This window comes from Papio anubis, chromosome 2, assembly GCF_008728515.1.
Source record: "Papio anubis isolate 15944 chromosome 2, Panubis1.0, whole genome shotgun sequence".
In the NCBI taxonomy this organism is placed as follows: domain Eukaryota; kingdom Metazoa; phylum Chordata; class Mammalia; order Primates; family Cercopithecidae; genus Papio; species Papio anubis.
Genome location: NC_044977.1, coordinates 59,775,091 through 59,847,179, shown reverse-complemented (window position 1 = coordinate 59,847,179; position 72,089 = coordinate 59,775,091). Strand labels below are relative to the sequence as shown.

Genomic DNA, 72,089 nt, shown 5'->3' with positions numbered 1-72,089 from the left:
AATGGTGGCATTTCTAAAAAATAATAATAATGAGGTCAGGCACAGTAGCTTATGCCTGGAAGCCCAGCACTTTGGGAGGCTGAGGCGGGTGGACTGTTTGAAGCCAGGAGTTCGAGATTGGCCTGGGCAACATTGCGAAACCCCGTCTCTACTGAAAATACAAAAATCAGCCAGGCATGGTGGCACGTACCTATAGTCCCAGCAACTCAGGGGGCTGAGGCAAGAGAATCACCAGCCTTGGGAGGTCGAGGCTGTAGTGAGCCATGACTGGTCCACTGCACTCCAGCCTGGGTGACAGAGTGAGACCCTGTCTGAAAAATAATAACATTAATAAATAATAATAATAATGAAAGCACTGTAAATGAGAATTTACAGGATACATTAGAGTAGTGATCAGAGGGAAATTCATAACCTTAAATGCTTACATTAATAAAAATAAAAGGAGGAAAACAAGTGAATTAAACTCCAACTCAAATAAGCTAGAAAAATCACAATGAAATCAACCAAAAGAAAACATAAGGAAAGAAATAATACATATTGAAGTAGAAATTAAAGGGCTTAAAATAAAAACAGGAAAATGATAAAACCACATAAATTTAAATGGTGGTTCCTTGGGCAGAGGGAAACAGTAGCTAACCAAATCAAGAAAACAAAGAAGAAAACATAAATCTATAAAGAAGAAAAGTGACAAATAACTTTTATGATGGAAGAATTTTTTTAAATCGTGAGACACTACATTGCACAATAAATAAATGTGAAAGCTTTGAAATGGATAACTTCCTAGGAATACAGTTTTACAAAATTGACCTCAGGAGAGAGAAATTGCTTAAGCAGACAAATTTCCAAAGAATTGTTAAAGAACATTTCAAAGAACTACCCCATAAAAAGCCATCACAATCAGATGGTTTCACAAGAGAATTCCAGAAAACCTTCAAAACTTAAATAATACCAATGCTACATGAATTATTCTGGAGCATAAAAAATAGAAAAAGGCTCCTAAATTTTTTATAAAGCAAGATTAACGTTTATACTCAAACCTAATAAATACAGTGCATGAACACACAAATATAAATCATTCTAACCATGAATTTTTTTTTTTTTTTGAGACGGAGTCTTGCTCTGTTGCCCAGGCTGGAGTGCAGTGGCGCAATCTCAGCTCACTGCATGCTCCGCCTCCCAGGTTCATGCCATTCTCCTGCCTCAGCCTCCCGAGTAGCTGGGACTACAGGCATCCGCCACCATGCCCGGCTAATTTTTTGTATTTTTAGTAGAGATGGGGTTTCACCGTGTTAGCCAGGATGGTCTCGATCTCCTGACTTTGTGATCTGCCCGCCTTGGCCTCCCAAAGTGCTGGGATTACAGGCGTGAGCCACCATGCCTGGTCTCTAACTTACGAATATTGATGTTAAAAAACAAATGAAACATTCACAAACAGAATCTAATACCTCATTTAGAAATACATCATGATCAACTACAGTTTATGTCAGGAATGCAAGAATGGTTTGATATTAGCAAATTCATTAAAATAATTCATCATATTAATGTAAGAACAGTTATATAATAATTTCTATAAATGTTGAAAAGGATTTTGATAAACTTCAACACTCATTTCAAATAAAAAATTCTCAATAAAATAGGAAGACAGATACATGGTTAACATAATAAAAATACTTAAGTCAAAAGCCAACTTTTATTTAATTGGAAAAAAATTGGTGACATTCTCACTAAAGTCAGATATATGGCAAGGATGCCAACTATATCTACTACTATTTAACACAGTATAGAAGGTATCAGCCAATGCAATTAGGCAGAAGGAAGCAATTTGAAGCATAAGAATTGAAAAAGCAGAGGTAAAACTATATATATTTGCAGATGATATGGTAGTATGCCTGTAAAACCCAAGAGGTTAAATAAAACTAACTCAAACAATAAAGTAATTCAATAATATAACAGGGTATAAAATTAACCTTCAGAAATCAATAGCTTCATATACACAAACAATGACCAACTAGTTAGAAGGAATAATGAAAGCAAAAACCCCATTTACAATAGCAACAAGAGTAAAGATAAAAACTTAAGTATTAATAAGAAATGTGCAAAAGCTATATGAAGAAATCTGTAAAACATTCTTAAAAGATATAAGTATACACTTGATGGAAAGACATTCTTTGTTTTCGGAAAACATGACTATCATAAAAATGTTACTTATCCTTAAATTATAAATTTAATGCATTTCCAATAAAAATACCAATGTTTTTGTTTTAAAACTTCAAATACATATATAAACATATTCACACACATATACATACACACATATTTGTGTGTGTATATGTATACAAATATGCATATATATGTATGTGTGTATATATACCTATTTGTATAGGGGTGTGTGTATGTATATACACCTATACAAATATGTACCTATTTAATATCTATATCTATTTGTATGGGTATATACATACACACACATATATACAAATATATATATAATACCTATCTGCATGTGTACATATATATACTTATTTATTTAAAATAAAGCACACAAGAATTGCTAGAAAAACTAAAAAAAGACAAAGAGGTAGAAGTAACCCTAATAGACATGAACACATACTATAAGACCTCTAGAATTAAAATTATGTGGTACTGGAGAATAAATAGTAGAAAAGAATGAAAAGTGAAGTGAAGAAATAGATCTGAGTATATGGGGAAAATTAGCTTTAGATACATATTTAGGATAAATTCCCAAAAGGGAGATTGATGGGGCAAAGGGTCAATATAGCTATTTTTAGGTATTGCCAAATTCCCCTTCACTGGGACTGTTCTCTTTTGCATTCCCACCAGCAGGTGAGAATGCTTGATTCCCCCCCAGTCTCACCAACAATGCATATTGTCAACCTTTTGATTTTTTGCTGTTGATATAGGTGAAAGTGGTGTCTCAGTGTTTTAATTTGCATTCTCTTATTACAAATTAAGCTTAATAATGTTCCATTTAAGAGCAATTTATAGATTTTTATGTCTTTCTTTTTTATTAAGGCATAATTTACATACAACAAGATGTACAGCTCTCAAGTGTTCAGTTCCATGAATGTTGACAGTTGAATATATCTGTGTAGCCACCACTGAGCACAATCTCTAGAACACTGCCATTGCCCTAGAAAATCCCCTGACTCCTTTCCAGTCAATCCTCCCACCCACTCCAGAGCAACCACTTTCTAGTTTGTATTCTCATCAATTACTTTTGCTTGTATCAATGGAATATAAATGGAATATGCAGTAATGTGTAACTGATTATTTCATGTGTCTAGTGTTTTTGCTCAACATAATTTTTCAGAATTCATCCATGTTGTGTTTTGAACATTATTTCCCTTCTTTTTATTACTGACCTTCTATGGATATAGTGTTTACAGAATTACTTTTTCTCTCCTAATGGTTTCTCATTATTGAGTTGCAAATATGGAAAGTGAGAAAAATAGAATGAATTCTATAGTGTTGGATTGGAATTGGAGCTACCAGTATGAACTCACTGTTTTTAATATGTATAGATACATATAGAAGTAGTTGTAGATATGTGTGGATATATCTCAGTATGTGCATGCATATATACAGACAAGTATTCCCTGGCTCTGTTTACTTATAGAGCTTGGGAGTAGTGTCGTTCCAACAGTAATAAGCACACCTTCCACTTATACCTTGGTTTCTAAATACCATTTTCTATGATAAAGAATCAGTGCTCTTTGGAGAAATGACTGTTTCCAGAGTTAGCGAGAAGAAAGTACAAGTGTGAGTTTGGAACATGTTCCCACAGACAGTAAAGACACTTTCAAAAGCTGATGTGGCTATCTTAAAAGGACAGGAGTGCCAGCCTGAAGGTACTTTGGCTACATTTCAGATAATACGAAACATCAAAATGAATAAAGACAGTAATAGATTTTTATTCATTGAATTATTATTACTAATTGTTATTAAAAATGTGAAAACTAATGTTAGGTGGAGGGATATTTTTAAGAGAATACTGCTAACTAATAAATGAAGAAGAAAGGATAGAAACCACCATTTCACAACTGCCATACTAATAACTGATTCAGACAAAACTCACCATTGGGTGGAAGGTTGTTGGAAAACAGGATATTCACATGATCTCATGTGAATTACTTATTATACAGGGAAAATAGTGTTATAATGGTGGATTTGGCAGGCATGATTATAACCAAGTGATCAAAGTTAACATTACCAAGTAAGTCATATCGTGTGCCCCTGAGGGGATGCACTGAGAAGTATATAGTATTCCAGACAAAAATGTTGATTCTAACCATAAGGAAAAATGCATCGAGTTCCAAATTAAGGGACGTTTGGCAAAACAACTGGAACTTGGGCTCCAAATATATCAATGATGGGAAAGACAAAGTAAGGAGACTGAAGAAATAAGACAACTAAATGCAATGAGGCATCCTTGATTGGATACCAGAGTAGGAGGGAAATAAAACATAACACTTTAAAGGACATTGCTGAGGCTAGGCGTGGTGGCTCATGCCTGTAATCCTAGCATGTTGGGAGGTTGAGGCGGGTGGATCGCTTGAGGTCAGGAATTTGAGACCAGCGCATGGGCAACATTGCGAAACCTTGTCTCTACAAAAAATACCAAAAATTAGCTGGGCGTGGTGGCACCCGCCTGTGGTCCCAGTTACTAGGAAGGCTGAGACAGGAGCATTGCTTGAGCCTGGGAGGTCGAGGCTGCAGTGAGCCAAGATCACATCACTGCACTCCAGCCTGGGTGACAGAGTGAGACCCTATCAAGAAAAGAAAAAAAAAAAAAAAAGGCGCATTATTGAGACATTTGGGACAAATCTGAATATAAATTATGTTCCATAATGTTCCTATATGTTAGATAATAACATTGCATCAATGTTAAACATCTTGAGTTCAATAATTACATTGTAGTCATGTAGGAGAATGTCCTTGTTCTTAGAAAATATATGCTCGAGTATTGAGGGGTGAAGGGTCATTATACCTACAACTAACTCTTAACTGATTTAGAAAAAAAAAGTAAATATACATGTGTTTTTGTTTGTGTCTCTTTCTCTTTATATATGTGTGTGAAGAGAGAAAGAAATAAAGCGAATGTAGTAAAATGTTAACAATTGTTGAAACTTAAGGATAATGTTAGTAGTGTTGGTACTGTGTTTTCAACTTTTCTGTAGGTTTGAAATTTTTCGTGATAAAAATTTGGGATTTTTTTTCTTTTTTTTTTTTAGATAGGGTCTTTGTTTCCCAGGCTGGAGTGCAGTGGTGCCCAGGCAGCCATCCCACTTCAGCCTCCCGAGTAGCTTGGGACCACAAGTGTGCATCACCATACTTGGCTAATTTTTTTAAAAAAAAATTTATAGAGACAGGATCTCCCTATGTTGCCTAGGCTGGTCTTGAACTCCCGGACTCAAGCGAACCTCCAGCCTTGGCCTCCTAAAGTTCTGGGATTACAGAACTTTGAGCTGCTGCGTCCGGCCAGAGCATTATTTTTAATTAGAAACAAGAGACTTCAAAAAAAAAAAAAGTTAGGTCTGAATATGTCTGCTTTGAGATTTTACCTTTAGGAAATAAAAACTCACTATCTTCGAAGTTACTTCAAGAAGGCTCCTTCAATGCGGAGCCTTAAGAAGCTTTTCCTAGGCGATAGGACATTTCCCTTTGGGGCTAGCTGGTGTCTTCAGTTGTTTGGGCAAGTCAAGGTCATAGTTTGGAGTAGATACTTTCCCCTGGCAGTAGCAACCATACCTTCAGGGAACTGCCTCTCCTCAGTCATGTGCTTCTCTTGTGGTTGCCAATCATGTGACCCTGTCCCCGGGCCAAAGGATGGGCGAGTAATCCAGGCCTGGCCAACAATGTACCCCAGTCACAGTGATTAGCTCAGGGAAGGGTATGGGACCTTAGCTGGGCCAATCAGGTTCCTATCCTGGTATCTTATTTATGGGTGCCAGGAGACTTTCATTTATTTCTGAATGCTGCTACTTTCCCCTGGGATCCTTTGGATAGCGTGATGTCAATCTGGAGCTCCACCAAGAATCCAGATTATTATGATTAACAGCTGTGCCCTTCCACAGGGTGAGCTGCAGGCAGAATGAGAAGCAGTTGGCTTTGCTTCAGGGTTCCTCAAGGTGATCTTCTGGCTCCTGGGGCTTCTGTTTCTAAATTACAGGCAACATCTTATGTCACAGACCGAATTCTATTGTGTAAACCACATGGCACATATGCAAGTGTATGCGCCCCTCCACCAAATGTCTCCTTGTTTGCTCAAGGTCCTATGCTCTCATTGGTCATTCTTTCCATAGACATGGTAGGCCAACTGTGAGCAAAACCTTGAGCAAAGTGCTGTGGCCCGGTGCTTCCCAAACATCACACTGGCTGCCTAAAATGCCCCAGAAGCCTTCTAAACACAGCTTTCTGGGTCCAATTCCCAGAAGTTTTGACAAGAGAATCTGTATGTTTAACAAGCCACCCAGGTAATTTGAAGGCTTGTTTGGGTTTGGAAAACACTGCAGGGGCAGGGAGGGGTATCAAGGTAAATGTGGCTCAAAGCCATCTCTCAGGGAGCATTTAGATTAGGAAAAAGGATAAGGCAACTGAGCTAATTACACTATGAAGCAGGAATCAGTGCCGGGCACCAAGAGAACCCTTCCCAGCTTCATGGAGGTGTGAAAGCTGACCAGTCCTAAGGTGACGCTGGGTCTTGCTGATGGGCACTCATGGGTTCTCCCTCCTCATTATCAAGCCTGCTCGGATCTCAAAACAGTGCCTTCCAAGGAAAGAGTCACCTTGTGTTTCCGCAAGTTCGCGCTGGAGAGCTGGGAAAATCAGACCATTTGGGGAGTTCCTACTGATGCCTTTTTTTTTTTTTCTTTTTTTTTTGAGATAGGGTCTCACTCTGTCACCCAGACTGGAGTACAGTGGCGCCCACCGTGGCTCACTGCAACTTCCGCATCCTGGGCTCAAGCAATTCTCCCACCTCAACCTCCTGAATAGTTGGGACCACAGGGGTGCACCACCATGCCCACTACTTTTTTGTTTTTTGTTTTGGTAGAGATGAAGTCTCCCTGTATTGCCCAGGCTGGTCTCAAACTCCTGGGCTCAAGTGATTCTCCTGCCTTGGCCTTCCAAAGTGCTGGGTTACAGGCATGAGCCACTGAGCCTGGCCTCCTGCTGATGCCTTTTATGGAAAGAAAGGGAGGGTTGGAGGAGTGTGTGTGTGTGTGTGTGTGTGCGCGCGCTGTGATGTGCTGTGTGTGTGTGTGTGTGTGTGGTGTGTAGTCTTAACTAGGGTGCTTGGCCAGCATGTGTTCACTACATTCTTGTCAAGCGAGAGAGTGTTTCATGGAGCCAAATAAAACTCCAAGTGACCTTTTCATCAAATCAGAGTGTGCCATTGTGGATAAAAAGCACAGTCCATTGTAGTCATAATTACTGTTGTTTATTGGCCACCCATTAACATGCCGGAGAACATAATAGCTGCTTTACATACATTCTCATTTAATCCTCTCAGAACCTCATGAAATTAGGACTATTTTTGTTGTTGTTGTTTTACAGATGGAGAAACTGAAACTTAGAGGGGTTAGTACAACCTTCTGTTCATGTTTTTTTAAAGTGTTTTTGTGAATGATCCTTAATAGATATTATAACCAAATGTACATCAGTTAAGTTGCCAGCTTTCTTCTTCAAATATTTATGTGATGAATAGTTATTGAGCATCTATTATGTGCATAGTCCCTACTAGGTGTGATAGGAAAGACTGAAAAATATCACATATAGCTCTTTTCCCTAAGGAGCAGTTAATTTGGTTTGGAGGTACAACAATCAAAGGACAGGCCAGGGGTGAAGGGTCATGCCTACAATCCCATTTCTCTGTGAGGCCAAGGTGGGCAGATTGCTTGAGCTCAGGAGTTTGAGACCAGCCTGGGCAACACAGTGAGACCCTGTTTCTACAAAAAATAAAAAAAATAACTGGGTGGCCGGGCGCGGTGGCTCACGCCTGTAATCCCAGCACTTTGGGAGGCCGAGGCGGGCGGATCACAAGGTCAGGAGATCGAGACCACGGTGAAACCCCGTCTCTACTAAAAATACAAAAAATTAGCCGGGCGCGGTTGTGGGCGCCTGTAGTCCCAGCTACTCGGGAGGCTGAGGCAGGAGAATGGCGTGAACCCGGGAGGCGGAGCTTGCAGTGAGCCGAGATCGCGCCACTGCACTCCAGCCTGGGTGACAGAGCGAGACTCTGTCTCAAAAAAAAAAAAAAATTGTCAAAAAAAAAAAAAAAAAACAAAAAACTGGGTGTGGTGGCACATACCTGTAGTCCCAGCTACTCAGGAGGCTGAGGTGGGGAGAATTGCTTGAGCCCACGGGCAGAGGTTATAGTGAGTCAAGATCGCAACACCACACTCCAGCCTAGGCTACAGAGCCAGATTGACTCAAAAAAAAAAAAAAAAGAAAGAAAAAAGAAAAGAAAGAAAAGAAAGAAAAAATCAAAGGTTTTTTTTTTAGCTGCTTTCCCTGTTTGTGTTGTGCTTTTACAGCAATTATCAAATTGCATTTGGACTTAAGTTGTGCAAGTCTCTGCTCCTCCTTAGCCCCTTAGGGGTAAGGAACTCCATTTCACTCACCTTTGTATTCTCAGCACATAGTAAGTGCTTAATCAATGTTGATGAATCAATGAACTGATAAACTGGAATTTGGAGAGTGTGACTAAACATTCTAATCCTTTCTCAGATGCTGAAGAGCTTAATGAAACTTGCAAAGAAATCTACATCCAGAATAGAAAATAGCTATTATTGAGCAAGGAAAACTTTTCAAAATAATGAGTACATTCCATACACAACCATTCAAAGTATTTCTTAACTAGCAGCCCTGGATGTCCCATGAGATGTTAATAAGTATTTCTTTAAAAAGAAGAAAGAATTCCAGAGTCCAGTACATTTGGGAAATGCAGGGTTAGATAGGATTTTCTTACTGCAGGAGATCTCAGAGCCTTTAATAGACTGGCGTGCACTGTGTATAAACCAGAAGCTGTAGGTAGTTTGAAGAATATACTGTACATGGTAAGCAATATTTTCCAAGTGTATCTGACAGTGGACACTTCAGGGTAGGAGTGGAGGGAGTAAAGAAAAGAATTAATTGCAGGATCAAGACTAGAATAAGGTAAAGGAGGCAGCTAGGGCGCAAAATTTAAGGAAGTACCTACTTGCACGAAAACACTAGCGCAACCCTGAGACTGGTCTCCTTACATTTTGCACCCTGGTCACCTTGCCTCATCCCAGGCCCAGACCAGGGGTAATCATTTTGTTTCTGTTTGTTTGTTTGTTATCAGTACTCTACAAACAAGGAAGGGGTAATCATTTTGAAGATGTCAACAAAAATTTCTGAATCTTCTTTTTCCCTATTTTGTCATGATTCTGCCTCAACTTCAGAGTTGTGAGTTGTGGAGGCCTTTCCTGGCCCTGGCCCCAAGGCAGAGCCTTCTATGGAGTTCTGGCCAAGGGCACGGGAACCCAGTTGGTGCTTGGAGCAGGGTCAGGCTGCCCCTTCAGACTGGTTCAGGAAAAGGAAATCCAAACGGAATGAGTCTGTTCCACATACCAGAAGAAATTGCCGGTTGCTCAATTTCCTTTCCTTCTTCTCCTTTTTTTTTTTTTTTTTTTTTTTGAGATGGAGTCTTGCTCTATCACCCAGGCTGGAGGGCAGTGGTGCAATCTCGGCTCACTACAGCCTCCGCCTCCTGGGTTGAAGCAATTCTCGTGCTTCAGCCTCCCCAGTAGCTGAGATTATAGGCAGGTACCACCATGTTTGGCTAATTTTTGTATTTTTAGTAGAGACAGGGTTTCACCATGTTGGTCAGGCTGGTCTTCAACTCCTGGCCTCAAGTGATCTGCCTGCTTTAGCCTCCCAAAGTGCTGGGATTACAGGTGTGAGCCACTGAACCTGGCCCCCTTCATTCTTGAAAACAATAGAGATTAAGAGAAAGTCAATAAAGAATTCCCTAATGACTAGGACAATGTCCAGCACTCAGTAAGTTGAATGAATGAGTGAATGAATAATGAATAAATAAATGGAAGAGGAGCCAGGAAAAGCATCACAGAATAAACAAATATGAATCTCTCTCTTTTTAAATTGTGTTCCTTTGCACTATGGCAATAACTGACCTCCCTTGCAGTCTCTCCTCTGAGCCGGATGTTCTGCTTAGATCTTTGGGTTTTTCCATTTGTACAGTCTCCTCATTAATGTCCCTCCCAACGCACAGTTCTGTTTGATCTTAGGGCTAATGACTAAAGCTGGGTGGGGCAAGAAGCCCGAGAAAAAACTGTTTGTTCAAGAAAGTGTGTACACTCTGCAAACTCTCTTTCTTTCCCTCACCCATTTTACTTCTTCTGTTATTTTTGTTTTTGTTTTTGTTTTTTTTGAGATGGACCTCTCACTCTGTTGCCTAGGCTGGAATGCAGTGGCACAATCTCGGCTCACTGCAACTTCCACCTCCTGGGCTCAAGCAATTCTCCTGCCTCAGTCTCCTGAGTAGCTGAGATTACAGGTGTGTGCCACCACGCCCGGCTAATTTTTGTATTTTTAGTGGAGACGGGGTTTCACCATGTTTGCCAGGCTGGTCTCGAACCCCTGACCTCACGTGATCTGCCTGCTTCGGCCTCCCAAAGTGCTATCCCGTTTCTTTAAATCCATGAAAACAATCATCTTGAAGGGTTGCAAGCTTGTCCAGCCTGCCTTATTTTGTTGTTGTTATTGTTCTGTTTTGTTTGTTTTAGGTTTTGGCAGTCTGAAGCCGTGGTTTTTAGTTTCTGTCTCTAGGGAAAAGAGGGATGAGGAAGGGGCTTTACTGGCCCAACCAGAAAGAGAAACCAGGAACCCATGACTGTATTCTCTTCCTTGGACACCCCTATACTCGTGATAGATACTTAGGGGCACTTAATATACTCATGAGTTCAGTGTCTTTTTAACTCTTAGGGACTCCACTCCTTTTTTTTTTTCTTTTGAGATGGAGTCTTGCTTTGTCGCCCAGGCTGGAGAGCAGTGGCACAATCTTGGCTCACTGCAAGCTCCGCCTCCCAGGTTCAAATGATTGTCCTGCCTTAATCTCCCCAGTAGCTGGGATTACAGGTGCCTGCCACCACACCCAGCTAACTTTTGTGTTTTTAGTAGATGGTCTCTACTAATGTTGGCCAGGATGGTCTCGAACTCCTGACCTCAGGTGATCCGCCCGCCTCAGCCTCCCAAAGTGCGGGATTATAGGCGTGAGCCACTGCGCCCAACCACTCCACTTCCTCTTAGTGAAAATATTTCAGGGTAAACTCAATCTAAATAAATGTAGTAGAATATATGGTTTTTAAATACTACGTTGGCATGACAACCATGCCCATTCAGATGGCATGCTGAAATATTAGATAATGAACAAAGCTTCATTTGTTTGGTCATTAATCTAATTAAATTATTATAAGCAACTGATATTAAAATACCATTTTTGTATATCATAGTCCAGTTAAATAATTAAAAAGCGTAAAGGGCATATTTCCAGAATTAAAATGGCTACCGTATTTGCCAAATATCTATAAACTTCCTGGGCAATCATTTGGTTTCCTGAGAACTGGCATCAGAAATGTAATACTCTAGATCCAGAAAGCTGAAAAAACATCTTTCTGTGTTTCTCAGGACCTCATCTGACTTGCTGGTGTAAATGGAGACTATGCCTGCACTATCCCATTAGATTATCAATTTATCTTTCCTCTTAAACGTTTTCAGTATTCCATCTCTTTTCGGTATTTGCATATCATTAGACCAGACCATTTTAAGTAACAATACTTATTTTTCCCTTGATGACAAAACATTTCAACTAGCACATAAGATGCTTGTAATACATTTAATAATTTCTATAATCAAGTGGTTGAATCTATAAGGAACCATGCATCCTCACAGATGAATATAGGTTGGAGGGTAAACCTTACCCTCCAAACTGCAGACACTAGAGATCAAAGGCTGCCAATTTTCCACGCTGTTCCTGTGTTTATCTTTGCATGCTTTTTTGGAACCCTTTCACTGTAACACACGAAAGCAGAGGAGAGGACTTAGAGATCTTTTCTGGGTGAGGAGAACCTTGGATTCTACTCCTAAACACTCAGTGATATTGGGGGAAACTATTAAATGTACCAAAAGCTCCACGAAGCAAATATTTTGTACCTTTCCAAGATGTTGTTGGCATAACATCAGGTCTGTATACAAAGGCCTCCTCGAGTTCTTCTGCCAGGACAAAAGCTCTTTTGTACTGGATGAGGAGGGGGAAAATGCCTGTTGGGTTTGGGTTGGCTTAAACAGCATGGGTTTTCAGCACCAAGTGGGCTAATTTACTGCCTCAGTTCTAGTGAGTCACACTGCATCCTCTCTCTTGAGGGTCAAGTCTCCAGTCCAAAAGGGTGTTTTTAATTGGTCACACTATTGTGTATGGCTGATTTCAGTGTGGTGTCAGATGGTCTAAGAATTCATTATTAATATAATAATGAAAACCTGCTCCAGGTAATGAATCAACTTGGCTTAACTTCTTCCATGCTGGGGATGGTATCTGCCGTCTCCTGAGTCTTCCTGAATGACCAAAAGTGGTTAGGTGTCTTGGTTTCAGAGGATATTTCTGTAGGTACCGTGCATTGAGGAAGTGAGATGATCAACACACATTGTAGAGTATTGAAGGCAATTGAGTTTAACTTATAACAGGTGCCAATGGACCAAAAAAACACCCAGGTATTACTGACTGTTAACAAAACTGCAGATAATCCAGCCCTTAGCTACCACTATAATCTTGTCTGTGCCACTCGCCTTACAGTCATGACCCTCAAATCACACTGGTCTTGTATCTGGTCCAAGAACATGCCGAGCCCCCTCCCACCTCAGCACCTTTGTCCTTGCTGTCCTTCCTCCCAGAATGCCCCTGTCCTGGCTTTTCTGGCTTGCTCCTTATCATTCCTTGGGTCTCAGCCTAAATGTTCCATCATCAGAAGGATCTTGTGGCCTCCTCACATCCCGCCCCATTATTTTCTATCTCACTATCTCGTTTATTTCCCTCATGACAGCCATCATGTTCAGAAATTAATTGATTTTATTTATTTGTTTATTGGTGTGTTGTCTGTTTCTCCCCTCTAGAAGCACAGCGATTGGATTTATTTCTCCAGTACACAATGCCAAGCACAGGAGGGCATTTGCTGTGGATTAAATTGTGTCCTCCCACAAATTCTAATGTTGAAGGCCCAACCCCTGATGTGATGGTGTTTGGAGATGGGATGTTTGGGAGGTAACTAGGTTTAGGGGAAGTCGTGAGGGAGGGCCCCTCATAATGGCATTAGTGTCTTTATAAGAAGAGACACCAGAGTGCTCCTCTGCTAGTGAGGACACAAGGAGAAGGCAGTTGACTGCAAGCCAGGAAGACAGCCCACACCAGAACCCAACCATGCTGGTGCCCTGATCTCAACTTCCAGCCTCCAGTGAGAAAATAAATTCCTTTTGTTTAGCCATGCTGTCTGGCATTTTGCTATGGCACCTGGAGCTAACCAATATAGCACCTAAGTCTTTGTTGAATGAATGAATGAATGAATATACAATCTCCTGTCGTAATCAAGAGTTACATTTTGTAATCTGAGTGGTTCTGGATAATTTTTTTAAGTATCAATTTGCCAGGAGTTCACACTATACTTGTGAAGCCATTATGACATGGAGCTTTATTAAATGACATGGAGCTTTATTAAATACAACTTATCTATTTTTCTTTGGTACTCTTATCACAAATCCTTATTATTGCTAAACTGTACTGAAAGATACATCCAGGCAAAGTTCATGTGCACAGCTGGCCATGAGTTCATAAGTCTTAACCAACCAGGCTTATCTATCAAATAGCTTTAAAAAAAAAATACTGGCCAGTTGTTTGAATTGTTCAAAAGTTTTAACACCATGTAGACAAATCTACAAATTTCTGAACATCTCCAGAGGACATGTGCCCAAAGTGGTCAGGGCATAGCTTGCTTTTTTGTTTGTTTGTTTTAAATTTTTTTATTTTCATAGGTTTTTGGGGAACAAATGGTATTTGGTTACATGAGTAAGTTCTTTGGTGGTGATCTGTGAGATTTTGGTGCACCCATCTCCCAAGCAGTATACACTGAACCCAATCTGTAGTCTTTTATCCCTCACCCTCTTCCCACCTTTTCCCCCAGGGTCCTCAAAGTTCATTGTGTCATTCTTATGCCTTCGCATCCTCATAGCTTATCTCCCACTTACGAGTGAGAACAGACAATGTTTGGTTTTCCATCCCTGAGTCACTTCATTTAGAATAATAGTCTCCAATCCCATCCACGTTGCTGTGAATGCCATCCATTCATTCCTTTTTATGGTAAGCTAAAATTTAAATTTTCTTTGTTTTAAAAAAAAATGATATTAGGTTATTCTGAGCAACTTCATGTTGGGGAAGGTCAATTTTGCCTTTTTCTGGATAAAAAGTTCAGGACTCCTAAATCGTTTCTTTGCTGCTGGTGCCAAAGAACAATCAACAAGAACCGTTCAGTCTTAGAACCTTAGTTTACCTTCAGCACGTTCTACAGAGAAAATTCTGGTTGTGCTACTAATAGCCAAATTATATCTATGTGACTATATATTCAGGTATGCTAAGCAATTACTGGCATTCTACCAATAAAAACAAATATTATCAACAAACCTTAATTAAGTCATCACCATATGCTAGGCACTGTGATAAGTATTTTAATCAAATAACTTAATCTGATAATCACAATGATGCTAGGAGGTAGATACCATTGTTGCCCCATTTTACAGCTGAGCAAACTAAGGCTTTAAGTAGGAAAGGGGCACTGCTTAAGAAAACTAATAGTGGCTGGGTGCAGTGGTTCACGCCTGTAACCCCAGCACTTTGGGAGGCTGAGGTGGCCTGATCACTTGAGGTCAGGAGTTTGAGACCAGCATGGCCGACATGGTGAAACCGTGTCTCTACTAAAAATACAAAAACTAGCTGGGCGTGGTGGCACGCACCTGTAATCTGAGCTACTCCTGGAGGCTGAGGCACAAAAATCATTTAAACCCAGGAGGCAGAGGTTGCAGTGAGCTGTGATCACACCACTGCACTCCAGCCTGGGCAACAGAGTGAGACACTGTCTCAAAAACAAAAGAAAAGAAAAGAGAAAGAGAGAGAGAGAAAAATAGAAAACTAACAGTGCCAATAATGACTGAATAAACTTGGTCTAAGTACTTAAAAGAACACATTATTTTCCAGTTAAAATGTCCTTGTTTGTATGCAGAGAACATGATAATTTTGAAGAATTCCTGTCTAGTCATTAAACAGTCGCCCTATGGGAATAGCATACAATAATCTGTTAGCCTAGTTCAAGTACCTCACATGCTTCAAAGTAATAACATTGCGAGCTCCATGAGAGCACAATCATGAATTTTTTTTTCATACAGCATGTGTTTGGTAGACAGAAACCTCTCAGTAAATGTTTCTGATTAAATAAATGAATTAAATCTTTTAAATTTTCTTTCATTAAATGTCACCAAAACTTTAGACTACTTCTCTCTGTTTCTTTGAGTGGTAAAGTTTTATTAAATTAAGTCTTTACCTTTAGTGGATTTATAATCATTTCCCTTGCTTTCTTCCTAACAAGGTGGCCTATGCCCTAGTCACATCGGTTTAAAATTCATACTGCCTTGCTAAACCCAGAAAATGATGGGGAATTTATTTTCTCTTCTACGGGTACATTAATTAGTCCTGTGATGAATGCGGGACCAATAGCTAATATCGCAATTACAAAATTCCAATCACTAAGTCCCTTCTGGTGAAAAACAAACAAATCTGGCAGTTGAAAAAGAGGATAGTGGGATTCAAGTGCTAATTTATAACTCAGTGAATGTTTTCTGCAATTGTTGGTGCTGTGAATGCTGTCTTGAATAGCCAGATTCTTGGCATCTCCCTAATGTTACCCAACCTCTCTCCCCACAGCCTTTCCCCATCCTTCTTTCCCTGCTGAACTGGTGCTTGATGCTCTCAGGCAGATGTGAGAGAGCAGAGCTGTCAAAGGCCTGGTTCTGAATGGCAATGAATGCCAGTTCCAGCCCCAGCTCCCAGAATGGCAGCTACCCACTTCAAGAAAAACTTAAACCACCCCCAGAGAAGCCAGTTTGATGAATTACAGGTCTGTCTCTCACTAGATTTCCTCAACACTGAAATGTCACTTTTCTCTGCACCTTGCATGACTATAAGCCACATTCTAGCTATTTCTTGGGAGTTTTAGATTGTTGATTTTATTTATTCAGTTTAAATATTTTGTTTCCTTTATACTGTAAACTCACCTTAGCACAAATGATTTTAAGTTCCATTGCTATGACCCACCTAAAAATAAAGGTATACATACTCTAGGACCTTGCTGGTCACATACCATTAGCAGTATCTAATTGTTAGAAATGTATATAGAATTTTGAGCCCAATGCCAGGCCTACTAAGAATGTGAATTTTAACAAGATGCCCAGGTGATTCAGATGCAGAGTAAAATGTGAGACTCACTACCCTAAGAGACAGAATAGAGAGTGGGCGATCACCCAAAATAAAACACAACACACTTTAGTGCGCTACATATTCTATCGAATCTCAGAAAATAAATGTCACTTGCAAGGTGCACAGATCATCTCTTCTTTGCCTTAGTCTTTGGGCGAGTGTGTGTGTGTGTGTGTGTGTGTGTGTGATTAGCACCTCAGCACTTGTTTGATAGACTGCGATGCAAACCTTTACCATCGTCTATTTTTTTTAATCTCTGCACTGGCTTCAGCTTTAAAATTTTCAATTCCTATGTGATTGATTGCTTTCTTCTGATTTCTACTTACTTTTCATTGCTAGTAAGAGGCAGTTATCTAGCGGATTTCTACCAGATGTACAGGGTTACATGAGACTATTCCCACCCTAATAACCAAAACAAGACAGGTAAGCTCAAAACAATCATTGATTTTTAAAACCCATCAGAGAACTGAGAGCGCAAAGAAGCCTAAATGAACCAAACTCAAGAAAGTGACAAGCTCTACATATGAGAGGAGAGACTCATGGTCATTGTCACCTCTGGGGGAATGGCAGAAGGAAGACGAGTCTGTGAACAGCAGGGATGAGAACTCAGCTGCAATTTTAACAAGCTTGGAATGGCTGCCTGTGGGCGGAGGAGCCCCAGTCACAGAGGGAGTCTGCACCTGCCTGCCTCCTCTTTCTCGGGAGTCTTCACATCATGCTGGGAATAGTTCACCAAAGCTGGGGGCAGGAAACAATGGCTAGGGGGAAACTCCTTGAGGCATTTTGGGCTTTCATAGAGTCTAAGAAGTTGCTAGGGCCAGTGAGGAGCCAAAGGGCTGAAAGAGTTCTCCAGAGGTACAGAATGCAGGGAAGCAAAGGGCAACGGGAAATAAAAAAGCTATCAGCTGGGCTGTAAAGCAGGCTGTGGTCCCCCACGGTTCTGAAGTCTGTCAGCTCACTTTTGAAATACAGGCCGATCTCAAGAATCTCACCAGTGCTCAAATACCCAGTTCTGCTGAAGACAAAGTCCTAATCCCACCCTCAAAACATTGAGAACAGTTGTGAACTGAATTAAACTAAAGCTACAACAATGCCCAGACCCAGATCAATTACAGATCAGATAGACTCAGCTCCTTGCAGAAGGGGCTTGCTCTTTTCTTTTTTTGAAGGTAAATATTATTTATTTTATATTCATTCTATTTTTCTTTCAAAGTATTCAGTGTGCAATAAAAAATTTCAAGGTCTGTGAAAAAGCAAGAAAATAGGTCTCATGGTTAAGATAGAAAATAATCAACAGAATCAGATCCAGAGCTAGCTTAAAAGTTAAAATTATCAGACTGAGATATTAAAATAAAAAACATCTATAATATAAAAATGTTAAAGGACCTCATGGAAAAGAGGACAACATTCACGAAGAGATGGGGAATTTCAAAAAAGTGGTGGAAACTAGAAAAAAAGAACCATATGGAAATGCTAAAAATGAAAAACACAATATCAAAAATAAATTCATTAGTAGCAGCTTAGTAGCAGACTCAACAGCAGAGGAAACTGAGCATCTGACAGTATTTGGGTTAATTTCAAACAACCCAACATATGTGCAAATGGAATCCCAAAAATAAGAGAACAGGGACAGCATGGCAGAAGAAATCATTAAAGCTTTATTGGTCAAGACTTACCAAAATTGATTAAAGATATCAACTCATAGAATCAAGAAGTTCTACATCCATGTTGTGTGTCAGGGGAGGGTTGGGGGTGGGAGGAGAACCAAGAACCTTAACACACCCACAAGGAGAATAAATATGGAAAAAGCAGCACCTAAACAAATCATAGCCAAACTGCTGAAAAGCAGTGGTAAGTGGTAAATCTCAAAAGCAATCAAAGGAGGAAAAAGACATAAATATAAGGGAATAATGATAGCAATAACAGATGACTTTTCACTAGAATCAATGGAGGCCAGAAGACAATAGAATATCTTTAAAGCGCTAAAAGAAAAACACTGTGAAACTAGAATTCTATACACAGTGAAAACATACTTTAAAAATGAAGGCGAAGGCCAGGCATGGTGGCTCACACCTGTAATCCCAGCACTTTGGGAGGCTGAGGCGGGCAGATCACAAGATCAGGGGTTTGAGACCAGCCTGGCCAACATGGTGAAACCCCATCTCTACTAAAAATACAAAAAATTAGCTGGGCGTGGTGGCAGGCACCTGTAATCCCAGCTACTCGGGAGGCTGAGGCAGGAGAATCGCTTGAACCTGGTAGGCGGAGGTTGCAGTGAGGGAGACCATGTCACTGCACTCCAGCCTGGGCAACAAAGCGAGACTCTGTCTTAAAAAAAGAAAAAAAAAGTGAAATAAAGTCATTTTCAGACAGGTAAGAATTGGGAAGATTCATCTCCAGTGGACCCATGCTACAAGAAAAGCTGACGTAAGTTTTTCAGACTGAACAGAAAAGATAGCAGCAGGAAACCCAGATCTGTAGGAAGAATTTAAGACTCCTAGAAAGGGTTTTAAAAAATGGATAGAGCCAGGTATGGTGGCTCATGCCTGTAATCCCAGTATTTTGGGAGGCCAAGGCAGGTGAATCACTTGAGGTCAGGACTTAGAGACCAGCCTGGCCAACATGGTGAAACCTCATCTCTACTAAAAATATAAAAATCAGCTGGGCATGGTGGTGTGCACCTGTAATCCCAGCTACCCAGGAGGCTGAGGCATGAGAATGGCTTAAACCCAGGAGGTGGAGTTTGCAGTGAGTGGAGATCATGCACTCCAGCCTGGGTGACAGACAGATTCCATCTCAAAAAAAAAGGCCAGGTGCAGTGGCTCGTGCCTGTAATCTCAGCACTTTGGGAGGCTGAGGCAGATGGATCACCTGAGGTCGGGATTTTGAGACCAGCCTGACCAACATGAAGAAACCCCGTCTCTACTAAAAATATAAAAATTAGCCGGGCATGGTGGCACGTGCCTGTAATCCCAGTTACTCGGGAGGCTGAGGCAGGAGAACTGCTTGAACCTGGGAGGCAGAGGTTGTGGTGAGCTGAGATCACGCCATTGCACTCCAGCCTGGACAACAAGAGCTAAACTCTGTCTCAAAAAACAAACAAAAAAACAAACAAACAAAACAAAAAACGATGTTAAAGATCTTTTACAAAGAAATATTTATATATCTCTCTATTTATGTGTGTGTGTGCATATAATATTTGAAAAGATAACTGATTGTTTAAAGCAAAAAAACCAATATATTGTGAGGTTTATTACATATTTGGGAATAAAGAGTAAAATGTCAGATAATAAGAGCACAAAAGGTTGGTAGGGGAAGAAATAGAATTATACTGTTGTAAAGTTCTTGCACTATTTGTGAAGTTGCATAATAATTTTTTTTTAGTATACTATTTGAAGGTAAAGGCAGAGAATAATTTCTAGAACAGTGGTTCTCAAAATGTAGTTCCCAGACATATATCACCAGCATCATCTGAAAACTTACTAAAAATGCATATTTTTGAGAAATATCACAGACCTACTAAATAAGGAGCTCTAGGAGTATGACCCAAAAATCTATGTTTTAATAAAAGCACTAGGTATTCCTAATGTACGGAAAGTTTAAGAACCATTGCTTTAGAACAGCCACTAAAAATATACTATCAAGAAATATAGCTAAAAACAAGAGATAAAATGGAATGATTAAAAAATGCAATATAGGGCCAGGTGTTGTGACTCATGCCTGTAATCCTGGCACTTTGGGAGGCTGAGGTGGGTGGATCACTTGTGGCCAGGAGTTTGAGACCAGCCTGGCCAACACAGTGAAACTCCATCTCTACAACAGATAGGAAAAATTAGCTGGGTATGGTGGCACACACCTGTAATCCCAGCTACTGGGGAGGCTAAGGCATGTGAATTGCTTGAAACCAGGAGGCAGAGGTTGCATTGAGCAGAGACCGTGCCACTGCACTCCAGCCTAGGCAACAGAATGAGACACCACCTCAAAAAAAATACATAAATAAAAATAAAAATGCAATATGGGCTGGGCACAGTGGCTCATGCCTGCAATCCCAGACTTTGGGAGGCTGACATGGGAGTATCACTTGAGGCCAGAAGTTCAAGACCAGCCTGGGCAACATAGCACGACCCCATTTCAAAGAAAAATTAATTAAAAAGAATGCAGTATACAAAAAATGAGGCAAGGAAGTAGAAGCAGAAACAAAGAATAAAAGGGATAAGTAGAAAATCATACCAATATGGGAGAATTAACTCAGATAATAATTATATCAAATATAAACATATTAAACACTTAAATGGCAGAGATTATCAGACTGATATAAAAGCAAGATCCAACAATATGCTCTTGACAAATACAAAATTATAAGGACATAGTTTAAGGCTAGGTACAGTGGCTCATGCCTGTAATTCCAGCACTTTGAGGCCAAGGCAGGAGAACTGCTTGAGGCCAGGAGTTGGGGACCATCCTGGGCAACACAGGAAGACCCCATTTCTACAAAAATTTAAAACTTAGCAAGGTGTGGTGAGACATGCCTGAAGTCCCAGCAACTTGTGAGGCTGAGGCAGGAGGATTACTTGAGCACAGGAGTTCAAGGTTACTGTGAGCTGTGATCTCACCACTGCACTCCAGCCTGGGCAACAGAGTAAGAACCTGTCTATAAAAAACAGAAGAAAATAACTACAATATAAAAAGACATAGTTTGAAAGCACAAGGGTAGAAAAAAATATGCCACACAGACATTAAGTATAAAAAAGCAAGTATAGTTATATTAATATTAAGATGGGCTTCAGAATAATTATATTACTAGAGATAAAGAGGAAAAGTATTAATGATAAAAGAAAAATTCATCAAGAGGATCTGTCAATACTAAGTGTGTATGCAGTTAAGAATGGAGTTCCAGCTGGGTCAGTGGCTCACACCTGTAATCCCAGCACTTTGAGATGCTGAGGTGGGTGGGTCACCTGAGGTCGGGAGTTGGAGACTGGCCTGACCAACATGGAGAAAACCTGTCTCTACTACAAATACAAAATTAGCCGGGTGTGGTGGCGCATGCCTGTAATCCCAGCTACTCAGGAGGCTGAGGCAGGAGAATCGCTTGAACCCGGGAGGTGGAGGTTGCCATGAACCAAGATTGTGCCATTGTACTCCAGCCTGGGCAACAAGAGCAAAACTCCATCTCAAAAAAAAAAAAAAAAAAAAAAGAGGTCCAAAATGCAAAAATAAAATTTGACAGAAATGGACAAATTGGCTGGGTGTGGTGGCTCACACTCTAATCCCAGTACCTTCGGAGGCTGCGGTGGGAGAATCCCACTTGAGGCTAGGAGTTCAAGACCAGCCTGTGCAAAACAGTGAGACTCTGTCTCTACAAAACATTAAAAAAAACCAATTAGCTGTGAATAGTGGTACATGCCTGTAGTACCAACTACCTGGGAGGCTGAGGTGGGAAGATTGCTTACGCCTAGGAGTTTGAAGTTATGGTGAGCTATGATTGCGCCACTGCACCCCAGGCTGGGTGACAGAGTGAGATCCCATCTCAAAAAAAAAAAAAGAAAAGAAAAAGAAAAAGAAAACAGAAAAGAAAAGAAAGAAATGGACAAATCTACAATCATAATTGGAATGATTTTTAACACTCTTGTCTCAGTAATTGATAGGATGAATAGACAAAAAACCAATAGAGATACATTATATTTGAGCAACACTGTCAACCAACTTGACTCAATTGATTTTATAAAATATTATACCAAACAAATGTAGAATATGCATTTGTTTGTATTTGAACCCACATAAAACATTCATTAAGATGGACTATATACTGGGCAATGAAAGACGTTTTAATAACTGTTAAAAATTAAAATCTGGCTGGGCGTGGTAGCTCACATCTGTAATCCCAGCACTTTGGGAGGCTGAAGCAGGAGGACTGCTTGAGTCCAGGAGTTCGAGACCAGCCTGAGGAATATAACAAGATGCCATCTCTATAAAAAATACCAAAATTATCTGGGCACAGTGGCACATGCCTGTAGTCTCAGCTACTTGGAAGTCTGAGGTCATAATTGTACCACTGCACTCAGCCTGGGCAACAGAGTGAGACCCTGTCTGAACAACAAAAACAAAAAGTTAAAATCTAATAGAGTGTATCTTCTGACCAAATAGTAATAAATTAGAAATCAATAATTAAAAGATACCTGGCACTACATACCTATTTAAACATCTACAATTAAAAATAATGACAATACAAAATGCTAGTAGGGATGCAGAGAAACTAGATCTCTCATGCATTGCAATTGGAAATACAAAATGGTACAGCTATGCTGGCAAATACTTTATCAGTGTCTTAAAAAAATCTCCATTACAAAATGATCTAGTAATTGCATTCCTGGGCATTCATCTCAGAGAAAGGAAAATTTATATGCACACAAAAATGTGTACATAAATTTTCATAGCAGGTTTGTTCGTAGTAGCCCAAAACTGGAACAATTCAAATGTCTTCAGTGGGTGAATAAGTAAACAAATTATGGTACATCCATATCATGGAATACTACTCAATGATAAAAGAGAAACTACTGATACACAAAACCACTTGGATAAATCTCAAGATAATTACACTGAGTGAAACAAAGTCCATCTCAAAGGTTATATATGATGTGATTCTATTTATATAACATTATTCTTAAATTTTTTAATATTTATGTTTAATTTTTTAATATAGAGATAGGGTCTGTATGTTGCCCAGCCTGCTGTCAAACTCCTGGCTTCAGGTGATCCTCCTACCTTGACCTCCCAAAGTGCTGAGATTATAGGAATGAGCCACCATGCCTGGTCTATATAACACTCTTGAAATGATAAAATTACAGAGATGGAGAATAGATTGGTTGCTAGGGCTGTGGGACAGGTGAGAAGAAGGGAATGGGTATGACTATGGAGGGGTAGTATGAGGGAATTTTACTGTGATAGAACAGTTTTGCATCTTGATTGTGGTGGTGATTACACTAGTCTGCACTTGTGATAAAATTGCATAGAACTATATATACACCTACATATAAGTGAATGCATGTAAAACTGATGAAATACGAATATATGTCTGTGCATTGCACCAATGTCAATTTCCTCGTTTTGATATTGTATTATAGTCAAAACTATACCATTGGGTGAAACTGAGTGAAGATACGTGGAAATTCTCTGTATTATGTTTGTAATTTCTTGTGATTTTATTATTATTATTATTTGAGACAGGGTCTAGCTCTGTCACCCAGGCTGGAGTGCAGTTGCATGATCTTGGCTCACTGCAACCTCTGCCTCCTGGGCTCAAGTGATCCTCTCATCTCAATGTCCTGAGTAGCCAAGACTATAGGTGCGTGCTGCCACACCTGGCTAATTTATTTTTATTTTTTTAGTAACAATATTTCACCATATTGCCCTGCCTGGTCTCAAACTCCTGGCCTCAAGCGATCTGTCCACCTTGGCCTCCAAAGTGCTGGGATTACAGGCATGAGCCACAGCACCCAGTCTATAATTATTTTAAAAGAAAAAGAAAAAAGTTACCTGGAAAATTCATAAATATTTGGAAATTAAGCAACACTCTTCTAAATAAATTATAAATCAATGAAAGATTACAAAAAACATTAGAATATATTTTGACCTAAAAGATAAAAAAAAAAAAAAAAAAATTCCAAACATTGTGGTATGCTATGAAAGCAGTGCTCAATGAAAAATTTTAGTTTTAAACGCCTTATTAAAAGTAAGTAATGGGGACTGGTTCCAAGATGGCTGAATAGGAAGAGCTCCAGTTTATAGCTCCCAGCCTGAGTGATGCAGAAGACGGGCGATTCCTGCATTTCCAACTGAGGTACTGGATTCATCTCACTGGGACTTGTTGCACAGTGTGTGCAGCCCACAGAGTGTGAGCTGAAGCAGGGCAGGTCATCACCTCACCCGGGAAGTTCAAGGGGTCAGGGAATTCCCTTTCCTAGCCAAGGGAAGCTGAGACAGACAGTACCTGGAAAATTGGGACACTCCTGCCCTAACACTGCACTTTTCTAACAGTCATAGTAAATGGCACACCCGATTATATCCTGCACCTGGCTCGGTGGGTCCCATGCCCACAGAGCCTTGCTTACTGCTAGCACAGCAGTCCGAGATCGAACTGCGAGGTGGCAGCGAGGCTGGGGGAGGGGCGTCTGCCATTGGTGAGGCTTGACTAGGTAAACAAAGCGGGTGGAGCCCACGGCAGCTCAAGGAGGTCTGCCTACCTCTGTAGATTCCACCTCTAGGGGCAGGGCATAGTTGAGCAAAAGGCAGCAGAAACTTCTGCAGACTTAAACATACCTGTCTGACAGCTTTGAAGAGAGTAGTGGTTCTCCCAGCACACAGTTTGAGATCTGAGAACAGACAGCCTGCTTCCTCAAGTGGGTCCCTGACCCCCGAGTAGCCTAACTAGGAGACACCTCCTAGTAGGGGCAGACTGATACCTCATACAGCTGGATGCCGCTCTGAGACAAAGCATCCAGAGGAAGGAGTAGGCAGCAACATGTTCTATTCTGCAATATTTGCTGTTCTGCAGCCTTCATTGCTGATACCCAGGCAAACAGGGTCGAGAGTGGACCTCTAGCAAAATCCAACAGAACTGCAGCTGAGGGACCTGACTGTTAGAAGGAAAACTAACAAACAGAAAGGAATAGCATTAACGTCAACAAAAAGGACATCCACACCAAAACCCCATCTGTAGGACACCTTCATCAAAGACCAAAGGTAGATAAAACCACAAAGATGGGGAGAAACCAGAGCAGAAAAGCTGAAAATTCTAAAAATCCTTCAAAAAACCCTTCAAAAAATCAATGAATCCAGGAGCTGGTTTTTTGAAAAGATCAATGAAACAGATAGACCGCTAGCAAGACTAATAAAAAAGAAAAGAGAGAAGAATCAAATAGATGCAATAAAAAAGGATAAAGGGGATATCATCACTGATCCCACGGAAATACAAACTACCATCAGAGAATACCATAAATACCTCTATGCAAATCAACTAGAAAATCTAGAAGAAATTGATAAATTCTTGGACACATACACCCTCCCAAGACTAAACCAGGAAGAAGTTGAATCCCTGAATAGACCAATAACAGGCTCTGAAATTGAGGCAATAATTAATAGCCTACAAACCAAAAAAAAGTCCAGGACCAGATGGATTCACAGCTGAATTCTACCAGAGGTACAAAGAGGAGCTGGTACCATTCCTTCTGAAACTATTCCAAACAATAGAAAAAGAGGGAATCCTCCCTAACTAATTTTATGAGGCCAGCATTATCCTGATACCAAAGCCTGGTAAAGACACAACAAAAAAAGAGAATTTTAGACCAATATCCCTGATGAACATTGATGCAAAAATCCTCAATAAAATACTGGCAAACCAAATCCAGCAGCATATCAAAAAGCTTATCCACCATGATCAAGTTGGCTTCATCCCCGGGATGCAAGCCTGGTTCAACATACACAATATCCATCATATAATAATATATGTAATCCATCATATAAACAGAACCAAAGACAAAAACCACATGATTATCTCAATAGATGCAGAAAAGGCCTTCAACAAAATTCAGCAGCCCTTCAGGTTAAAAACTCTCAATAAACTAGGTATTGATGGGACATATCTCAAAATAATAAGAGCTATTTATGACAAACCCACAGCCTATATCATACTGAATGGGCAAAAACTGGAAAAATTCCCTTTGAAAACTGGCACAAGACAGGAATGCCCTCTCTCACCACTCCTATTCAACATAGTGTTGGAAGCTCTGGCCAGGGCAAACAGGCAGGAGAAAGAAATAAAGGGTATTCAATTAGGAAAAGAGGAAGTCAAATTGTCCCTGTTTGCAGATGACATGATTGTATATTTAGAAAACCCCATTGTCTCAGCCCAAAATCTCCTTAAGCTGATAAGCAACTTCAGCAAAGTCTCAGATACAAAACCAATGTGCAAAAATCACAAGCATTCCTATACACCAATAACAGACAAATGGAGAGCCAAATCATGAGTGAACTCCCATTCACGATTGCTTCAAAGAGAATAAAATACCTAGGAATCCAACTTACAAGGGATATGAAGGACCTCTTCAAGGAGAACTACAAACCATAGTTCAACGAAATAAAAGAGGACACAAACAAATGGAAGAACATTCCATGCCTATGGATACGAGGAATCAATATCCTGAAAATGGCCATACTATCCAAAGTAATTTATAGATTCAATGCCATCCCCATTAAGCTACCAATGACTTTCTTCACAGAATTGGAAAAAACTACTTTAAAGTTCATATGGAACCAAAAGAGAGCCCACATTGCCAAGACAATCCTAAGCAAAAAGAACAAAGCTGAAGGCATCACGCTACCTGACTTCAAACTATACTAGAAGGCTACAGTAACCAGAACAGCATGGTACTGGTACCAAAACAGTGATATAGACCAGTGGAACAGAACAGAGCCCTCAGAAATAATACCATACATCTACAACCATCTGATCTTTGCAAACTTGACAAAAACAAGAAATGGGGAAGGGATTCACTATTTAATAAATGGTGCTGGGAAAACTGGTTAGCCATATGTGGAAAGTTGAAACTGGATCCCTTCCTTACACCTTATACAAAAATTAATTCAAGATGGATTAAAGACATAAATGTTAGACCTAAAACCATAAAAACCCTAGAAGAAAACCTAGGCAATACCATTCAGGACATAGGCATGGGCAATGACTTCATGACTAAAACACCAAAAGCAATGGCCACAAAAGCTAAAATTGACAAATGGGATCTAATTAAACTAAAGAGCTTCTGCACAGCAAAAGAAACTACCATCAGAATGAACAGGCAACCTACAGAATGGGAGAAAATTTTTGCAATCTACCCATCTGACAAAGGGCTAATATCCAGAATATACAAAGAACTTACACAAATTTACAAGAAAAAAAATCAAACAATCCTATCAAAAAGTGGTCAAAGGATATGAACAGACACTTCTCAAAAGGAGACATTTATTCAGCCAACAGACACATGAGAAAATGCTCACATCACTGGCCATCAGAGAAATGCAAATCAAAACCACAATGAAATACTATCGCACACCAGTCAGAATGGTGATCGTTAAAAAGTCAGGAAATGACAGGTGCTAGAGAGGATGTGGAGAAATAGAAACACTTTTACACTGTTGGTGGGACTGTAAACTAGTTCAACCATTGTGGAAGACAGGGTGGCGATTACTCAAGGATCTAGAACTAGAAATACCATTTGACGCAGCCATCCCATTACTGGGTATATACCCAAAGGTTTGTAAGTCATGCTACTATAAAGACACATGCACACATATGTTTATTGTGGCACTATTCACAATAGCAAAGACTTGGAACTAACCCAAATGTCCATCAATGATAGACTGGATTAAGAAAATGTGGCACATACACACCATGGAATACTATGCAGCCATAAAAAAGGATGAGGTAATGTCCTTTGTAGGGACATGGATGAAGCTGGTAACCATCATTCTGAGCAAACTGTTGCAAGGACAGAAAACCAAACACCGCATGTTCTCACTCATAGGTGGGAATTGAACAATGAGAACACTTGGACACAGGGTGGGGAACATCACACACCAGGGCCTGTCATGCGGTGGGGGGAGGGGGGAGGGATAGCATTAGGAGAAATACCTAATGTAAATGACGAGTTAATGGGTGCAGCACACCAACATGGCACATGCATACATATGTAAGAAACCTGCACATTGTGCATATGTACCCTAGAACTTAAAGTCTAATAAAGAATAAATAAATAAAAGTAACAAGAAAAAGGTTTAAAATCACATTACCTTGCATCACAAGAAACCAGAGAAAGTAAAGCAAATTAAATCCAAAATAAGTAGAAAAAAAGGAAAAAAATAAAAGAGAAAATGAAATATAAGATGAACAAACAATAGAGAAAATCAATAATATCAAAGTTTAGATCTTTGTAAAGTTTAATAAAATTGATAGGCCCCTTAGCAAGATAATCAAGAAAAATACATAAATTAACAAAAAGTTTTAAAAGGAGTGAAAAGAGGTTTATCACTACTGACTATAAACATTGAAACTGATAAAACTTTATACGAATATATTGGCAAATTTAAGTGAAATAGACAAATGTCTTAAAAAACACAAATGACCAAACGAAAGAAGAAATTAAAAACTAAATAGCCTAATATCTGTTAATAAAATTATATTCATAGTAAAAAACCTTTCCCCCAAAGAAAACTTCAGGCTCAGGTGGCTTTTCCATTTAAGGAAGAAATAGTACCAATCCTACACAAGCTCCTTCAGAAAAGAAGTAATACTTCTCAACTTGTTTTATAAGACCAGCATTATCCTGATAAAGTATTAAGGCAAAAAAAAATTTAAAAGATCAGAAAAGAAGTAAAGCTGTCATTATTCACAAGCAACATGTTTGTGTGTGTGAAGAACCCTATTAAAAATACTACTCAAACTAATAAATGAATTTAGCAAGGTTATAGATCCAAAAATTGACTGCATTTCTATATACACTCAATAAACAATTGGGAAATGTTTTAAAATTTACAGACATATTTAAAAAACTCAAATATGAACAGATCTAACAAAAGATGTGTAAGACCTCTCCACAGAAAACTACAAATATTGCTGAAAGAAATGATGATGACATAAAAAAAATGGAAAGCTATACCATATTCATAGATAAGAAGGCATAATATTGTTTAAATGTTCATTTTTCCTAAGTTGATCTCTAGATATGATGCAATTCCCATAGAAATCCTAGCAGGCTTCTTTGAAGAAAGAAAAAACTCAATCTAAAAGTTATATGGTAATGCAAAGAACCTAAAATAGCCAAAACAATATATATATATATTTTTTTGATATGGTCTTGCTCATGCTGGAGTGCAGTGGCCGCGATCTTGGCTCACTGCAGCCTCCACCTCCTGGATTCAAGTGATTCTCCTGCCTTAGCCTCCTGAGTAGCTGGGATTACAGGTGCCCACCACCATGACCAACTAATTTTTGTATGTTTAGTAGAGACTGGGTTTTACTATGTTGGCCAGGCTGGTCTCAAACTCCTGACCTCATGTGATCTGCCCACCTCAGCCTCCCAAAAAGCTGGCATTACAGGCGTGAGCCACTGTGCCCGGCCAAGACAATCTTTAAAAAGAACAAAGTTGGAAGATTTACACCATCCAATTTCAAGATTTCTGTAAAGCTCCAGTATCAAGAAAGTGTGGTATTGTTGAAACCTAGACAAACAGACCAATGGAACAAAACAGAAAGTATATAAATAGAACCACATGCATATGGTTGATTGATTTTCAACATAGTGGTGAAGTCAATCCGATTGGGAAGGGAAAGTCTCGTTAAGCGTTGCTGGAACATAAAACTGAATCTTGACTCTTCTTTCACTCCATAAACAAAAAATTATTTCGAGACAGATCACAGACCTCAGTACAAAAATCTTATCTATAAAGTTTCCAGAGAAAAATATAATATCTTTCTGACTTGAGTCATGCAAAATTTTTTTGCTAAAGACCCACACACAAGCTGTAAAAGAAAATACTGATAAACTGGACTCTATCAAAACTAAAAATTCTACTCATAAAGGACATCATTAATAAAATCATGTTTTGACAAAGCTCTTGTAATTCGAATATATAAGGAACTCCTAAAAGTCAACAATATAATGGCAAGGTTGCAGGATACAAGGTCAATATAGAAAATTGGATTGTATTTCTATATACAATTATAAAGGCAAGTAATTCAATTTAAAAACTAAGTAAAAGATGTGGACAAATACTTCAGAAAATAAGATATGCCAATGGCCAATAAGCATATGAAAAAGTGCTCAACTTCATTAGTTATCAGGGAAATGCAAATTAAAATGACAATAAAATATTATTTCATACCCATTAGAATGGCTAAAATTTAAAAATCTGTCTACCCTAAATGTTAGTGAGGATGTGGAGCCCCTGGAATTCTCATACACTGTTGGTGGTATTGTAAAATGGTAACACCTCTTTGGAGATCTGTTTGGCAATTTATAATAAAGTTCACATATACTTAATCTGTGACCCAAGAATTCCACTCCTAATATGTATCCAACAAAAATGAGAACATACGTTCACAAAAAAACTTGTACATGAATGTTGATAGCAGCTTCATTCATAACAGCCCCATACTGGAAGCAACCTGAATATCCATTAACACGGAACTAGATAAACTGTGCTATCTGTGTACAATGAAATCCACTCAGCAATTAAAAAAAGGACAAAATTCTAATACACGTGACAATATGGCAGGATCTCAAAACCATATTGACAGAAACTTTACTCTGAAGAGTACATTCATTTATGTGAATCTCCATAGTGGACAAAGTTAATCTATAGTGATAGAAATCAGAAAGTAATTGTGGGGGTTGGGGGATTGATTGGAAAAAGATATAAAGAAACTTTCTGGGGTGATAAAAAATGTTCTGTATCTTGTGTGGGGCAGTGGCTACACAGGTTGTACATTTACCAAAAATCATGCACCAAACATTTAAGTTCTGTATTTTATGTTTACCTCTCAATTAAAGAATTAAACGCCGTTATTTTTTAAAAGAGCAGAAAATGAGAAGGGTAATTATAAATAGGGAACAAAGGTAGGAATTAACAGATATTTTCCTGAATGGAGACCTCTATACCATTAAGTCCAAACAGGATCAGCAATTTTATTTAACACTTTTATAAGTGATTTGGAAGATCTTCAAGTGTGTAGATGCCACTGATCTGTTTCTGGTGGGGCCAAGCCAAAAATACAACACTGTCTCTAGAGTAAGGCAAGTTTTTATCTTTTATTTATTTTGAGATGGAGTCTCACCCTGTCACCCAGGCTGGAGTACAGTGGCGTGATCTCGCCTCACTGCAACCTTTGCCTGCTGGGTTCAAGTGATTCTCCTGCCTTAGTCTCCCGAGTAGCTGGGACTACAGGCGTGCACCACCATGCCCAGCTAATTTTTTAATTTTTTTAGTAGAGATGGGGCTTTACCATATTTGCTAGGCTGGTCTTGAACTCCTGATCTCATGATCCACCTGACTTGGCCTCCCAAAGTGCTAGGATTACAGGCGTGAGCCACTGTGCCCTGGAGGCAAATTTTTAAATTTCAGGTCATGATCCATTGGCGGGTGGTGAGATCAACTTAGTAAGTCAAGACGTGAATATTTTTCTTTTAATAAAACAGATGAGACTAAACTAGAAAATATCAGAAGGCATGTAATAAGAGTGAAATATTGTTCTGTGAAATTTTTGTCTGAAATGCATTGGATTTTTTTTTTTTTTTTTTTTTGAGACGGAGTTTTGCTCTTGTTGCCCAGGCTGGAGTGCAATGGTGTGATCTCCGCTCACTCACCACAACCTCCGCCTCCTGGGTTCAAGCAATTCTCCTGTCTCAGCCTCCTGAGTAGCTGGGACTGCAGGCGCCCGCCACTGTGTCTGGCTAATTTATGGTATTTTTAGTAAACTCGGGTTTCACCCTGTTGGCCAGGCTGGTCTCGAACTCCTGACCTCAGATGATCCGCCCGCCTTGGCCTCCCAAAGTTCTGGGATGACAGGCATGAGCCACCACACTCGGCCTGATTGACTTCTTTCTAAGTGGCTTAATTTTTTTTTTTTTCTTTTTTAAGAGAGCAATGGTTACTCGGGAGTATAGGAGAGAGGGTAGTGGTCACTTACTGCTATGGCCCAACCAAGCCTTGGCTGCCCTATGCTTAAATATACTTAAGATGTGTGTAAAGACACACGTGTGTGTACTGAGACATGATGTAAAATGCATTTCTTACTGTGAGTTGAGATAAAAATTTTTGAGGTTTCATAAGCAGGTAAAAAGTGGTATCTGAGCAAGCAAGTTGTGGGGATGAATAGGGGAGCTTGGAGCTCTAAATTCTTACACAGGAAGGGCCCAGGAGTTACTATACATAGTAAGAGTATAGACTCATTCAGCACACAGTGTAAGGCCACCAAGAAGCTGAGTCCCAATAGGAAAGAAAAGAAAGATCCCATCTTTCTCTTATACAAAATTATGTTCTTTCCCCACTTAGAATTCTGAGACAAAACAGCAGGGATGGCTACAAAATGGCAGGATTACCCAGTCAGTGCAGCTGCTCAGTGCCACACTGCACTACTCCAGAGGGTGCTCTCACACAGACTGCAATGTGAGTAGCTCCCCCTGGAGTTGAGCGGTGCACAACCCAAACAACCCTACCAGGCAACCATAAGTATAGTGATTAAGAGCACAAGCTTTGGAGTCCAACAAACCCGGGGGCTTGTCTCAGACTGAATCCCAGACTATATAACCTGGGGCAGGTTATTTAGCCTCCTTGAACCTCAGTTTTCCAAACAGAATATGTTATACATCCCTAGGCTCTATTTCAGTGTCTGGCATTGAATAACAATAAATATGTGTTAAATGAATTGAGCTAATACTAGTACCTGCCTATAAGGTGGTGGTGAAGAGCAAAGAAATTGACATATGAAAGGTTTTCAATATCTACAAAAGATGACAGACTGAAATAGTAACATTCTCCAGGATGGAAAGATACATGCCAGGTAGGAATTGTTTGTTCAAATTGCTATTTTTTAAAAGCCATAAGCTATGGAGAGAACAACAGATTTTTTTTTTTTTTTTAATCCGGATACGGTGGAACTCTGGTAGGATGTGAACAGTTCTTGAAGCTTGAGAATACATTTGGAACAAATAAAAAGTAGGAAATGCATACATGTTATTTACAGTTGTAGGGCAGGTAGGGGCAAAATGTGTTGATAAACTCAAAGAATTTTAAGAATGATATTGTCATGAGCCATGAGCCATGGAAGCTGCAGGGTTTGGGCTCACTCCTGCCATCGGGTGAGGGGTGTCAGCGGAAGGGGGTGTGTGTCCTTTCCTCTCCCAGTGTTTATTTCCTAGTGGAACCGTGGTTTTGACGCAGTCATGACAACTCTTCATCCTTATTAAAGTCACACAATGAAGCAGGTCGCCCAAGATTGAAAGCACGTTTCCAGGGCGGACTCCGGTTCCTGCCTTTGGCCAGCAAAAGTACATTCTGGCAGGGAGGGATCTCTGAGCCCCGAAGTGAGGTCATGCCAGTTAGCAGTTAGAAAAGGAGGCATTTCTCACACTTGCTAATGAGTTTGACGCTTGTGAAATATAAACAGGAAGTGGGAGCTCTCCAAGGCGACCTGAAGGAAATACACTCCCAGTTTGGTCAACTTGTGAATGCCAGTTCTCTAGGTCGTCAAGGACACTGCCAGTTAAGACTGACTCCCTAACTGCACCCGAGGCTACTCTTCACCCAGTCTCAGCAGTGACCCCATTTTTTTTTTCAATCCTTCCCACTGCCAGGTCACTCAGCAGCGCGGTGACTGACCCAAAGCGCAGTGGGAAAGGCTTACAGTCATCTCTCAACTCCCCGAACTTGCAGGGCAGGGGAGCGCAGAGGTCAGTGAAATCCCCAGCCAGGCCTTATTTTAGTCATGAGTTTCCACTGGCTCCCTCCTCTGACTGTATCAGCGCTGCTCACAACGCGGGATTGGAGTTTCAGCTGTTTTCCCTGCTCCAGGCTGAGTGAGAAGGTCACAGAGCCCGGACTTTTCCGGGGGAGGTGGGTGGGGCCCTCCGGCAGCCTAAGTGAGATTGCAGAGATCTGGGGCCGTTGGAGGAGGTCTTTCCGCCCCTGGCTCGGGACTTTGGGTTAGCTTCTCCCCCGCTTCTCTACCTAGGCATCTTGGTTAGAATTGAATTAAATTAAAAACACAAAGCAACACAAGTTCTCATTTTTTTTTCCCTCTGTCAGCCAGTGGCCTCGATACAATTTTCCCAGGGCTGCCTTTCCTTTATTGCTCAATTTATCCTCTTCCTAGAGGTTCTGTAAGTTCAAGGGCAGGATCCGTGTCGGATTCATCAACAAGCACAGCGCCTAGCACAGAGTAGGGGGCTCAACAAATATGTGTCGACTGCATGATTGCTAAGATTTCACTGTGTAACAGGCGGTTTTATTTCTTGTCTCTCTCATCCCTCCTGCCCTGGGTGCAGACCGCAAACAGCGCCGCCGAAGTTCTCAACAGGCAGGGAGAGGGCCGATCCGGGTTGGCACACCACGTCCCCGGGGTCTCAGTCCCTGGGTCAACGCAGAGGGGCTCGCGGTCCGCGGCGCTGCGACCTGAGCCCCGGCCACGTGAAGCGTCACGCCCTGCGCTGCTGCAGGGCAGGCGCCGCCGCCGCGGTTGTGTAACGCTGCAGCCGGAGGGGAGGCGACCCGGGCGCCTCTGCTCTGGAGGGGGCAGAGGAGGGAGGGAACACCGGGCACCGTGCCCGGTATCTTTCTGTGCTTGACTGGCCGGGAGGAAGGGGGTGACACTGGGGCACCCAGGGGGCTGCGCAACCAGGTGCCCGCCTGCCCGCAGGCTGTGCCCGGGAGCGGAGCTCCTGGGGAGCGAGGGGCCCTCGGCTCACACCCTCCTCGGTCAGGTGCGCGCGGCGTGCTCGGCGGCAGCCTCAGCTGCCCCTGCGCTTGGCTGTCTGCCCGCTTCCCATGGGGTGACATCCGCCCCGCCCCTCGGTCCCTCCCCAAGGCGGGCAATTCCTGGACGCGAGGGTGAGCAGTGGGGGCAGGGAAGCCAGGACGGAAAGAAACCCCAGCCTCTGGGGAAGGCTGGGGGGCCGGGCGACTCCCTCCGCTGCGCGCCGGTTCCTCCAAGCGGGCCGGGCGGGGGAGGAGGAAGAGGGCTGGGCTGGAGCTAGCAAGGGGATATTCCTCTCCCGGCTTGAGTCAGACGCGGGCGGATCCGTCCTCCCCCGTTCCCTCCCAGGAGACGGGAACTTACTTCATTTCCCTGGGGCAGGTTCGCCCACGTTACCAACTCTCCCCCTCCCCCAGCACCCCCGTCCCTTCCAGCTTCCGCGCCCCCCACCCAACTGGGCAGGACCCAGGTTGCGCTGCCACCCCCTCTTCGGGGAAAGGCGGCCGCAGCCGCAGACACCTGGGGGCCGGGGCTGAGGGTGGGGGCTCCCTAGCAGCCGCCGGAGCGTTGTCCAACACGTGAGACTCATGTGATGAAGCCGGGGGAGGGCGGGCAGGTCGCTCCTTCCCTCCCCGGCAGTGGCCAGACGTGCCTGGAGTCACAGGGTAGAACACGTAGCTCCAACCCACCCACTCGCTCCCATTTAACCCAGCCCGCAGCCTCTCCATTACTCCTCGGCTTGTGCCCCCACCCCCCCCCCCCCTCCCCCCCCACCGCCCCCCCCCCCACCCGCTCCCTCCCGCCTCCCCGCCCGCCCCACTTCTCATTCACTTGGCTCGCACGGCGCAGACCGCGCAGGGAGCACACACCGCCAGTCTGTGCGCTGAGTTGGAGCCAGAGGCCGCGGGGACACCGGGCCATGCACGCCCCCAACTGAAGCTGCATCTCAAAGCCGAAGATTCCAGCAGCCCAGGGGATTTCAAAGAGCTCAGACTCAGAGGAACATCTGCGGAGAGACCCCCGAAGCCCGCTCCAGGACAGTCCTCATCCAGACGCTCCGCTAGAGCAGACAGGAGCGCGCAGTGGCCCCGGCTCGCCGCACCATGGAGCGGATCCCCAGCGCGCAACCACCCCCCGCCTGCCTGCCCAAAGCACCGGGACTGGAGCACGGAGACCTACCAGGGTAAGTTGGCACTCCTTGGCCCTTCAAGCCTCAACTCCAGCCCCATGTTATGCGCCACTCTCAACTTGGAGCAGCTCCGGGCGCAGCGGGGGGTTCTTGCCCGGCAGAACGCCTGCAGCCGTGCGCAAGCAGTCACGACCCTTCCTGGTCTCTCTTCCTGCAGGATGGATTTTGCCCACATGTACCAAGTGTACAAGTCAAGACGGGGAATAAAGCGGAGCGAGGACAGCAAGGTAAGCAAGTGCACCCCTGGGGACCCTGCGCTCAGCCCCTCGCGCGCGCTGAGTTTCCAAGAAAAGTTTTCTCGCTTTGAGGTTGGCGAGGGGATGCAGGGTGTGGGCTCGGTGCCTCTTCTGAGTGACTTGGAAAAGAAGGGGCAGATGATGGTTCTGGGTGCTATTCTGCTCCTCTGCCGGACTCGTGCTGCGGGGCTGGGAGGATAGGCTTCTCACCTCCTTCCCCAAGCGCCCACCGCCTCCCCGTGCTTCTTGCAGGAGACCTACAAATTGCCGCACCGGCTCATCGAGAAAAAGAGACGTGACCGGATTAACGAGTGCATCGCCCAGCTGAAGGATCTCCTACCAGAACATCTCAAACTTACAGTAAGTGAGAAGCTGGCCCCTTTCCAACCCAGTCCTTTGCCCAGAGGGCGGGCGGGGGTCACTCGCCGCCTGCAGGTTCCGCGGGGAACTGCAGACCAGACGGGCGGATCAGAGCTGGCGGGTGGCTCTGTGGTGGGGTCCTCCTCCACAGTCCTGGCGTTTTCTGGCTGACTCATGCAAATGAGGCGAGAACCGCTTGGACCTCTCCAAGTTGGCTCCAACACCAACTGGCCTTCCTTTTCAAGAGTTTAACTTCTGGTGATTTTCAGGATTCCCTAGTTTTTCTAACTTAAAGGAACACGCCAAGCAACACACACATTTACCCCTTTCCCTCCACCACTCCCCCCACCTTTTTTGTTGTTGTTAAATAAGTGGACTTGCTTTGGTGTGTGATTTTTACGGCCTGTCCTTTCTTGACAGTAGCCCTCAGCTACTTGGCAGCCTTTGGTTGGGGAAATGGAAAAAAAAAAAAAAGTATTTCGGGAGGAACAAAAAAGCCTGAATGAGCTGGAAGTTCTGAAAGGGTGTAAGGAAAGAAGTAGGGAAAGCCTATTGGCTGCCAGACATAATAGAGGTCCCTCTCTGAGTTGACACCCCTGCAGAAAAATGTTATCTCTGGATTCCCCTGAGTTAAGGTCAGCAGAGGCTGCTGGAGAAATTTATCTGTCAAAGCGTTTTCCTGAGGTAGTTGCAGCTTCCAAAATGCCTCCAAAGAGAGATGGCACCCTTTTTTAAATTATTTAATCATATATATTTTATATATGTGTGTGTTAGAACAGCCAACGAAGAAAGACTATCCACTTTTTTTTTTCTTTTAGAGACATTTCTCTTTGCTAAGAAATGTCCCAAAGGTGGGACTTCTTTGACCTCACCGCTGACTAAGGCTCTTTTCCTTCTAGACTTTGGGTCACTTGGAAAAAGCAGTGGTTCTTGAACTTACCTTGAAGCATGTGAAAGCACTAACAAACCTAATTGATCAGCAGCAGCAGAAAATCATTGCCCTGCAGAGCGGTTTACAAGCTGGTGAGTGCTGATTCTGGCTCTCCTCTCTTTAAGAGTTTGAGCACAAATAGAGAGCCTGTGGGCTCAACATCTGATGGAATAAACATTACTGCAACAAATTGCTTATGCACCTTCATTGGGGGAGATGCAGTTTTATCTTTCCTAAAAGGTCAGACTTTTCATTTGAAATGCAGTGTGCCACCTGGCATGAATACGTATTAGTGAAATGATAAGATATTCCTGTGGCATTTTAGCTTGAGAGTCTCTGGGTTCTGGGAGATTTCCCTACTCCCTTTTAAAATGCCAAGGCACCTATAATTTGCCTTGTGGGTGTTTTACAGTTGGTCTTCTTAGCCCTCTTTCATTGGAGAAGAAATCGTGGGTATGCCCCAGTGTTTTCCTGTTTCTTTGCTTCCTTGTCACTTGGTGTGTGGTGTGATCCTGGCAGGATACAGCAGGAGTTTTTCCTGCATTTCATGTGGTTCCCTGAATAGCCACTAGGTATCTTGGTGAATTGCACAATCTAGCGAAACCACTGAAGTTTCATCATTCGTTTCAACAGACTTCCAGATAATCGGAGTCACCTAACCTTCTAGTCTCACTTCTTCCAAATAATACTGTACTGACTGGGGAGAATTATTCTACCCACTCCCTCATTTCATTCTCTGCCTTCCTCTCCAAGGCTCGTATGATGAAAATTGCAAAAACCCAGCAAATGCTTCTGCCAGTTTCCTCATTAAAAATAGGAAGATGGTCATACCTAATGTCTTGAGGATCATGGATAGAATATGTGGAAAAGATATAGAAATAGAGAGCCTAATTAAAGATCACAGCATGACTGCAACTTTTACAAGTCATTGAAAATAAGTTTACTTTAGGTGATTATTGTTGCTTCAATCTTTTCCTCATTTTATAACTATCTGGCGTCTGCCCATTTTGCCACGGTGCAATGTTGTATGCATTGACTCAGGTTTATGAATACATCAGAATGTTCTTTGCTGCTTCACTTACATGGAAAACTCACAAACCACCTATATGTATATTCCAAAAGAGGGGAAGCAGCTCATCTCTATTAATTATGGTCCATTTCCATGATAGGATATTATGCAAACATTAAAAATTGTATTTTATCTGAGTGTTAGTATATGGATTATTTTAATTTAATTATTTATACTTTTCAGTGTAATTCTTCTCTGAGCATACTACTTTTGGAGTTAGGAACACAAATCAGTAAATGCGATTTTTTTTTTTAACAAAAACGAAAGCACCTGGTTTTTTGGCGTATAGGTATCCAGGTGCACCACAGGGCCTTCTGAAACATTTTCCTTTGGATTTTTGTTTCCCTAGGTGAGCTGTCAGGGAGAAATGTTGAAACAGGTCAAGAGATGTTCTGCTCAGGTTTCCAGACTTGTGCCCGGGAGGTGCTTCAGTACCTGGCCAAGCACGAGAACACTCGGGACCTGAAGTCTTCGCAGCTTGTCACCCACCTCCACCGGGTGGTCTCAGAGCTGCTGCAGGGTGGTACCTCCAGGAAGCCATCAGACCCAGCTCCCAAAGTGATGGACTTCAAGGAAAAACCCAGCTCTCCGGCCAAAGGCTCGGAAGGTCCTGGGAAAAACTGCGTGCCAGTCATCCAGCGGACTTTCGCTCACTCAAGTGGGGAGCAGAGCGGCAGCGACACGGACACAGACAGTGGCTACGGAGGAGAATCGGAGAAGGGCGACTTGCGCAGTGACCAGCCGTGCTTCAAAAGCGACCACGGACGCAGGTTCACCATGGGAGAAAGGATCGGCGCAATTAAGCAAGAATCCGAAGAACCCCCCACAAAAAAGAACCGGATGCAGCTTTCGGATGATGAAGGCCATTTCACTAGCAGTGACCTGATCAGCTCCCCGTTCCTGGGCCCACACCCACACCAGCCTCCTTTCTGCCTGCCCTTCTACCTGATCCCACCTTCAGCGACTGCCTACCTGCCCATGCTGGAGAAGTGCTGGTATCCCACCTCGGTGCCAGTGCTATACCCAGGCCTCAACGCCTCTGCCGCAGCCCTCTCTAGCTTCATGAACCCAGACAAGATCTCGGCTCCCTTGCTTATGCCCCAGAGACTCCCTTCTCCCTTGCCAGCTCATCCGTCCGTCGACTCTTCTGTCTTGCTCCAAGCCCTGAAGCCGATCCCCCCTTTAAACTTAGAAACCAAAGACTAAACTCTAGGGGATCCTGCTGCTTTGCTTTCCTTCCTCCCTACTTCCTAAAAAACAACAAAAAAGTTTTTGTGAATGCTGCAAGATTGTTGCATTGTGTATACTGAGATAATCTGAGGCATGGAGAGAAGATTCAGGGGGTGTGTGTGTGTGTGTGTGTGTATGTATGTATGTGTGTATGTGCGCGTGCGTGCACATGTGTGCCTGCCTGTTGGTCTAGGACTTTAAAGCTTCTTTTGGCATAGGGAAGTCACTAAGGATTGCTTGACATCAGGAGACTTGGGGGGATTGTAGCAGACTTCTGGGCTTTTCCCCACCCAGAGAATAGCCCCCTTTGATACACATCAGCTGGATTTTCAAAAGCTTCAAAGTCTTGGTCTGTGAGTCACTCTTCAGTTTGGGAGCTGGGTCTGTGGCTTTGAGCAGAAGGTACTTTCAAAAGAGGGCTTTCCAGGGCTCAGCTCCCAACCAGCTGTTAGGACCCCACCCTTTTCCCTTTATTGTCGACGTGACTCACCAGACGACGGGGAGAGAGCAGTCAGACCGAGCTTTCTGCTAACATGGTGAGGTAGCAGGCACTGGCATAGCACGGTAGTGGTTTGGGGAGGTTTCTGCAGGTCTGCTCCCCACCCCTGCCTCAGAGGAATAAAGAGAATGTAGTTCCCTACTCAGGCTTTCGTAGTGATTAGCTTACTAAGGAACTGAAAGTGGCCCCCTTGTACAAGCTGAGCTGCCCAGGAGGGAGGGAGGGAGGAGTTCCCTGGGCTTCTGGCACCTGTTTCTAGGTCTAACCATTAGTACTTACTGTTCAGGGATCCAAACCAAGGTCTGAGAGACACAGACACCCCGAGCGAGCACCCTAAAGTGCACAAAGCTGAGTAACAAACTGCTGCCTTCAAACAGAACTAGACTCAGTTTTCAGTTCCATCCTAAAACTCCTTTTAACCAAGCTTAGCTTCTCAAAGGCCTAACCAAGCCTTGGCACCGCCAGATCCTTTCTGTAGGCTAATTCCTCTTGCCCAACGGCATATGGAGTGTCCTTATTGCTAAAAAGGATTCTGTCTCCTTCAAAGAAGTTTTATTTTTGGTCCAGAGTACTTGTTTTCCCGATGTGTCCAGCTAGCCCCGCAGCAGCTTTTCAAAATGCACTATGCCTGACTGCTGATCGTGTTTTAACTTTTTCTTTTCCTGTTTTTATTTCGGTATTAAGTCGTTGCCTTTATTTGTAAAGCTGTTATAAATATATATTATATAAATATATTAAAAAAGGAAAATGTTTCAGATGTTTATTTGTATAATTACTTGATTCACACAGTGAGAAAAAAATGAATGTATTCCTGTTTTTGAAGAGAAGAATAATTTTTTTTTTCTCTAGGGAGAGGTACAGTGTTTATATTTTGGAGCCTTCCTGAAGGTGTAAAATTGTAAATATTTTTATCTATGAGTAAATGTTAAGTAGTTGTTTTAAAATACTTAATAAAATAATTCTTTTCCTGTGGAAGAGAAAGATGGTCTCCTGAATTTTTTTTAAATAACTCAATTGGTGTGATATGGCTGACTCCCATGTCCTTCCTTCTTGGCTTAAGCAAACCAGTTAATCTCAGTGTAATTTCATTCAGCTTTTCATGTGCTTTGTATTCAATCAGAATAAGCTTAGTCAACTTGGCAGGTAAATATTGGTTTAATTTTTTTTTTTAACCCTTGCCAGGGGTACACGATCATCCTCTACCTCTCCAGAGTTAAGTAAAAAGCATATTTTCCCCCGCCTGCTTTCATCGTGGTCCTTGGAACTTGACAGAAAACCAAGGTATGATACCGTGGGCTGCAGTGTCTGGGGAGCCTGCTGGAGGGAGAGGCACATTGAGAAAAGATTTACTGGATTATTATGCAATACTAATTGATGCTGGGATAGCACCTCTTTGCCAAAGCAGTCTAGCTTTTTCAAATCTATGAAGGTCTAATGGATTTGCCATATCCTGTCTTATTCCTGCTGGAGGCAACATTCCATAATTATTTTCTACATCCTTCCTGGACTTCCTCTCCGGTGTGTTTGTGCGTGAATGAATATTGGGTGTTCCTTAGACAAGTGCTCTTATTGAAAAAAAAAAAAAAAAAAATTCCATGGGAAAGGTGGGAAATGACCCAGTCGTGTATTTTTGCCTCTCTCCTTTGCCTTGATTTGCAACATTCCTGTGGGATACTCCCTCTCAGGGGTATCGTGATGTTTCCTGATGGCCAGCGCCTGACTCAACAGGCTCCAGATCTCAAAGCTGCCAGAACCCCCTGGTTGTGTGGAGCACAGCGGGGAAGCTGCCCCTAGGGATTTCTCAGTCAGGCAGAGGCTCCAGCTGACCATGAAGACTGCTTCACATGTCACCTTCCCTGTCTCCTCACGGGCCCGCAGGTGAAAGTGAGCATTTTCTGCTTGTGCTAGATGCATACGGAATGCACATAACTGTCCCCAGGCCACACAGGCTGTTGTGCAAGGAGCCGGGACCAGGAGTTGGAAACCTGGCATCGATAGCTGGTGGTCTATCACCTCCCTCTCCACGCCTGCTTTTGACTCGATAAAAGAAGAATTCCGAGCCCTTCCCGCAAGTCCTGTAGCAGGCAGATGGCAAATTCTGTGTGCCACCCTTTCTCCCAGCTCAGCGCCTGGGCTTCCAGGTCTCATGCCTGTGAAACACCTCAATTGCTCCATGAGTTGCCAGACCTCTCTAGCTAGACTTTTTTGGAAAAAGCCCAACAAATCAAACTTATCCTGGTGATACAGCCGGGGGTTGAAATCAAGACCAAACTCTTTTTGCATGACCCTCTCTTTTTCCTAGGCCACTGCGGGAGGAGTAGCAATGGGGAAAGGAGGAAGTGGTTGGAGCAACCTGAACTAAAAAAAGATATTTGAGGGTTCCACGCAGTCAACCCAGAATCCCCCTATGGGAACCTGCCCCTGTCATTAGCCCCTAAAGTTGCAGCTGTCCCTCCACTTCATTTTCTGCTTCCAGTTCGCCCTTAACCTTTCCTCTAGCCCAGTTTTAGCGGCATCCAAGTGCGCTCAGAGGGAGGTGCGGGGGAGGGGCGTGCACCCCAGCCTAATGCCCACTGCGGACAAAGAGGACTTCTGTTTAAAAAGCGGGGTGTGTGAGTTTCAGGGGGCGAAGCGCTGGCTCCGGGGCCAAGAAGAGGTGGCAGGAGGCAGGGGAGCGGAGGCTGGGGATCTGGCCGCCTTCAGACAGGGCGTGATCCGCCGGGCCTGCCGGGATGGTCTCACCCAGCGCTGACCTGCCTCGCCTGTTGACACAACGTCACGTTTCCGACTGCAGCCCTTTCATGTGCGGCCCGCGGCTAAAAGCGGCTGCCGGTTCCTGGAAGCAGACGTGCCTGGCACCGCGTCAGCAGAAACCTGATCCCCGGGGAAGCTTGGCAAGGCCTCGGGATCGCTCGGCCCCCAGAAATAGGGCCTGGCAGCGGGCGCAGGACGCCCCCCCTTCCCTCGCGCCCAGCAGGAGGGAACTCGAGCGCTCCCCGTCAGGAGAGGGAGGGAGGGCTGGGTGGGGTAGGGAGCTGGATTTAGGCAGAGCACGGGGACCAGGGCTTAATTAACTAGAAGCTAGAAACTTCCCACGGGTCATCGCTCACTAATGCACGTCAAACAACCTAGAAGTATCATTATGGGTACTATTACAATTCACATTTTGTAGATAAATAAAAGCAGGCTCAGAGAGGAGAAGTAACTAGCCCAGGGTCACACAGCTTCTGAGGGGGCTAAACGTTTTGTAGGATGGTGGATCTGTTGGTCTGTAGATCTCCTAATTGGATCCAAGGAGAAGGCTTTCACAGAGTCGAGTTGTTAACGACTATAATAATACAAATATGGATATTTATTACTAATAAAAATTACAGCAAATGTGTTTGTAGCATTTACTATTTGCTAGGCACTCTGCAAAGTGCTCTACATACAATAACTTAATTATCACAGCAAGTCCATGAAATAGGTAAATTAGTATACAGTTAATGAACTGTAGGCACAGAAAGGGTAAGTAATTTGCTTAAAGTGACACAGCTCCAGTGATGAATTGTAATTTAAACCTAGGAAATTTGGCTGCAAAGTTTGCTTAACTATAAAACTACACTGCCCTTCTAATTAAGTTAATAGTAGTAAAAGTAGTAATAATTACAATTATTACTATCCTGTTTTGAGTACTTTCTTTGTGCCAGGTATTAACCACTTCATGTGAATCGCCTCTACTTACAGCAACTGTGAAGGGTAGATATTAATATGCCTCTTTTTTTAAGTAAAAAATTTTTAAACATGCTCATTTTACAGATGAGAAAACTGGAGTTCAAAGAGGGGAAATGCCTTATCTGAGGTGACACAACATGTAAGGGACAAAGCCATCCCATTTTCTGGTATGGAACTGCTTCTACACGGAGCTCCTGTGATGTTGGGCTTTGATACACATTATCTCATTTAATCCTCCAAATAGCCCTGCGGAGTCGGTACTGAGCATCATGCTCAGCCTGTGGATGAGATAACCAACCTCATAATAAAGTTATTTGCCCAAGTCTTTATTTGTTCCTTACCAATGTCCCCACACACCATCCCACAGCGAAGAATGGGCCCATCCTCTGGTTAGAGAAACTAACCCAGCATGACTATCACGGAATATGGGGGGGCAGGGGAGGCACTCCATAGGTTGACTGTGCTAAGAACCAGAATCTGGGCTTGAAGAAACTATATCAAAGTATTGTGGGCCAGGCATGGTGGCTCATGCCTGTAATCCCAGCACTTTGAGAGGCCTAGGTGGGAGGATCACTTGAGACTGGGAGTTTGAGACCGGCCTGGGCAACATGGCAAAATCCCATCTCTACAAAAAATACAAAAATTAGCCAGGTGTGGTGGTGCATGCCTGTAGTCCCAGCTACTTGGGAGGCTGAGGTGGAAGGATCACTTGAGTCCAGGAGGCAGAGTTGCAGTGAGCATGATTGTACCACTGCGCTCTAGCCAGGGTGACAGAGAGAGATCCTGTCTCAAAAAAAAAAAAGGATTCTGTGGGGAAGGGGAGAGATTCCTTTTCTCATGTCTCTCCTAAGGTTAGGAAAGGTATAAGCCTAGGGGACTAGCAAGGTGTGAACCACCTGGGGCAGGGCAGTTCTGCTGGAGGGAGGGAGAGAAGGAGGGAGGCAGAGACTGAGTTCCAAGCTCTCTCTCTGGAAGGGAGCCTCTGCAGGCTTAGAGACCGGGCCACCACAGCTCCTGTCCCTCTCAGATTTCTTTGGCCCACCCACACCCTGGCCTGTCTCTCCCCTTTGGCCACCATCCCAGTACTTGGCTGGTGCGGGGTATACAAGAGACTGCCTCGCTTTGTGGAACGGGCCAGGATCTCAGGTTAGAGAGGAGACAGCACGTGTTGAGTTCCCACATGGTTTCATAGGAAGACTGTGTGTTAACGGGATCGGCGTGTTCTCCTGAGACCCAGCTTTCCCTGAGGTATCTGCCACGTGGCGTGCAGGGAGGGAAGGCTCCAGGTTTCTCACCCTTCATCGGCAGGAACAGCTTCCTTTTTCTGTCTTACTGCTGTAATAGTTTGTTTGAACAAGAGTTTTATTGCTGAAAAGACATCACAAACAAGTTTTGAAGGCCACAAATGACAGCCCCTTCCTCAGGCCCTGCCTTCACCTCACTCGCCTCTTTCCCTAGGATCCAGAGGGAGGCTGAGGCCATTCAAAGCCACCCCAACACACACCCCACCCAGCACCACCCCCTGTTTATCCCCAGCCATCTGTTTGGCCCGACAACCACAGCAGAACATGAGCTGGGTGAAGCCTCTCCCATTGGCCATGGAAGCCACTGACATGCTCGTCTCGCGGCTGGGCCATCCAGTCTTGTGATGTGGCTGGATTTGGGCCCAGAAGGTTTCTTCCACTATAGATGGGGCCCTCCCTTCCCTGGGGATTCTCAGCAAAAATGTGGAGGTGGGACATGAGGGTGTCACAAGGCTGCTGGGTAGGGGGACCAGCCTCAGGCTAGGACCAAAGGAAGTAGGGCAGCCAGCCTCTGCCCACCCTAAGTCCCCGCCCTGTTCTCCCACGCCTGCACCCACTTTTGAGGAGGCAAAAGGGAAGAAACTTGTGCTTATTTGTTTGAAGAGCAAATATGTTGTTTTGAAACCGAATTGCGGATGGGGATGCGGGGGTGGGAATTATGCAAGGGTCTCAGGGGAATTCAAGCAGGGGGGAAAAAGGAGGGAAAAACCACTCTCTTCTCAGATGGAAAAAAAAAAAAACCTGTTTCTTAAAGTTTTCAATAAAATATCTAATATTTTGTATCTCTTTTACTGTGGAGAATTTAAAAGATATTCAAAAGTAGAAACAACAATATATGTTTCTCCAAAGAAGATATACAAATGGCCAACAAGTGCATAAAAATATGTTCAATGTCATTAGTCATCAGGGAAATGCAAATCAAAACCACAATGAGGTACCACTTCACACCCACTAGGATGGGTATGATATTAATAATAATAACAACAAAACAATGGGAAATAACAAATGTTGTCGAGGATGTGAAGAAGTCTGAAGCTTTTATATATTGCCAGTGGGAATGTGAAATGATGAAACCACTATAGAAAAAAGTTTGGCAGTTCCTCAAAAAGTTAAATATGGAATTACCATATTACCCGATGCCATTTCTAAGAGTTACATACCCAAAAGAATTGAAAACAGGAACGCAAACAAATACATGGACACGTATGTTCATAGCACTGTTCACAAGAGTCAAAAGGTGGAAACAACCTAAATGTCAATCAACAGTTAAATGGATAAACAAATTGTGGTATATACATACAATGAGGTATTATAGAGCCGCAAAAAAATTATTAAAGTACTGGTATATGCTACAACATGGATGAACCTCAAAAACATTATGATAAGGGAAAGAAGCCTGGCAAAAAAAGTTACATGTTCTATGGTTCCACTCATATGAAATATACAGAATAAATAAATCCATAGAGACACAACACAGACTGATGGTTGCCAAGGGATGAGGGAGGGAGAAAATGGGAATAAAATGGGTACAGGCATTTTACTTTGCAGTGATAGAAATATTTTGGAACTAGCCATGGGGCAGGGGGGTTGCACAACATTGTGAATGTAATAAATGGCATAGACCTGTTCACTTTAAAATGGTTACTTATATGTAGATTTCACCTCAATAATTTTTTAAGTAGATAGAATAGCATAATGAACCCTCCACTTATCAGTCTCCCAGCTTCATTAGTCATTAATTCATGTCCAAGTCAGTTTCATCTGTAATATATACCCATCCATGTCCCCTGCTCATGTATTATTTTGAAGCAAATCCAGATATCCTATAATTTCATTTGTAAATATTTCTAAAATATTTAGGATATATCTCTAAAAGAAAAGTGTTATAAAAATGACTATAATATTATCACACCTAAAAATATTTAACAGTATAAAAAGGCAACCTTTTAGACTAGTTCTCTAAATAAGAATATAGATTGTTTTCAAATTTTAAAAATATAAAAAGTGATCAGAAAAAAGAATTTGTTCCCTGTCCCTATCCATCATCCTGGTCTCTATGCCTTCACCAAACTCACCCACAAGTAGGCAAGTAGGCACTGTTTTAACTACTTTAGAGTTTATTGGCCAGCCATGTTCGTTCATACCTGTAATCTCAGCACTTTGGAAGGCCAAGGTGGGAGGATCACTTGAGCCCAGGAGTTCAAGACCAGTCTGGGCAACATGGTGAGATATACAATTAAAAACTTATCAGGGTGTGGTGGTGCATGCCTGTAAGCCCAGCTACTCAGGAGGCTGAGGTGGGAGGATAGTTTGAGCCCAGGTTGGAGTGAGCCATGATCGTTGCTACTGCACTCCAGCCTGGGTGACAGAGTGAGATCCTGTCTCAAAAAATAATAATGTTTTTTAAAATAGAGTTTATTTATGCCTGTGCATATAAATATGGATGTGGGCTGTCATTTGTCCCCTTTTTACACACAAAAATAGCATGCTGTTCACACTGTTCTGCACTTAGTATGTCTTGAGGAGCTATCCACATGAATACATAGAAAGGCTTTTAATTCTTTTTTACAACTACGCAGTATCTCATTGTATAGATGTCCTATAATTTACTTGACTAGTTCCCTATTATGAACATCTGGATTATTTTTTATCTTTTGCTATCACCAGCAGAATTGCAATAAGTAATTTTATACACATGTCATTTTGCAAGTCTCTAACAATATTTATGGGGTAAACTCCCAGATGGAATTGCTGGGTCAATGTCATGAGCATCTGTCATTCTGATGGGTATCACTCCGTGGGACACAGGTCATCCTCCTTTAGAATCCAATGTTGTTGCCTGTTTTGGAGGCAGTTTGCAAGAGATGTCAGAAAGCTTAGAACATGTATAACTTGAGACCAAATGATTCCACTTCTAGGAGTTATCCTAAATACGATTTTTAAAATTAATTAATTAATTTTTAAATAAAAAATAGAGACAGGGTTTTGCTATGTTGACCAGATTGGTCTCAAGCTCCTGACCTCAAGCAATCCTCTTGCCTTGGCCTCCCAAAATGCTGGGATTATAGGCCTGAGCCACCACGCCCAGCCAAGAAGTTATTAATCAGGTTTTCAAAGACTAAGCTACAAGATTGGACATCTTTGTGCCATTCATAGGTAAAACAAAAAAGGAGGAAGAAAGGGAGGGACAGAGGGAAGGAAAGAAAAAGAAAATCAGAAAAATGGCTGAGAAGGAGACTGGTTGAATAACTTACAATATATGCAAATACTGGAATCCTAATAGTCACAAAAAATTATGTTAGGAAAGTAAATTTATTATTTTTTATTTGTTGTAAAGGGAGAAAAAGTAGGCTGCAAAATAGTATGTTCAGACTGGTCCCATTTTAAAAAAATAATAATATGTATGCTTCTAAATGTTCTCTCTGCCTCACTTTGAACAACTGTAAAATGAGGACAATAGTATTTAGCCTAGTGAGTTGTTGTGAGGATTAAATGAGTTTCAATGTCTAAGATGCTTAGAACAGTCTCTGGCACAGAGGAAGCTCCATGTCAGAGTTAGCTAAAATTAGTGTTATTATTATTTTAATAATTGTATTGTAGTTACAGAGGAAAACGGTCTGGCAGGCAATACAATAAAATTTTAACCACCTTAGCAGGATTTAGAATTATTGGTTATTGTTTCTTTAAGATTTTTGCTTTTCTATATTTTCCTTTTTTTAAAAATTGTATAATGAACATGTGGTATTTCTGTAATATCTATCATGAAGTGCCACAAGAGGAGTGGAGTGGGGGGCGAGAATGGAGTTCAAGGTTGTCATGGACATTTGCACCTAGCAGTCCGAGGGGATGATGTGCAAAGGAGAGGCAGGATGCTTTTTTGGTTTTGCCAGCTCAGCCTTGGGCAGGGCCAACCCTACACCCTGGGAAGAAGGCAACTCCCTTAAAAGGGTGAATGGAAGATCTGGAGAAGGCTCTCCCTGCCCACATGCACATAGGAGCTTTTAACAGGGACCTTAACAATTAGAGAGATGAAAAGGGGTTCAAAAAAGGTGCAAAGAACACTCAATAGGCTGTGAGGGTCCTGGGATGGGGGCCCTAACTCATTCACTGCAGTGCTCCCAGTGCCTAGCCTGAAACAAAGCTGAAATTCAGTCAATGTTTCCTGAATGAACAAGTGAATCCAGACTCTGCTGTGTGACCTTGGGAAAGTTCTTTCACCTTCCTGAATCTGTTTCCTCATCCTTCAAATGGGGATATTAGTGATATTGTAGAGATTGCTGTGAGGATGAAAAGAAATCCTAATGTAGAATATACAGCATCTAGCTACAATCAGGTATGTGGTAGGTGCTCAAGCATTTGTTGATTGAATGAATGAAAGGAGCCTGGGCAACATAGCAAAAACTCTGTCTCTACAAATAAAAATTAAAACATTAGCCAGTCATGGTGGTATAGACCTGTAGTCCCAGCTACTCAGGAGGCTAAGGTGAGAGGGTCTTAGCCTGCAGTGAGCCATGACCATGCCGCTGCACTCTAGCCTAGGTGACAGAGTGAGACCCCATCTCAAAATAAAAATTTAATTCAACTTAAAAATAAAAGAAAATAAAAAAATAAATGAAAGGAAACAATGACATTTATAGGAACTTATTCACTCTAAAGTGTAAATATATACATATGTGTGTGGTGTATATATGAGATCTCTCTGATATATATATCAATCAGACTGTGTGCTAAGTACTGTACTAAGCACTATGCATGCATTATCTGGTGCAATCTCCATTTTTACATTTACAGAAATTGAGACTTAGTGAGATTAAGTGACTCACCCAAGGTCACACAGCAAGCAGATGGCACAGACAGGATTTAACTCAACATATGACTCAAAAGTCCTTGCTGAAAGAGCCCAGGATGTCAAAATGGACAGAGGCATGAGGAGGGAAGAGGGTCAGAGATAAGCTCCCCACTGTGTGCACACTGCTGAATTACCCATCAGGTAGACCTGGTGTGTGCTCAAAACACTGGGAAAGCAGCCCCAGCTCCCTTCCATTTCCCCAAAATTGGAAAATAATTTCTTTTTGATATTTCAAAGAAAAACATGGAGATCATTTTATGATTAAAATCGAGGCCTTATTGGGGTTTCTCTAAATTTATTTTAAGCTTTGTGTTTTCAGTTTGCACTTCGTATGGGGAGGAAGGATCAGAATACTCATGTCTCAGGACCTTAGCGCTTAATTGCCCTGGGGCTTAAGGCCTCTCTAGATCTTATCCAGCAAGGTGAGCCTAGATCTCCAGAGTCTGAGCGGGAGGCAGCGTGGACACCCACCTGGCCCCTTCTTCCCCTGGGGCTCACGTGGCAGTGCGAGGGGTGTTTCTTAGGGCAGTGGCCTTGGCTCCCCTGACCTGTGGCTTCTCACGGTCTGCCTTTCAGACAAGGCGCTCACTGTCCAAGCATGTTCCAAGCCACCGGCTCAAGTCCCAGCCAGCCCAGGCCTGTTGCAATGAGTCAGCCTTTCACTGGGGAAAAACGTGGTGACTGGTCTCCAAGTCATTTTTTCCAACTTGGCCCTTGTCCTGGGCTGGGTTTGGGGAGACCTTCATTTTTCCCTTTGGGATTCGGCTGCCTATGAGGTATTCCCAAGGGTCCCTAGGAAGCAAGGGGGCTGGAATTCCTTTGAGGCAGGTTGAGTTGCTGTAATTCAGCCAAATGAGGGTCCCTCAAGGTGCCCACCTGGTCTCTCTCCACCTCCCCCTGCTCATATAAGCAAAAGTAAAGGCCACAGAAGGTAAGTTCTTATGGCCCTTACAGTTGTGCCCAATCATGGGGAGGGGGATGAGGAGAGGACTTATAAAGTCAAGTCCACCCTTGGCATCTTTCACAGGCTGTGCTAGCGCAGCAACCTCAGGTACCTGGAGCTTGAGGCACACTTGGCCTCTTATCAACTAGTGGTGCCTTCCTGAAAGATGATGCTCCCTTGGGCCCCTTGAATTTTAAAGCAAGCACCATTACCTTCGGTGAACCCTCCTGCCCCCAGCTATATGCCAGGGTTCCGGTTTCAGAGCTGTTCACCTTACCATCCCTTCTGACTCACCTCTGGCTTCCCAGGGCTTTGTGAGGCCTCCCCTGCATGGCCAGGCTGATATGGATTCTCCCTAGGGTGACCAGGTGGGAGGGAGGAAGAGGCAATGACCATTAGTCAAAGGGTGGTGAGGGTGTGTGAGGGCAGGGGTTTAGCCCTCGTGGATCCCACAGTAAATTCATTCTCTCTGGAGGAAACATTAACCTCACTGCTTCTGAGGCCCTTACTTAGAACCTCCTATTCATTTTTGCAATTAGCAAATATTAACCTCTCAATAATTCATTCATTCAGGACACAGTTATTTATTGGTACCTTTACATGCCAGGTACTGGGCTTTGGGGATACAATGGTGCACAGAAGAGTCATGCTCCTGTCTTTCTGAAGCTGATAGTCTGAGAGGGACACAGATAGCAACCTGGTAATTACACAGATAGATACCAGCAATCCAGTATCAATATGCAGGAAGAGCACCAAAGAGCAGACAACAGTGCCTGGAGTGGTCTGGGGTGTTCAGGGAAGGTTTGCTTGAGATAGATGGGTAAGTGGGTATTGTCTCGTTGAGATGGGGGAAAACACATTGGGGTCCTAACCCCGAGTACCTAGATAGTGACCTTATTTGGAAATAGGGTTTTTACAGAGATAATCAAGTTAACATGAGGTCATTAGGGTAGGCCCTAATCTTGACTGGTATTCTTATCAGAAGGGGAAATGTGAACACGGAGACAGACATGTGCACAGGAAGAATGTCATGTGAAGATGAAGGCAGATATCAGGGTGACGTTGGCTGTTACAAGCCATGGAATGCCGAAGATAGCGAGCCAACACCAGGAGCTAGGAGAGAAGCTTGGAACTGATGCTCCCTCACAGCCTCAAAGGAACCAAATCTGCTGACACCTTGATTTTGAATTGTTAGCTTCCAGAACTTGAGATCATACATTTCTGTTGTTTAATCCACCCCAATTGTGGTCTTTTGTCAAGGTAGCCCTAGCAGACAAACTCAGTGTTCCAGACAGAGGGAACTGCACATGCAAAAGCCCTGGAAGTGAGGGGAGGGGATGTGGGTTTGAGAAAAGAGGCCACCCTGGCTGGAATGCAGAGTCAAAAATTCCTTTATCCAGACTGACAGGGAAGCAGATCAGTGTGGGCACCTCAGGCGACTATTAAAATAGCTATAAAAATAACCACCTTGAAGATGTGTAGAGTGTACCAGATAAGCCTGGGGAGGCAGGAAGTGACTAGAGCTGTGCAGGGGCTTCCTTGTAGGGGTAGAAGTGGAGCCTTTAACCTCAAGAGAGAGGAGAAGCTAGCAGGTACACAGGCGAGCTAGAGCCTCATTTGAGCTGTGTGACTTTGGGAAAATGGCTGTCTGTCTCTGTGCCTTAGTTCTTCGATCTCTCCCCTTATCTAGGACATTCTGTGACCATGTGACTAGCAGTGTGCTCTGTGTTGCTGTCTCCTGTGTGGTGAGCCGGTGCGAAGGAAGAGAAAAGAATGAAAATAGCATTGGACACAGTTGTGGATCTTATGGAGCTTATAGTCTAATTGGGGAGATGACATTCATTCGGGCCACTGCACAATGAAAGTGCTAAGTGTGTGAAGTGTACAATGTCAGACATTCTGAAGGGTTAAAGTGGTGGCTTCCCTCATGGGGGGTCTCGAAGTCTAGTGGGACCCCAGATACAATTTCTATGGTGTACATCTCCACCCGCCCCACCACTCCATAATTAATAGGTCTGGGGATGGGTGGGGTTAACACGTGACCCAAGCTGGGCCAATCAGGATCTTTCCCTGGATTTTTTAGTCAGGAGCTAAGGAAGAAAATGCAGTTTCTCTCTTGGAGGCTATGTTTGCTGCTACATAGAGAGGGCTGACGTGAGGGAATGGAGCTGATAGGCTGACCCAGAGAGAGACAAGAGGGAAGGAGAGAGAGAGAGGGAGGGAGGGAAGGAAGGTGGGAGAAGAGAGAGAGAGAGAGAGAAAGAAAGAAAGAAAGAGAGAGAGAGTGAGAGCGAGCCCCTTGGCTTCCCTGGCCCTGCTGCATCTCTGCCTTTCCCCTGGGCTTACTGGAGATACCCTACCCACACATTCTTCACCCTGCATTTATCAGTTTCCCCTAGGCTAGCTGGAGAGGAGTTTCTGTCACCTACAGTCCTAGGAGTTCTGATTCCCACAGGGATCCCCCGTGTCAACCTCAGCCACTGTTTATGAGTGAGGTGATGAGACCCTGCTCTTGGCCCTAGTGTGTGCTATTGTGTCAGGGACCAAGAAGCTGTACCTGCCCTCTTAGGAAACCCTTCATGGAGCCAAAGGCCATCTTCACTCTTTACACTACAGGAGGCGCTTGAGTCTTCACCATGCCTCTGTGAGCCTGGCCACATTTGTTTCACTTTGCAAACCCTGCAAGTCAGGAATTAAATCTCCCCCACCCTAGTCTTACAGTTGAGGAAACTGAGGCTCAGAGGAGGAGAAATGCCTTTGTATCTAAGTGGCAGAGCCTTTTTTGGGCCTCACAGTCCTTAAGATGGTACATGTGAAACAGCAGCCCAAGCCCTGATCAGGGAAAAAGTAATCATCTTTCATTCATGAATTCATCAGTGAACGTTTCCCTACAAAAAAAGAAGAGACATTACCAAAGGTTTGTGCAGAGCCTGAAGTGCAAATTCAGGAAGGCAAGCACAACCTTTTATCTCTATAAGCCCAGTAATCACTATACACACAAGGTCAGGCATAAGGTAGGTGCTTAAGAGATGTTTGCTGAAAAAGAATAAGAGCAACGTCTTAGTTACTGAGTGATTACTATGTGCCAGGCACTATTTTAAGTGATTCATGGGTATTCATTTAGGTAACCCTCACCCAGCCTTGTAATGTTGGTACTATTATGCCTGATTGATTGATTGATTGATTTAGACAGGGTCTCACTCTGTCATGCAGGCTGGAGTGCAGTGGCATGATCATAGCTCACTGCAGCCTCAAACTCCTGGGCTCAAGCAATCCTCTCACCTCAGCCTCCTAAGTGGCTGGAACTGCCTGGCTAATTTTTATTTTCTATTTTTTGTAGAGACAGGATTCAGTATGTTACCAGGACTGGTCTCAAACTCCTGGGCTCAAGTGATCATCTCACCTCGCCCTCCCGAAGTGCTGGGATTATAGGCATGAGCCACTGCCTCCAGACTATTATGCCCATTTTAGAGATGAGAGGGCTACAGCAGAGTAACCTCTCTGAGCTCACACAGCTAGTAAATGTCAGAGGGACCTCCAGCCTTCTGGCCTCAAGTGCACTCCTGACCTTAGACTGTATTGCCTATCTTCATATGATTGAATGAATGAATGAAAGCACATCTGCTAGCTACAGGAATACACATACACATACGTTTCAGGAGAGCTTTCACTGGAGAGAGCTACAGGGTTGTGAAGCCTGGAGAAATTTAAGCTCCAGAAAATTCTCCAAGGAAGTGGGATGCCATGAGCCTTAAATCTGTGTGGGACTTTTGAATATGAAAAGAGATATGCACATTTAGTTCTGGAATCTCCATATACTCAAATCAACATAATAATTGCTTTGAGAGCTTTCTCTGAATGAATTGAGAGCTTTCCCTGTGCCCCACACCCTGCCTACTTATCTTTGAATCTTCCTGCCCTCTCTGTGTTAGGGTGTCAAAGGCCTGTCTAATCACTCTCCTAAACCACTCTCCCCTCATCTCCTGCAGTCCACAGGAAGGTCAGCCTCGTGGGGTGTTCTTTGCAAAGCCACAGAATCTTCCCTTGATAATGACCAAGTTTCCAAGGCAAAAATGGACACATGCTTATGGCATCCACAGGCCCAAAGAGTTGAGGCCAGAGAGACCAAAAGTCCAGGATCTGAGTTGGCCAAGATCCAGGCTTGGAATAGAGCCAAGGATGCAGGTGGACAGGCCTCGGGGTAGATGACAAAGCTGGGGGAATTCTCTTTACCTGCTTTTGCTGGAGGGCTAGATTTCACTATCTCCACTGAAGATCTTGAGAGCACCCATTTCACCCTGGGGCAGGGACGGGCTGCATGTTAGCTTTGAGGCCAGGCCAACCACAAGACAAGAAAAGACACATCCCAACTTCAAAGGGCTGCCGAAGACCAGGGCAGCTGAGCAGAGCTTCATGCCCCCCAAGTGAATCTAGCTGCTTCAGGCTCAGGCAGGTGCAGGGTAGGATGGAGCGCTGCCTGCAGGCTCAAGGGGAATCTTAATTGCCAATGGGAGATTAGATTGGTATTTATTTTCCATCCATCTTCATCTTTTAGGAGAACAAATTCTGGAATCTTTTGGGGGAGTCCTAGGGATAAAAGTCCTTAAGGAAGAAAAATGGCCCATAAAAATGCATCCTCACTCCTAGACATATTATTTTTATATAAAAATTTCTTTCTTTATCAAAAAGAGATGAGGTTTCACTATATTGGCCAAGCTGGTCTCAAATTCCTGGGCTCAAGCAGTCCTCCTGCCTCAGCCTTCCAAAGGGTTGGAATTACAGCTGTGAGCTGCTGCACCCTGCCCCTAGACACATTAGAACTTTAGTAAGTTTGGAGCATTTTATTTGCTGCTGGAATTATGCTAAGCACTTTATATACATGACCTTGTTTAATCCTCAGGATACCCTAGTATAGAGATGATGACTCTTCTTACTATATGTCCCAAGGAAACAGAGGCTCAGAGACCTTCTCAATGTCGCACAGCTAATAAGTGTCAGTCAGGAGTCAAACCCAGGCCTGACTTCAAGTTCCTCGCCCTTAACCACAGTACTATGTTAGGTCCTTTTTAGGCACACATGTTCACTAAAACCTAGATGTTTTGCTTGCATCTGTTTATCCAACAAACATGTATTAAGTACCTACTATGTGACAGGCCCTGTTTTAGATGCTGGGGATATATAGGGCATAAATAAAACAGACAAAAACCCCTGCTTTCAGTGAAATCAAAATAACAGTAAAAGGCAAAAGATTATTGTCTCCCATTTTATAGCTGAAGCAACTGAGGTAGGTATTCCTTTTCGTCTGCTTACCCCTCAGATTCATTTATTCACGTGTTTTGTTGTTATTGCTGCTCAGCAAATATTCCTTGATAACTTACTAGGGGTCAGGTGCTGTTCTAGGTGCTGAGGTCCCAGTGGGGATCCAAATAGATATGGTCCCTGCCCTTGTGGAATTAGCGGTATCTTCAGATTGGTCCTGTGTGTCTTCCTAACCTATAGCTGCTACTCAGGGCACATGAACAAGCAGTACTGACTTGTGTCCCCAGGAAGCTGATGCTGTTCCTCAGACAGGCCCAAAGCCAAAGGGGCAAGTCCAGCGGTGTGCAAAACAACCAAGTCAGCACAAGTATTTGGGATCATAGGTGCCCTTTGCTCTTCCCATATGGTGATCCCTGCCCCAAGCTATATTAGAATGCACTCTGACGTAAATGTTAGTAGGCTCTGTGGGGAGTGGTGGTTCCCACCTGCAATCCCAGGACTTTGGGAGGCTGAGGTGGGAGGATCAAGTGAGCCCAGGACGTCAAGGCTGCAGTGAGCCATGATCATGCCACTGCACATGCAGCTTGGGTGACAAAGTGAGACCCCCATCTCTAAAAAGGTCAGTGTCTCTGGGTGTTAATTAGCTGTGTGACTTTGAGCCAGTGAAGCTCTCCAAGCTTCACTTTCCTCACTCATAACATGGAAATTGAAGCACTTTTCTTGCTTGAATATTTCCAAGAATGAGATGAATTCAAATGAAATAATGGCTATGTGAATATCTCATTTCCTGAACCGTAGATATTATTTCGGTGTCTTCCAGGTCTTCATTTCCTATTACCACAGTGCCTCAAAACGGCTCTTATAAACTCATTCATAAAAAGGTATAAGTGACTGATGATATTTCAAGTCTTGCCTCTCCCAGGCCTAAAGACTTTCTTATAAGAAAAAAAAAAAAAAAACAAAAACCTGTGGAAGAGAACTTTGGATTCTGGCCAAATAGAGTAACAGGTGCCAGATTTACCCTCCCATCTGAAACAATTAAAAAGTACCTTAACTCTGTCCTAGACAAAGTTCAATGGCTTTTAGAAGAGTACAAACATATCCAATGTCCGACAAGATAAAGTTCCCAGTGTCTACCATCTAATCAAAAGAATTCCCAGTGGAAGCGCCTTGGACTGGAATATGAGCTCCCTGAGGCCAGAGATTTTTATCTGTTTCATTCTCTGCTGTATCTTCAGTTCCTAGAAGAGTGTCTGGCACATAGTAGGCATGCAATAACGATTCGTTGGATAATGAATGAATGAATTGGGGTGTCAGACGTCAGTGAGGATAATGGGAGGTGCTAATCTGTGCAGGGGTCTCTCCCAAAACCCCAGAAATCACCTGACACTTAAGGCCTGCCTAACTGATAAATTCCTCAAGTCAGCCCAAGCATGGCAGCCCAAGCATGGAGGATGAGACCCTCTAAAGAGTGACAGCCTTTAGGGGAGGGAGACATCTACAAGCCCTGTCACAAGCCCTGTCATCACCTCAGGAGGAAAAGGAAAGCTTGTTACTCATTGATAACCATCACTGTGAACGACTCCTCCACATGGCACCCCTCCCCACCCCCTACCTTCCAGCCCTGGCCTGTTTACTGGAAGACGCGACCCTGTTTTTTACATCCTGAGCGATGACAGATTTCATCACTGGCTTAAGGCAAGACAGAGAAGCTGGGTGTCAGGCCCTGGTGATAAGTCATGTCAGATTTTGGGTGGTTGTGGTAGTGGTGGTGGGGGCAACTGTAGCCGTTACCACACAGGTTTATGCCTCGATCTGCTCATTCATTTGTTAATCCTTTTATTGCGTACATATTAATTTGGGTCAGGCCTTGTGCGTGGGGGCTCCAGACACAAGACAAAAATGACAAAAATGAAAATGACGGTGATTAAAACGAATTGCAAAAGCCACCATTTTCTGAATGATTCCTTCAGAAGGCAACATGCTGGCGTGGCTAGAAACGTAATTCTGAGCGAGACACCCAGGTTCCTAGTCTTAGCTCTGCTTCTTCATAGCAGTGTGACTCTGGGCAAGGTATCTAACCTCTCTGAGCCTCCATGTTCTCATCTCTAAAATGGGGCAGTTGTGATTAAATGAGTTAACCCAGTTAAAGCGTGTAGAATGCTATTTGCTATTTCTTTGCTTGATGTCATATTAAATACTTTACAGCCTCAGTCAGAAGAGGGAAATTGTATCATGGTTAAGAGCTCTGAGTTGGAACTTGGACACCCACTTACTGTGTGACTTTGAGCAGGTAACTTACCTTCTCTGAACCTCAGTTGCCTCATCTGGGAAGTGATGCAAAGTAAATTCCACAAGGGTAGGGAATTCTGTTTTGTGCACTCCTATCTCTACAGTGCCTTAAACAGCACATGGCCAATAATAGATGCTAATGCAGTAACCAGGACCAATTATATAATTTGTGGGACACAGTGCAAATGAAAATGCAGGGACCTTGTTTTAAAAATTATTAAGAATTTTGGGTCAGGTGTGGTGGCTCATGCCTGTAATCCTAGCACTTTGGGAGGCCAAGGCAGGCGGATCACAAGGTCAGGAGTTCGAGACCAGCATGGCCAACATGGTGAAACCCCGTCTCTACTAAAAATACAAAAATTAGCTGGGTGTGGTGGCGGGCACCTGTAGTCCCAGCTACTTGGGAGGCTGGGGCAGGAGAATTGCTTGAACCCGGGAGACAGAGGTTGCAGTGAGCCAAGATATGCCACTGTACTCCAGCCTGGGCGACAGAGTGAGACTCCATCGCAAAAAAAAAAAAAAAAAAAAAAATTATTAAGAATTTCGTCTGGGCTCAGTGACTCACACCTGTAATCCCAGCACTTTGGCAGGTGGATCATCTGAGGTTGGGAGTTCAAGACCAGCCTGACCAACATGGAGAAACCCCATCTCTACAAAAAATACAAAATTAGCTGGGCGTGGTGGCACATGCCTGTAATCTCAGTTACTCGGGAGGCTGAGGCAGGAGAATCGCTTGAACCCGGGAGGTGGGGGTTGTAGTGAGTTGAGATCATGCCATTGCACTCCAGCCTGGGCAACAAGAGCTAAACTCTGTCTCAAAAAAAAAAAAAAAAAAAAAAGAAGAAGAAGAATTTCAAGACAGTATTGGTGGAGAATTAAACCAAGTGTGGGGGCCTTCTAAGTGTGGGGTGGCCCTCTGTGACTGCATAGGCCACATGCCTATGAAGCTGGCTCTGATCACAATACTCCCCAATATTGTTGTTATGAGGAGAAAGGGAAAGTGAGTTAAAGTGTATAGGGCAAGTGGCACATACCTGGCCCAGCGTAGACTCTCAGTGCTAACTGATATTACTCTTATCATATTTCATGTTCACTGACAGCCCTGTGAGAGCAGATAGGTGTTATCCCACCTCACAGGTGAGGGATTAAATGACTTGCTCAGGCTGGGCACAGTGACTCATGCTTGTAATCTCAGCACTTTAGGAGGCAGAGGTAGGAGGATTGCTTGACCCCAGAAGTTCGAGACCAGACTGGGCAACATAGCCAGACCCCACCTCTACCAAATCAAACCAAACAAAATAAAACCCAACTTGCTCACTGCCCTAGTGTTTATGGGAGGTAGAGGCAGGATTTGAACCCAGGTCAGCTGACGTGTGAGAGAAGGGTGGGTGGAGGAAGGGGGAAGGCCCAGAAGCCTCGCAGGTAGCTGGTAGGGAGGTGTTTGGGGGTTTGGACAGCTGCTCCCTCCTCTAGGGCTGGCTGTCCCACCAGCGAGGGGTTGTTTCTGTTGCTCAGTGGGGAATCTGCAGGCCTGGACAGGCTCTGAGCCGGGAAACAGGAGTGGCCCTGCTTGTCCTATGACACACTGCGAGTGGAGGGGGCTGTGGCCAGCGGGGACGTAGGGGAGTCACACCCGCCGAAGCCCAGCTCAGAGTCAGGACTGGGGCCAAAGGGGCAGAGCCTGGGCTGGCCATGGAGGTCCGAAGTGAGGGATTAAAATCCAGAGTGGCAGCCTCTGCCACTGACAGCCCCAGCTCTTCCCGTGGCCCCAAAGGCCGGTGTGTCCCTGTCCCACCGGTTTCCTCATCGCCCTCCCTCCCATGCACCTCCCTGCTCACCTCAGTCCCACTGGCCTCCCTGAACCTCCTGAAAACCAACCAAGCTCTCTCCCCACACAAGGCCTTTGCTGTTGGTTTGCCTCTGCTGTAAACAACCTTTCCCTGGCTCCTTCACACTTACCAAATCCTAGCTCCAGTGTCACCTCCCTTAAAAAGCCTTCCCTTGGCTGGGCATAGTGGCTCATGACTACACTCTCAGCACTTTGGGAAGCCAAGATAGGAGGATCACTTGAGCCCAGGAGTTTGAGACCAGCCTGGGAAACAGAGAGAGACCCCATCTCTACAAAAAATAAAGATTTTTAAAAAGCCTTCTCTTCTCTTCCTTTCTAAAGCACTGCCATGTTCTCACTTCTTCCACATCCCCCTGCAATGCCTGTTTTCCATTCCAATCTGCGATTCCCATTCCCTTCCTTATTGACTTGCTATGTGTTCACCACCTGACTCCCCTCAGTAGAACACACACAGATAAACCCTGAGGGCGGGGGCCATGTTCAGGGCTCCATTCCTCTCATCTAGAGCAGCGGCTGCCACACAGCAAAGACTCCATGCATACTTTTTGAATCAGTGGGCGAATGAATAGCCAGCTGTACCATGTTGGAAAAATGACTTGTGGTCTTTGAATCTGTTTCCCCATCTCTAAAATGAGATTGGGACTCCTGCCTCTGTCACCCATGCTGGCAAATGGCATGATCTCAGCTCACTGAAACCTCCACTTCCTGGGTTCAAGAGATTCTCCTGCCTCAACCTCCCAAGTAGCTGGGATTACAGGCACCCACCACCATGTCCAGTTAATTTTTCTATTTTTAGTAGAGATGGGGTTTCACCATGTTGGCCAAGCTGGTCTTGAACTCCTGACCTCAAGTGACCCGCCTGCCTTGGCCTCCCAAAGGGCTTGGATTACAGGCTTGCCTGGCCTCGTGCCACTTCTTAAGGTGGATTACAATCATACTGTATTTATTGAGGACTTACTGTGTTCCAGGCACTGTACTAGATACTTAAAACCCGGCATCTAGAAAGTGATGAGTTAATTACAATATTCCCTATGTTACTACGATTGCTACTACTAAACTCTATAGGTTGGGGTCCCTGATTGAGGGACTGAACCCTTGATCCTAAAATGCTCCCCTGCTTCCCCCACCCCCAGAGGCTACCCCAAGGAAGAGAGACAATCCCAGGGGCTTGAAATAAAGGGAACATGCTGGGAAAGAAAACTACTCTGAGGCAGGGTGCAATGGCTCATGCCTGTAATCCTAGCACCTTGGGAAGCTGAGGTGGGCAGATCACTTGAGGCTAGGAGTTCGAGACCAGCCTGGGCGACATGGTGAAACCCCGACTCTACAAAAAATACAAAAATTAGCCGGATGCAGTGGTGTGCACCTGTAGTTCCAGCTACTCAGGAGGCTGAGGCAGGAGAATCACTTGACCTGATAGCAGAGATTGCAGTGAGCCAAGATCACGTCATTGCACTCCAGCCTGGGTGACAGAGCAAGACCCTGCCTCAAAAAAAAAATAAATAAATAAATAAAAAAAAATTAAAAAAAAGAAAAAGAAAAAAGAAAAGAAAACTACTCTGATATTCTCAAAGGGGTTCCTTCTTTTTGGATTTCTCTATCTCTCTTGAGGATCCCATCCTACCCCACCCCCATTCAACCCCGCCTTTCCCAACCACATACCAAGAATAAACCTCACACCCTGTGTGCCTCGAGTGTCATAGTTTCCTGCCTCTATGGTCACGGGCTGCTCGGGCTCAGAGGGATTTTCCAGCTCAGGGCAGTGCTGGTGGGACCCGAGGCAATGTGACATAGGAGGAGCTGTGATGAAGACCTAGAAGGAGGAAAGCCCCGAGCAGATGCTGACAGAGAACTGGAGTGGGGCCTCACAGAGGTACCTGGAGTGCAGGCTCCCGGGAAGGGGAACCAAGCCTTGCCTCTGATTTCACCAAGTGCTCTCAGAGCAGGCCATCCGGCAGCTTGCTCCCAGCCAAATGCTACTGACCAAGGACTTCCAAACTGACCAGGCCCAGAACAAGACATTCTGTTTAGCGTCTGGAGATCTATGGCCAGGCTGGATCCTAATGGATTCCAGTTTAGAGGGCTGTCCACTCCTTGGTGAAGTCCTATTTTCTTGGCCCTCTCTTCCCTTTGAACAGTGATCAAGGACTCTCCCAAATCCTGCTCTAATCCCTCGTAGCCCCACTGATAGCCATCACAGTCAGACACCCTCCTCAGAGAGCCATTTCTCCTCCTCGGTCTTTCTCTTCTAATTTCCACTCCTGATATCTAGCTAGCTGCTTCTTCTAAACATGTCAAGGGACCTAGTTTCCAGTTCTGCTCTGGCTCTTACTCAGTGGCTTCTAGTAATTCCCAGCCCTTCTCTGTGCCTCAGTTGCCCCATTTGTAAAACGGGGCCCTAAAGGGTTCCTTTCAGCTCTGACATTCTCGGATCCAAAGTACGGAGATTAAGCCACAAGAATCCCCACCAGAAGGTAGGGAATCCAGCCTGGACCACACCCCCAGGGCTTGACAGTTTCCTACCCAGCACCACTTGCCCACCTTCCTAGCTGTGTGGCCATAGCCAAGTTTCTGTTGAATGGACAGAGGGTAAGATGTCAGGATTAAAAAGTCAAAGTGAGCCAGACGTGGTAACTCACGCCTATAATCCCAGCATTTTGTGAAGCCAAGGTGGATTGCTTGAGGCCAGGAGTTCGAGACCAGCCTGGGCAACATGGCGAAACACCATCTCTACTACAAATATAAAAGTTAGCTGGGTGTGGTGGTGTATGCCTGTGGTCCCAGCTACTCAGGAGGCTGATGCACAAGAATCACTTGAACCTGGGAGGCGGAGGCTGCAGTGAGCAGAGATCGCACCACTGCACTTCAAGCCTGGGTGACAGAGCGAGACCCTGTCTTTAAAAAAAAACAAAAAAAAAAACCTTAAACTAGCCAACACAGTGCTTTCTAACCCTAGCAGGAGTGCATTAAGAGGAAGCCGTTATGAATTTAGAAGGACAAGAAGACAGAAAGTCTGAAGAAAAAACAAGTAGCCAAAGAACAATCCGTTTGACAAATAATAGGAGCATCTCCTATGTGTACTGAGGTTACAATATGGATATGGAGCTCAAGAACTCAGAACCCAAGGTGCTTAAGGTGGAGGAGACAGATTTGTCAACAAATGTTGTTATACCCTTCTGACTATTCCCTGGCATCTGTGGCCATTGTATACAGTTGTGTAGGTTGCTGACTGCACAAGGGTGCTGGCTCAGGCATACAAGGGCTGAAATTCAGGTCAGGTCCCTTTCCTAAGCATGGGCCTGTGGGGCTGCATCTTCCCAGAGGGGCACCTTCTCCTAATTCTTACAAATGTGCTGTGCGGGCTGGCCTAGTCCCTGCAGCATCCACATTACCTTGTTCTGACCCAATCAGCTCCCCAGCTACGAAAGCACTCATTTTAGGTACAATTTACTCACCCCTCCACACACACCTATTACCTCATGAGCACTCCATCATCCTTAACTTGGCCTTCAAGCTCCTTCGTGACCTGCCCCCAGCTCCTTCTCTGCCATCTCTACCATCTCCTTCCCTGTCATACTCCTCATACCACACAGTCCACACGGTAGAGTTTCACTTCCTTGAAGGAGCCATGATCCATCTGATCTTTGCATACGCTGCTTCCTCTCTCTAGAATAACCCCCTTTTCTCTGATTGGCTGGCTAATGCCTCAAATGTTCAGATCTCAATTTAAACTTGATTCTCTCCAAGAAGGCTTTGATTTTGTTTTGTTTTGAGACAGAGTGTCGCATTGCTGCCCAGGCTGGAGTGCAGTGGTGCGGTCACAGGTCACTGCATCCTCGACTTTTGCCCAAGAGACCCTCCTATCTCAGCCTCTCAAGTAGCTAGGACGATAGAAACAGGGCACCATATCTGACTTTTTTTTTTTTTTTTTTTGATAGAGGTGGGGTCTCACTGTGTTGCCAAGGCTCAAGAAGCCTTCTTTGAATCCTCTCCACTCCCTTCCTTCTCACTCAATCAGATCACATTCCTGATGCCCTCATAGTGCCTGTGCTTCTCTAAAGCATTTGTCAGAATTATAATGAAATGATTAATAGTATTAATTAATGGTTTTTGCCTTTCTCCTCTAGGAAATTAGAAGCTCCTGGAATATGGGGACTGTGTCTTTTATATGCTGTATATGCTACCTAGGCCATCTATCTGCTATATGCTAGAATCCTAGGACATATAGTAGGTGCTTAATAAATTATTATTGAATAAATGAATGACTATAGCTCGACATAATACAGGCCATTAGACAGGTGATTCTACTTATTTGAGGACAGGGAAGGCTGTACATATAGCTGGTGCTCAATAAATAATAATTGAATAAATAATTACTGACTAAATGAATGACTATAGCTCAATCTAATACAGGCCAGTGGACAGGTGATTCCACTTGTCCGAGGACAGGGAAGGCCTGTACATGGTGAGGTCTCCTTGTTTCAGAGGGGTCTGGGAAGACAAGTCAAACTCCCCAGGGACTCTGGGGACAGGCAGAAGCAGCATGTGCTGGGCCTGAGGGGGGCCAGTGCAGAGGGGCCACTCCCACATGCTTGGCCATCTTGTGGAAGCCAGAGGTCTCATCTTTGCCAGTTTTCTGGGTGTCCCAGGATGTGGCTTTGCTGAGAATATTTATGAGAGATTCCCCAAGTCTCTGGACAGAGTGAGCGTGAACCACATATGGTTCCAAACTCTGTCATAAAACCACAACTTGGCTGTGGGATCCCTAATGCGCAGTCTCGACTTGGCCAGCAGTCTGGGGGAAGATTGTTCTCCCGGACGCAGAGAGAGCCATTGTGGTTCAGGGAGAGCAGAACCAGGAGGCCTTAATGAATACCTTCTTGAAGCCGACCTTAAAATGCTTTCAGCTGTGGGGTGGGGCGAAGGACTGCTACCCCCATGACAGGGCATTCCCAGGCCAGTTCATTTATCTTGAATTTAGACTTATTAAATTTTAAATTAAAAAATTTTGTAATACCATGGAACTTCTCAAACACGTTCACTACAGGAGAACAGGATAATGAACGTCACACCCAATACTCAGCCTCAAGGGCTATCAATTCACAGATAATTTTGCTTTATTTTTTGCACCACCACCCCCATGGAATAATTTAAATCAGATTCCAGGCAACATATAATGTTATTTGCAAGTGCCGTGATTGGTTACTCCCTTTTAAAACACAAGCAATCCTGTTCATTATGGGGAAAAAAATGTTTTTGTTTTGTTTTTTGGGTTTTCTTTGAGACAGAATCTCACTCTGTCACCCTGGCTGGAATGCAGTGGCGCGATCTCAGCTCACTGCAACCTCTGCCTCCTAGGTTAAAGCCATTCTCCTGCCTCAGCCTCCCAAGTCGCTGGGATTACAGTTGCCCACCACCACACCCTACTAACTTTTTGTATTTTCAGTAGAGACAGGGTTTCACTGTATTGGCCAGGCTGGTCTCGAACTCTCGACCTCAAGTGATCCACTTCGTGTCGGCCTCCCAAAGTGCTGGGATTACAGGCATGAGCCACTGTGTCTGGCAAAAAAAAAAAAAAAAAGTTTTTAATTAAAAAGAAATTACATATAATCCAATCACCCAGCATTGATTTAAATGGTGTGGCTCCGTCAAACGGAATCACTCAGGTTGCATTTGCATCTTCATTTTGTCACCTGTGGTTACATGACCCTGGGCGTGGTGCCTCTCCGAGCCTCAGCTTCCTCAGGTGTAAAATGGGTGTGTGCTTGGTACAGGGTTGTTGTGGGGTGAAAGGAGGTGTTACTATTGGCTTGATGCCTGGCCCATAGAGCACAGGTGTGAACAATGACTGCTGATGGAACATCCTGCCTGCTCCAAGGCCCACATGTTTGGCATTGGAGCTCACCAGAAAGCACAGCTGTTTCTTCCACAAATCAGCCCAGTTGCTCAGGAAGGAGGGCGGCCCTATGTAGGAGGGAGCACTTCTGCTTGCCTGCGGGAGGTTGGAATCTCAAATCCTTGGGTCATCTTGGGTTCTTGACTAATCCACACCATTCAATCAGGGTGACTTTGGCCTTAGAATTCCACATCGCTTGCTCTGGAGGAAAGGGAAGAGGAAGGACTAAAAGGAAGATGTGGCCTCAACCCTCCATTTTACAGATGGAAAAACTGAAGCTCAGCTGGTGGAGGCGTTAAGATCCCAGGGCTGCTAATGGCAGAGACAGGACTGGAGGCCAGGTTCCAGCTTCAGTTTTCTCACCTGCAAATGGGTAGGTGAAAGCAAGGGAAATCCAGCTATCCTTAGAGGCTGGAAGCCCACCAGTCAGAAAGGCTAATCCTGTTGTGCTGACCAAAAAGCCACTGGGGGATTTCTTTAGTTAAGATGAAGGCAGCTTCTAAGAATCAGGGACTTGTGTTTTCTCCCAAGAGACTTTTGAAAGCAAAACTTGCAGGGACCCCCTCCTGAGAGACAGGAGGTCACAGCTGAGGTATCTGGCCAGATGCAAAGAACTTCCCTCTCTGTTCTTGTTAACACTGATAAAAAGGCTTCCTTCCTCATTCTCGGGACCAGCTTTTCACCCCTGGCTGCCAGCCGACTCAGCCCCCATACCCTTCTTGTCATACTATCCTCCCACCGCCTCCACCCTCTTGCCACCCTGGACTCGACCTTGTCCTGGACTGTCCCTTCAACAAAATTCATGGCCACCCGACTCTTCTTACCTTCGCTGGTGCCTCTTCCTCTGTCTTGCACTGATGGGTTCATGTTTCACTTCTCCACCAGGGCAGTGGGTGGAGACCACGAGGGCTGTCCCATCAGCTCATGTTTGGCAGCTGTGGTGGGCCTGGGTGGGTGGGATAAGGGTGTCTGGTTCTGGTTCTGCTGTCAGAAGAGGGCCTCTCCACCTGGCCAGCCCTGGTTTCCTCTTTTGCACCCTGGGGAGAGTCACATCTCCATCACAGGGTTGGGAGGTGGAAACTGGTGATCATGGCTAAGGTGTATGGAGTATCTACTATGTGCCAGGGATGTGGGATTTATCTCACGTAAGCCTCCTAACAATTCTGTTTTACACATGGGAAAACAAGCTCAGCGAGATGAAGTGGCTTGCCGGTGGCCACCACGGAGTGACAGGTGGAGGAGGTAGCATTTGAACTCGGGTACTCAGCCCCCAGATCATGAGCACTTAACCACATCCCACACCGTCTTCCTAAAAAGTAACATCTGTACGACACCCTCAGAACTAGCGGCAACAGAAGCTGCAGACTTTTGGAAAGGGAAAGGAGCTCCTCCATTCCACCCCCACCATATTTTGATGACAACTATGGACTGGATGCTCCGGCTCTCTTATCTCACAAAGGTGGGAAGGCAATAGTCTATGCTTTCACTGGCACTCTCTCGTGTACTGATAAGGGAAGTAGCAGCTCAGACAAGTTAAGGAAGTTGAGCAGGGTCACACAGCTGGTCTGTGGCAGCAGGGAGAGTTGAATGCATGCTAACTTGTTCAGTTATTGAGCACCTGCTGCATACCAGTCTGTAGGTCAATTGCTGGGTATGCTGTGGGATCTACAACAGGTCTCCTGCCCTCTCAGGTCTTACAGCTAAAGGAAGGGTGTTGATGGTGGAAATAGTGTGATAACAGATTTTTTTTTTTTTTTTGAGATGGAGTCTGGCTCTGTCACCCAGGCTGGAGTGCAGTGGTGTGATCTCGGCTCACTGTAACCTCCACCTCTTGGGTTCATGCAGTTCTCCTGCCTCAGCCTCTCGAGTAGCTGGGATTACAGATGTGTGCCACCACGCCAAGCTAATTTTTGTATTTTTAGTAGAGACAGGGTTTCCCCGTGTTGGTCAGGCTGATCTCAAACTCCTGGCCTCAAGTGATCCACCCGCCTCGGTCTCCCAAAGTGTTGGGATTACAGGCTTGAGCCATCCGGCCAGGCCAAGTGACAGATCGTATAGCTGGGCTGATCCTGCTCCACAGGGCTGTCTCCCTTGGGCTGTTGACATTGAAATGGCAAACACTGGGCAGCCAACTCACCATTAATTGCCAGGATGAATGGAACCACCCCAGCTACAGGGCTCTGGCAGCTAGACCCTATGGCCACAGCAGGTCTTTTGGAGTGACTTTGAATGGCTTCTCATGCCCCTACTGTTTCTTGGTTTCTCCTGATAACACCCAGCCGCTGTCAGGCCTATGGGCAAGGAGAGGCTTCCTGGGGCTGGTAGGGGCTGGGTGGGGCCCTGACTCATCGCCACCAGTGAGTCTTTGTCTGAACACTTCCCCTCCAGAGCACAGGGACACCCATTCGGAAACCAAGGTGAACAAAAGGGTGGAGCCCAGTCTGGGATTTGAGACTGATTATCTACTTCACCGGAACCCTTTTGGTCTCCAGGTTTCCTCCTTCTCCCTCCCTCCGTAAGTGGACATTCATTCGAGCAGAGCCAACCAGGTAGTTGCCTAAGCTGGGGCTGCTGAAGTCTCATCTTAAATTTGTTAAGATCAGTCACCTTCTTCCCCCAATCTCAGCTCCTCCTCCTCTCCTTCTCCTCCTTCTCTGCCTCTGCCTCCTCCTCCTCTTCCTCTGCCTCTCCTCCCCCTCATCCTCCTCTGTCTCATTCCTCAGGCTACTGTGACTTCTGCTTAATTTCCCTTCCCCTCTCTTTCCCTCTCTGCTATCCCCACTTAATTTTTCACTCACTTCACTTATGAGGAGTATCATTTTCTCCTTTTCTATTACTTTTCTCCCTGTTTACATGTTAAGAAAAAGTTACCTTTTTTTCCCAAGACAGGGTCTCACTCTGTCACCTGGGCTGGAGTGCAGTGGTACAATCTCAGCTCACTGCAGCCTTGACATCCTGGGTTCCAGCCATCCTCCCACCTCGGCCTCCTGAGTAGCTGGGACTACAGGTGCGCGCCACCACGCCTGGCTAATTTTTGTGTTTTTGTAGACATGGGGGCTTCGCCATGTTGCCCAGGCTAGTCTTAAACTCTCGGGCTTAAGAGATCCTCCTGAGTCATCCTCCCAATGTGCTGGGACTACAGGCATGAGCCACTGCACCCAGCCAGAAAAAGTTACTTTTCTCCTTGGCTTCAAAATGATATTCCAAGGCTATTTTGTCCTTCAAGAGACATTCATTTCATGTGCTTTGAACATACATACTTGTTGTAAAGGATATACTGTGGTTATCCTTCTCTTGCAAAAAAGAGACACATGCCATTAATTTTATTTACCTGTCCGTGTGTTGTGAAGGAAGGCCGGAGTCCAGACCAGCTTCTCTTCTTTGCAGGTCTGTCTGCTGAAAGTCATCAAGACACTTTCCAACTCATTGTTTTGAACAAGGATGGAGGCACAAGCTGGGAGCGCTGAGGGGCTGGCTTAACTACCAGATTTTGAATCTCACAGCTTGAGGCTTTTGTGCCTCTGTCCACAGAAGTTCTCACCAAAAGTGTAGTGAAGGCACAGGGCCTGGCTTGTGGGATTTCTACAAGCCAGCACCCACAGTGAGTTACTGAAAACATATTCTTCTATCGCATAGGTGTTTAGTCATGGTTGGTGAGAATGCATAATGTGCGGAAGAGAGAGACACAGAGAGAGAGGGAGAGACACAGAGAGAAGGAGAAAGAGGAGGAGGAAAAAGGGAGGACAGAAAAAGGAAGAGCAGAGAGATGGCAAGAAAAGAGACAGTGAGAGTCTTTCAAGAAAGGAGTCATGGACGGGCGCCAGTGGCTCAGGCCTGCAATCCCAGCAATTTGGGAGGCTAAGGCGGGAGGACTGCTGGAGACCAGGAGTTTGAGACCAGCCTGGGCAACTTGGCAAAACCCCATCTGTACAAAAAAATACAAAAATTAGCCAGGTGTGGTACACATCTATCGTCCTAGCTACTTGAGAGGCTGAGGTGGGAGGATCACTTGAGCCTGGGAGGTTGAGGCTGCAGTGAGCCAAGATCACACCATTGCACTCCAGCCTCAGTGACACTGTGAAACCCTGTCTTAAAAAAAAAAGAAAAAAGAAAAGAAAAAAAAAAGATGTCAAGGGAAATACAGAGAGACAGAAACAGAGAGTTCCCAAGAGCAGGAACAACAGTTAGAGACACAGAGAGACAAAGATGGGAGAGACAGAGAGAGCAAGAGTGGGTGGAACAGAAAGAGCGAGCGAGAGGGAGAGACAAAGAGGACAGAGTATGAGAGAGAAAGGAGGAAAGGACAAAAGGAGAGACCTGGGAAAGGAGAAAACAAGAGGAAAAACATCAAAAGAACCCGAAGTTTGTAGAGGTGGGAAGGACTCTAAGAGCGAATGATTGATTTTGCCAACACACAACCTCTAGACCCAAACTGTCTTGTTTCCCATTTCCTAGCCATGCGGTCGAGACAGGTTACAGTATTAAATATATCTGTGCCTCAGTTTCTTCATCTGCAAGATGCAGACAACAGTCACTACCTCATAAGGCCCCTGGGAGGACTGTCGAGTTAATACATTAAGCCAGGAGAGTCCAATCTTTTGGCTTCCCTGGGCCACATTGGAAGAATTGTCTTGGACCCCACATAAAATACATTAACACTAACGATAGCTGATGAGCTTTAAAAAAAATGCAAAAAACTCCAAACTCCTTTTTTTTTTTTTCTTTTCTTTTTTTTAAGATGGAGTCTTGCTCTGTTGTCAGACTGGAGTGCAGTGGTGAGATCTCAGCTCACTGCAACCTCCGCCTCCTGGGTTCAAGCGATTCTCCTGCCTTAGCCTCTCAAGTAGCTGGGACTACCGGCACCCGCCACCACACCCAGCTAATTTTTGTATTTTTGGTAGAGACGGGATTTCATCATATTAGCCAGGATGGTCTCGATCTCTTGACCTCATGATCTGCCCGACTCCGCCTCTGCCTCCCAAAGTGCTGGGATTACAGGCGTGAGTCACCGCGCCCGGCCTCATAATGTTTTAAGAAAGTTTACGAATTTGTGTTGGGCCACATTCAGAACTGTCCTAGGCCTGCGGGCCATGGATTGGACAAGCTTGCGTTAAGCAAATGCTCAAGATGCCCTAGTTGTTGTGATGACCATTTATTGAGCATGTATGTGGCAGGAAGTGTGTCGTGTGGGACCCAGAGATGACAAAGCCCCTGACTCTGTAGTTTAGGGGGAGTCTGTTTTCCAGTTTTCCCTGATCTGTCTGGTTTATTTGTGGTTATTAATAACATATCACTTTCACTCTCAAAGGTGTCCTGATTCAGAGGACAGGCTTATGTCATCACCTTATTTTGGGGGCAGAATGTGAGTAATCG

At 44.0% G+C, this 72,089-nt stretch overlaps 1 protein-coding gene and 1 long non-coding RNA gene across 3 annotated transcripts; one reads left to right on the top strand and one right to left on the bottom strand.

Moving 5' to 3' along the window:
• Window positions 1–35,901: 35,901 nt before the first annotated feature.
• On the top strand, window positions 35,902–41,591 carry LOC116273751 (class E basic helix-loop-helix protein 40). Its single transcript, XM_031663198.1, has 5 exons — window positions 35,902–36,279; window positions 36,443–36,512; window positions 36,774–36,881; window positions 37,781–37,904; window positions 39,231–41,591. Exons 1-5 carry the CDS (start codon window positions 36,200–36,202, stop codon window positions 40,085–40,087), a joined length of 1,239 nt encoding a protein of 412 aa, XP_031519058.1. The 5' UTR covers window positions 35,902–36,199; the 3' UTR covers window positions 40,088–41,591.
• A 3,460-nt stretch (window positions 41,592–45,051) lies between these two features.
• Window positions 45,052–66,143, bottom strand: LOC116273750. Of its 2 annotated transcripts, none has more exons than XR_004182122.1 (3): window positions 64,276–66,143; window positions 51,715–51,775; window positions 45,052–45,692 (listed from the first exon to the last, which is right to left on the bottom strand). It is a non-coding gene; the product is annotated as an uncharacterized LOC116273750 (long non-coding RNA). The 2 variants fall into 2 exon arrangements; XR_004182121.1 differs by having other exon boundaries at window positions 64,297–66,143.
• Window positions 66,144–72,089: the final 5,946 nt, after the last annotated feature.

Coding starts and splice junctions, on each gene's coding strand:
- LOC116273751 (XM_031663198.1), top strand. CDS start 36,200: ATGGAGCGGATCCCCAGCGCGCAACCACCCCCCGCCTGCCTGCCCAAA. Junction 36,280..36,442: donor GAGCACGGAGACCTACCAGG/GTAAGTTGGCAC, acceptor CTCTTCCTGCAG/GATGGATTTTGCCCACATGT. Junction 36,513..36,773: donor AGCGGAGCGAGGACAGCAAG/GTAAGCAAGTGC, acceptor TGCTTCTTGCAG/GAGACCTACAAATTGCCGCA.